The following is a 63083-nucleotide window of genomic DNA, read 5'->3' as shown; positions in this document are numbered from 1 at the left end:
AAACTTCTTTTAAAATTTGTAATTTTTCTATCTTTCATTTTTAACTAAGACTAGCGAACCGCACAAAGAAACACTTTTTGAAGTTGTAGGCTTCTCTTTTATTTCGGACGCGTTTCGTCTCTAATTGAGACTTCTTTAGGGAATGACTACAGTTAAAGAGGAAGAATATATGATATAGCACGTTGTTGTGCTTAAGTTTTGAATTTCTATGGAAGTTAATAATAACTGAAAGTGGGCGGTATAAAAAACTCCTAATTACAATTAAATTATTGCGTATTGCTTTATTTTGGGGGGCTAACGATTAGCGCTAATCTTAGAATTCACCGCTGAAAAAGACATGGAAAATCGGGGTAAAGATGGCATATGGGAACTTAGGGTATTATTCAGTTTTAGCGTGAATTCTCAGAATGTACCCCGTTTTTCTAGAATTAATTGAAAAAAATGGAAAATCGGGATAAAGTAGATTAGATGTGGCAGGTCAATAGAATATATTCCACTTGGAGGATGAGTTACTAGAATTCACCCCGTTTTTCTATAATTCCTTGAAAAAAAAAATTGCAAAACCAGAGTAAAGATGGCATAAGTGAACTACGGGAATTATCCGCTATTAGCCTAAATTCAGAGTTTATCCCGTTTTTGTATAATTAATTCATTAAAAAAGGAAAATCAGGGAAGATTTGACATGACAACGTACAGGTTATATTCCACTTGCGGGATGAATTCTAAGAATTTACCCCTGCTCTCTAGAATTCACTAAAAAAAATGGAAGGGAGTAGCTTCTTTGAAGCTACAATCTGCTAAATAAAATATAGTATGTAAAAAAAATCACTCAAATAAACAGGTATCATATTTAGGTCTCCTTTTTTCCTATCCTCTTCCGTGCTTCGGCACGAGTGTTTCTTCACCCACGGGTAAGTTTTAACCCATTACACCTTAACATCAGAATGCATATTCTCCATACTGTTCTCCATACATTTCTTAAGGTTCTGAAAAAGAGAGTTTGTTTAACAACCAAGAGCTTCTTTACTTGTTGATCATTTCCCTTATTCTCATGACCTTATTGTTTCATTCAGGGGTGATCTTGTAAGGAGGAATTACATGCCAGTCACTCTAAGGGGTTAAAGGGTTGAGCGACGTGAGCCAGCGAGAGGTTTGTAAGGGGTCTAGCAATCATTATTAGTGTCAGACCCCCGGTAAACCTCCCCACGACTAGTTTCAAAGCTTCCCACGGACGGAGAAACGCGCGCCCTGCAGCGCTAACTAAGGGCCTTGTCACAAGCTAATTTCTTTGTTATGTGTTGTTATCGCGTTTTTTAATTTGACTGTTCAAGGAAGGTTCCATGAATTAATCAAGTCACAGTGAGCGAACGGAGAGGTAGATCTAGAAATCTGCAACTGCGGCGCCGTTGTTCACATACAGCTATAAACGTTTTTTTACCGGCTTTCCTAACAAGGCACCACTAATTACGTTGCGACATCTGCAATGTCAAGTGACTCAAGGTTGCAGTTGTAACGTCATTTTATTTGAGAAGTGAAAACGTTTAAAACGTTTTCGGAAACATTAAATGGGTTTTAAACGTTGTTTTTTTTGGCGCTTTTGGGAGGCACGAGATAATGAATTAACGATTCGTACGGAAACAGCCCACGTTTACAGGATGATGAAGTCCCACATATATTCAAACTTACTATAAAATTACTAAGAACTAAATTCAAGTTTCTTTAAATTGTGCTAAGAAGAATAGGTAAGGATTGATATTCAGGATGATTGAATTTTGATTCGAGTGGAGATTGGGAAAGAATTTGTTTTCCGCAGAGGTAAACAAATTTTTCCAACTGGTTAGGCGGCGTTAAGCACAGGCGAATGCACCTACATCAATTATTTTTTTAAATTTTGATTTATACATAAGAGCGTCGAGGTTAGAAACAGAATAAAATTTAAGAACAAATTGCGAGGAAACCTCTGGATAGTGGGCAGAAGCCTTCGGAAGCGCAGTGTAACTACAGGATAATTGGATGATTTAAGGCAATTTCAAAGAAAGATCAAAGAGAGAAAACTGTTATACTTCATTAACCACATAACTGTCTTACTGAGGTGTGCACGCAAACAGAACTCCGCGTTTTTCTATTTATAGGATGAAGGAATTTTTCTTGTCCGCTTGTAAAAATTGTGACAAACCTATGTGCATAGAAGATTGACTGAAATTAAACCTTTTTCTTCGAAGCTGCGGGTTTTAATGACATTTTCTTAGTTTCGCCTTTTGCTTTAGAGCTAACAAATTGAAAACATTCATAACACAACAAAACATAAGCGTTTAACAACAGAGCATCTTATCTCATTACGCCATTATAAACCTACACATAATTTTTAAGGTGCCTTTATGTTTTTACTTCCCATCTCCGGCATCATTGCACAATGGCAGACCGCCAAAGAAGTAAATAGCTTAATTTGATCTCTATGCATGGAGAAAGCGTTGGGCTATTATCACCAGTCGTGAAAAAAACGTGAGCATTTTCCTTTGAAGAATATTTAAATGAAAAGCTTCCGATGTAACTATAAAATTTCTCTTGATAGTAGTTTATCACATAGACAAGGTACGGCTGATAATATGGTAAGTTTTCATTTAAAATGGACCTTTTAATACTGGGGTTAAGTTCGTTTACAAAAAAATGCTGGAATATATCATGCGTACTAGATACTGTTCATTTTGTCAGGCGGTATTCTCTCTGATCATAGCTAAATACATAAATTATTCACCATTCGGAGGTCCGTATTGGGAAAAAACTGTGATCGAGGTCTCGGATACCCAAGACCTTGGGCACAGTTTTTCCCAATACGAACCAACTTAGGCTGGTGAATAACATATTTGTTTTTTTCTAACACTTAACGAAATGCTTGTCTAAAGAACCCGAATGATTTAGGGCCACAATTATGAGTTTAATTATGGGAAGATCCTCCTAAAATGAACAATTTTTTAGCGAGTAGATTATAAAGAAAACAGAGGTTATTCAAATATTAAGGAGAAGCTTCACCGAAACATTTTCATTTACGTAATGATAAAGTTAACTTAAAAGGCTTCTGAGTAAACTTTTAACATTTTTTTTGATGAGCATCTGTCAAGATCTGACACCTTTCAATTGGAAAGGAAAAAAAACGCAAGTACACTATTGAATGAACCACAGTACCGGTATGGCACATTAGTTAAATGACTATCACGATGATCTTCTCATAAAAACACTCAGAGATCTCATGGAAAGTATTATTTATTTCCAACGACGATTTATCTTCGAAGATTTACCTCTGATCAGTTTAAATGTCACAGAAAGTGAAATTGCCAGTGAATTCAAATGTATGTTTTAAAGTTGTGAGAGTCTGCTTGTTTGTTTTCCGCAATGGGGTGTGTAAATCTTGCCAGTCTTTCTTTCACCAAAAAACCGAAGGTCAAATGAAACGTTTAATTTTTTTGTAGCAAGACAAAAGGGGATTTAATACGACACTTACGGTATGTATATGAATGTAGATGATGATGTAGATATGAAATGAACGAGAGTCACATTGATTATCGTAATTGTAACTGCAATACCTCTTGTTTTAACTTTCTAAGTTACTTTTTGTAAAGGATCATCAATTTGCAAATGCTTTTTAGGCCGCGTGTCAAGTTATTTAAAAACTAATTTAGTGCATAAAATTTATTTCGAAATCAATTTTGCGGAAGATTCAAAGTGAGTTGAGAGAGAGAGAGAGAGAGAGAGAGAGAGAAAGAGAGAGAGGAGAGAATTTATGTTATTTATCGGCTAAAAAGATGCCGCCCAGCCGGCAAAACAACATCTATTTGTGAAAAATTGCAACGAAGCTAGAAAGGTTCTGCAAAGCGACTCAACACGAAACGGATACCGTCCATTGATAGCGGACCGGATGGGAGAAAACTGCCCGCTCTCGTAACCAATCAAATCGCAGGATTTGTAGAATACCGCCCGCTTACGCACTGAGAAAAAAATAATAAAGTGATATCAGGTTTTTAAGGCGTCATCGTTCAGTATATTTTACACATCACATAATTACAGGTATGTGTTAGGTTTCTGCTTGCTCGTGGGAAATTTTTTTGATAGTAAGTTATCATATTTCGATCAGGATGCTTGGATCAGTCTGAGAGAAGTTGTTTTTAACGGAATTTAAATAGTACAAAATACCCTCAAATTTAAATCTTGTTGTTGTCAAAACCGCTTGATTATGAAAAAATTGACCCAAAAGGAGGCGAAGTGAAATCATAAATCTGTAAAAAAATTGAGTTTTAGTAATCATTCGATTGTTCAAAAAGTATTAAGTGTCTACTGAGCGAGTCCTTTACCGCAAAAACGGCCGGAAAATGAAGGTTTGTGTTAAAGTGGGTTAAATTTGTTTCTTTTCACTTGCAGATACTGATTACACGATTTTCTTTACATTCATTCAAAACGCTTTTATTTTGTAACTCTTTACCATAGATGAAAATTCTCCTTCTTCTGTTCACCACTCTTTGGCTATCCCCAGTCTTCTACTGTTCTCGAGAAGGAGCGGTCGACAATGTGGTTATTCACGAAGTAGACATAAAAGATTTAGGTAGGGCTCTGATATAAAGTGCGGAAGGTAGCTCAAGAGAGGGATATCGATATCACTCCATATGAGACACGCATGTTATGTTATAAAAAAAAATATGCACTGTTCTGCGCTAGCTTAGTAAAGAAAATGTTCGAGGAAAGGAGTCTATGTCTTACAGAATATAGAAAAAATTTTAAATCTATAATCTACCACAGCTCTCACTGTTTAGCCGAATTATCATTTGTACGAAACATATCATACCGTTTCATTTACTGTTTTTTGTCAGTTTCTTATATTGCATCTCTCCCGACCTTAATTGGGTACGCTTTTCGTGGGGGAAAATTTAGGGTAGTAAGCTTATTATGTTTGATTATAATTATATTTTATAGGCTGCATTTCTAGACTTTAACTTTCTTTTATCCGGTTTTAGATCTTGCTGGAAAAGGGTACTCCTTCGAAGAACCGGCAAAACGATTGTATCCAGACCACACACGACTGTGCCCAGCCAAGCAACGTTATGTGAATTCCAAAGACGCGTTCAAGGGACGTTTCTCAAAGCATGCTTTTATCCTGCCAATAGCTTTCGAAATGATCTCTTGCGAAAAAAGCAATGAAACAAGCCAGTCTCCGAACGGTTCGCGCTGTCTGGGAATCATGGATTGCCAGGAAACTAAGTCGAGCAAGTACTTTATCGTGCGCGATCTTGCAAGCAGAAAAAACGGCGGCTGTATGGTTCAACGGATAGTCAAATTAAACAGTGTTCCCGTTGAATGCAGCTGTTACTGGCCCCTATTGCTTGGTAGTAGTCCTCGTCTATTTTTTAACAGACGTCGTACCTAAACCGCCATCGAAGTTTACAATTTTCTCATTTATGTCGTTCACTGTTTTAAATCCTATTGAAACTTTATCTTACAACGCTATGCCGTTGGACCTTGCTAAAATGCCACACTGTCGATATTTAAATAAATTAATATCTTATTTTCACTTGTTCTGGTGACGTCTGGTTCTCATCGGTGTTCGTAAACTGCAAGGCCAGGAAAAACAACTGCAACAGCGACGAATCGTAAGAGAGGTTGCTAATTCAGCTATAAAAACAATGAAATTATTATTCATCGTTCATGATAATTTCTCGGACGACTGAGTTCGAAGAGCACTTGTGTGCTCGACACTTTTTCGGTGTCGTCATCCGCCATTTTGAATCTTCATACGGATTACCGCTGTGCTTTCGGTCCTAGACTCCCGTTCCATTTTCCTCGTTTTAGGTTTCCTTTTCTCCGTTCTCCTTTCCCCGTTCCCCGTTTCCTGACTTTATTAGCATCTTTCAGTGATACACTTATGTTTTGTATGGCTCCGCTAAAATGCATTGCTGATAATTTTCTCTGAATATATTCGCCAAATTTATTTCCTTCCTCCGGCTTATCAATCGGGGTGAACCACAGAAAAAATGAAAAAAAAAAAGTAAAACGTTAAAGTCCATCTTTATAGCTATCGGTAAGATTGTATTTACGCATGATTAGCAAACTCGATCACAAGCACGTGCAGAAAAACAAGACTTAATTTAGCATAAAAGAAGGGGAGTTTTGGCCCTGAGTTTTAGGAGATACCCACTTATTATTTTTGGCAGATAAGTTGAATTCAAAAGGAAAACAATACTTTGTCAATAAAGGTGGCACCGCTTCACCGACCGAGGATGAAAAAAGCCCACTTTAGAGATACGCAGCCAATTGCGGAAGCAATCAACAGGACATCAAAAAAACGCATTGTTCTTTCTTCTCGATCGTTCCAAGTGTCTTTTTCTCGACCAAACGAGAATAAAACCATTACCCGGTGGGTTCTTGTAAAGCAACGCTTTACAATTACTATTTTTCCGACTGGTGGAGAAAATATACGCTGTTCTCTGTCTTTTAGAAAAGAATGGCTGGCTTAACGTGCTCGATTGTTGGTCGTTCAAGCCTACCTTGATGGAGTGAACAAAAAGTTTGTGTTTCTTTTCTACGAAAGCCACCTGCTTTAGTGAGCTACAGCCCTTCTTTAATTTAGCTTCAGATTAAAAGTTGTCAAAATTTCAAAACAAAAGTAATCTACTTATTTCTTGACATCTTTCGTCGGCGAAATATTTCAGGACCAATCTTCAAGCCGGCAATTGTAGTATGCTCAAAAAACATTTAACCGTGGTCACTCACCATTCGTTCTAGAACAAGAAGAAATAACAGCCCGCTCAAAACCTTTGCGTGACTTAAACGTTGGAAGGAGAACAAGTTTTGACCATGATTAAGTCGAAGAGTTCTTCTTGGATGTAAACATCAATAACAATTCATAATCCCGGAACCTTTAATGAGATATCGCTCTTGTTTACTTGTTTCTCTGTTCTAATTACATTGTACGCTTATTAAATTTTACAATTGGCCTTAAATTTCCGGGAATGACGCAGATGTTCTCAATTCACACAACACCTCAGGGTGACTTCTAACAAGTCATATGGGAATTGCTGGATATTCTGAATACTTAAAGAACTGGTTGAATCATGGTTCCTTCCTGCTGTTCTGTCTCAGCAGGGCTGATGCAATTAAGGTTTTTCAATTTTAGCACGAACACAATTTGTTGGAGTTTTGAAAGCAATGCTGTAAAGATGGTCCTAGATTAATGCTGTACCCGGCGAGGTATTCAGAAAACTGAATTGGTAGAGTAAAGATGAACTAGCTTTGAGTGATAATCATAATGAGACTTTGGTAAAGGGATACCCCAAAAGGCGATAATTGAAGAAATATATTCTGATGGGACATGTGGAAAACGTAGAATTATTGCATTTACGATTATTTACAGTCAAAGCTTTTAGTAAACTCATCTTGGAATGGACATTCTGTAACCTGCCATACATTTCTTCAAACGACGTCATGGCCACCATGAATATCGTAACCAGCTTCGTATTTCACGCTTTATATTTACTGATAATAACGGCTCTGGTGCTCAGAAAACCTCTAAAAGTCGCAAGTTCGCATCAAGCGAAGATTCTTAAATCCGGGGACATTATTATAGGCGGACTCTTTCCTGTCCATAGATCAAGTTTGATGGACAGTTCGTGTACTACGCTAGTCAAGGAAGGGGTCGTTTTAACAGAAGCAATGGTTTACGCTGTGAAGTACGTCAATGAAAATAAGCTGCTTCCCCAGCAAATAACTTTGGGATATGACATTCGTGATACTTGTGGGAAGGTAATCCATGCGTTGAAGGAATCTCTGGATTTTGTAAATGAAAGGAAAGAAGTCTCGAGTGAAAGGGAATCTAATTCCACAACAAAATTGCCGACTGCCGCATCACGTCAAAATCTGATTGCAGTTTTGGGAGCTGGAAATAGTGTCATCTCATCGGCGGTTAATGATATTCTAAGTATTTTTAGAATACCCCAAATTGGTTACGCTTCCACTTCGCGATTATTGAGCAACAAAAATCGTTATCCAACATTTTTAAGGACGGTTTCGCCCGATTCGCTTCAAGGACAAGCAATTGCGAAGATCGTTTCCAATTTCGGATGGAATTATGTGGCATTGTTTGCTTCAGATGATATCTACGGCCGACCATTGGCAGACACATTCAAAACCGAAGCGAAAAAGCTCGGAATATGCTTGGCACTTGATATTCTGATCCCGTACAACCCTCCCACGGGTGCGATCAGAAAATTGGTCAGCAAACTTCGCCGGGACAAAAATATCGAAATTATTCTACTCTTTACTTCCGAAGGTGAAGCTGTTGATTTCCTCCGCGAAGCCACACTGCAAAATGTTACTAAAAAGCTTTGGATAGCTAGCGACTCTTGGGCAGACTCGCCGAAAATTGCTGAAGATAACGCGAAGATTGTCGATGGCATGTTACGAATAATCAACCAGCCGATAGTTGTGCCGGATTTCATGAAATACTTTTATAACTTAAACCCGTTTAACAATCCCCAGAACTTCTGGTTTATCCAGTTCTGGGAGGAATTATTTCAGTGCTATGTTTCCAAACACAACATGACATTATCAAAGGAAAACCGTTTTACTCTAAGGGCTTCATGCAATGGGAAAGAAAAGCTGGCAGATAAATTTCTTCAAACAGACGCTGTCTTTTCACGAGTATCTTACGTCATGGATGCGGTGCTTTCCATTGTCTACTCAGTTCGAAAAATCTGTCAATCAAAATTTGGGACACAAATGAGCTCAGAAATGGCACGCAAGAATGCATGCATCGACTTTGTCACACCCTCATCAGTTTTGTCGAATATATTTAACATCACGTTCAACAGCGTAACAAACCGAACCGTATCATTCGACAAGAGTGGCGATGACATGGGACGCTATGATATTATCAACTTTAAAAATCACGAGGATGGTAAATTGAACACCACATTTTTGAAAATTGGTGAATACGACGGCAAAACAGGTTTGTTAAAAATAGACCGTCACGCAATCCATTGGCCTGGGGGTGTCAAGTCTCCTTCTTACGGACTCTGCAGCCTGGAATGTCCTCCAGGAACTTTCAAGGTGGTGGCGAAGCCCATATGTTGCTGGACTTGCAGGACTTGTCCCAGGGGTAGCATAAGCAACGCACCTGGCGCTACTTCGTGTACCCAGTGCCCCTACAATAAAACTCCCAACGAAAGCAAAACCAAATGTGTTTCCACTCCAATGAGATTTCTTCGGTGGGACAGCACATGGGCCTGGATTTTAAATGTCACCATACTTTTTTGTGAGTCAGCTTGTCTTATCACCGTACTTATTTTTCTCCGCAACAAGGAGACGCCCATTGTTAAGGCTGCAAATAGGGAAATCAGCTTTTTGCTGCTGTTTGGTTTAATTTTAGGATTCCTGATTCCTTTATTGTATATCGGAAGACCAACAGATACCATGTGCAAGATACAAGTTATCTCCTTTGGAACTAGCACTGCATTTTCTTTGTCAATGGTCTTAGCAAGAATTAACCGGACGACTGTTGTTTTTAGATATAGCCGAGTAGCTCGAAGGAGTCAATCGAAATTTGTGAAGAAATACTTACGTTTGTTTCTGTATAACCGAACCCAAATCATGCTTGCGCTGGTTTCTACTATCATCGAACTTTTGCTCTGTGCTGCATGGCTGTTGTCAAGTCCACCGCAGGTCACTGCTCGCCGGCTCACCATGACAGAAAGATTACTGATGTGTGAGGCGACTGCAAGTTTTGGACATATCATTTCGAATGCGTTCATCATTTTTCTAAGTTTACTTTGTACATTTGTGGCTTTCAAATCGAGGAAACTACCTCAGAATTACAACGAAGCGAAGTTCATTAGTTTCGCCATGTTCGTCTTCAACTTCGTGTGGCTGACTTTTGTCAGTACCTTTTACGGAACTCCAGAGGGAGAGCATAATGTTATAGTCAACTGTTTTGCGATTTTAGCATCAAATCTTGCCATCTTGACTCTGATTTTTGGTCCTAAGCTGTACATTATCCTTTTGCGGCCAGATATGAATCAAGTGTCGGTATTTAGGGCCATAACATCTCAGTACACTTTCAGGCCAAGTCGAAGATCTCCCACCATCACATCAGATATGATGGGCAATTCATGCATTCTGAAAGAAAATAAATATGTGCAGACAACTGCAGAAATCATGGAAGGAACCTGGCATGAAAAAATCTGCCATGAACCAGTGCGTGTTGCTATTGGCATTAAAAATCTTAAAGAAGATACTATAAAAGCCACGGAAGCTGAAAAAGAAACTACAGAGGGTAAAGAACTGAACGATTTGGCACATCATACATTGGGACACATCAGGGTTCTTAACATGAGAGCCGCGTCGGATACCGCTTTGAACAGATTTGCTGACAACTTTCATGCACTGCCTTTCGGAAAAATCGAAGGGACGCGAGCATGCGTGGGGCATACTACCGGCGATGCAAATATGCTCATTCATCAGAAACAGGTTAACCGAGAAGAAAAACCGTTCCTTAGTCACTACGTTAGTCTGAAACAATTGCATTATCCTTTGAAGGTAGATGGGGCAAAGGAGAACAACAGTAACTTGAATTTAGATTGTCTGGAGAAAGAGCAGTGTGCATTATTATCCAAAATACAATTGGAAAGTGAAGTGTAAACAAACCTCTTTGAAAAATGTAACTAAACGAGAAACGCCGGAACACTTTATATATTTTTTAATTTTAGTAGCATAACTAGTGACTTGTCAACTGTTCAATAGATGCTCAGTTTTATAGGCTGTTCCTTTCAGTTCCATGCAATGGGTGCATACGTGAATGTGTGATACGTGATGCCATCTGCGTTGAAAATCGTAGATCTAACCTGATCGGCCTTAAAATCAACCGCTGTGTTCAGTTAAAAGTTACAGCTGAGTAAGATTTAAACCTTGACCATTCTACGCTAGATAAATTCCAAGACAGCGTTTTCAGTCGGAAAACGCGAGAAAAGTTGTCCTTCCACTGCAATGCTAACTGGCTCAGAAACTCTTGACTGCTTCCTTATTAGGCATGCTCGTTGGAAGATCTTGGAACCCAGTCAAAAATTACCAAGATCAAAGATGTGAGCGTTTTCGAAGAGTCCCCTGTTCGGTTGGGCTCGGTGTGGACGGTGTGTCTTAGCCCAGAGTAAAGTTCCGTTTTGAGAATTTATCCGGTTTCGAGAGCATATTTGGAAAGATACGTTATCGTTCGGCAATTCATATCCTGAATGCTGTGGATCCTAGGCCTGCTAAGGTTTTTTTTGGGTATTTGTGGAAAAGGCCTAAACTCTTAATTACTCACTCCCACGTCTGATTTAATTACGTAATGTAAGTCTTATCATCTCATAAAAGACGCCATAACCTGTATAGTAATTTTGTTTGAAAATAGTCTTACCTAGTCTAAGATCTACCCCAAAACTTGGCCAACTCGATGTTTTTTATGTTGTATAGACACTCGGCAACAACAAAGTTGTTAAGTAGCCTCAAAAAATGCTGCTTTAAACATGCGTGTAGCATTAAACAATAAAGACATCGAGTCTTTATGAAACTACTTACGATGTGATGATGTGAACACCTTTCCGCTCGAGGTGACTTAGACCAATATCCATAGGCAAAGCCAGATAGTAAGTTTTGAGCACGCTAAAGAAATAATTAAAGATATTTTTCGTCTTGTCACGAGCATGGGAAAAAGAAAAAAATTCTGAGTCCCCATGAGGAATCGAACCTCAGACCTTCGGATTCCGTGCTCTGATGTTCTGCCACGGAATCCGCCGAAGGTCTGAGGTTCGATTCCTCATGGGGATTCAGAATTTTTTCTTTGTCCCACGCTCGCCATAAGACGAAAAATATCTTTCATCCATAGGCTTTCAACGATTCTGTCACAAGACCTTTGTTTGTTCTTGTAACAACAAACATCGGCTAGTTACCATGATGAATGAGTCGCCAAAAAGTGATGCGAAAGTCTAATAAAGCAGCTACAATCATATTTAGCTTTTTTTTGATATCCAGATATCGTCATTGGATTGCATTGAGATAGATAAAATCTACATTGCAGAAATTACTATTTACCATGGAAAAGAGAATTAATTATACACACCATTTATACCGGCAGTCCTCTCAGTAAAACTAGATGTTAGTTATTTAATGCGGTAAAAGCTGTTATCGAGTTTAGGTGGTGAAAAGCGATACTTTATTTCAAATTCAAATTTAGAGGTTATCAGATCGCCATTTCTCGGGACTCTTAGTTTGTTTGTATGTTATCGGCTTTTGCTTCTCTTCGATCATAGACTGAGTTACTCTGGAAGTTTCTCAAGCAAAGGAGACGTCTGAGATATGGGACGAGCGAAAAATGGTGCGCACAGCACTCGACCTTTTTCCATTCTTGTTCTCGTCCGCTGGAGCATTAGCGATCAAGATAACGATTCCTTAGAAAAATAAGAACGGAAATGAGAATTTCACTCAATATGCACAATGGCGAAACGGAGTTTGTTTTATCTTGTGCTTCGCACCTAAAAGTCGAAACAGTACGACAACTTACGTTGGGTTTCTCTACATTCAGAAAAATTCTCGATTTCATAACTTCGTAGATGTCGCTTTACTTCCTTTTACAAATTTACATGAAGATGCATAGTAAGATTTTTTAACGCATTGACAAAATTGATCCCTTGCGTATGCTCTATTTTTGACCGGTGTGTTTTTGTGGACATGCATCGTGACGCGTGACAGTCGCTGGTGCATGCATGAGATAGTTCTAAAAACTCATCTCCCTAACAATGTTTCGTTTCTCTCTTATTTTTAAATCCAAAAAATTTTTTTTAATTGTGCTCGAGCTCACCGCTTTGTCTCATCGATAGAGACGTCATGTCTTGAAACGATGGCGAAAATGAAACCAGCTTAAAGCAAGCTGAAAGCTTTAGAAAGACATAATCAAAACTCTCCTCAAATTATTCCATTCACTTTGAATCCAAATTTTTCGCCCCCTGCCCCAATCTTTTCCTAACTAAAGGCAACGCACTTTCACAGGGTTGATGAGCGGCGTGGGGGTGGCGTCATTTTGAATCAGGCTGACAGTTTCCACGAAATTTTCTTTTTCAATTGCGGATAAAATCAGAAGTCAATAAATGTCGGCGAGCGTGAAAAGAATTGCTCGATCCATCGTATGGTTAGTTTTAATTTGATATAGCTTACATGACAGGTCGATTTGCCACCCTCCCTTTTCGGGCTCGTAACTTTTGTAAAACAAAACTCTTTATTTGTACTTTAAAGAACACATTCGCAAAATTAAGAGCACGTATTAAGACTACCACTTAGCTAAAAGAACTTTGCCGCAGCCAATTTCGATAAAGCAGAATTCATTAATCATTTGCATCACTTCATTGCAGCGGAAGAAAACCGGGCGAATTCAACGATTATACGACTTTCGAAAGATTTGTTTTAATTTCATTGTATTTCATTAGAATTTTTACCGTCACGATTTTGTCATGCATCGAAAGATACCTCGAATACTATGAATGCATAGAAAGAGACTGTCATATATATTTTTTAAATACTACACAGACGCAAGAGCGACACTCTTAAGATATTATTTGCTTATGCAAGGTAAACCTGATTTTAAGTACTCTAAAAAACATATATGTATGAATAAAGAGCTTTATATAATTTTCTTCTAAGTGTTCAACGATTATTCCTGGTATATTCTGCGAATAAATTATTTTTCAATATGCACACCTACGTGAATGGGGTTCCTGCAATACATACGAAACATGCTACTCGTTTGACGCATTTTCCCTCAACAGGTTCAACATTGTGGAAGTCGACGCAAGAGAGTAGCCATAATTAAACTGTAATCGGATGTGAGTCATTCAAATAACCAAACAAATAGCCACGAGGTTTTTATAATAACCAATTAGGTTTTCTCGGTGTTTTTATGAAAAACATCTATCATCTGAATATCTCGGTAACCGAGGTTCAAGCTGGCATTCTCAAAGACTCTTACGGCTAATCTTAGTGGTTTTTGTTTCCAGTAGCCGCGAGCACTGTCACCGTAATTGGCGCCAAACAGACACTTTTCCCGCCTAAATCGCACGCTGATGTCAATTGAGGCAGAATGCAGGCGACCGCGGCTTTCTTTGTGAGAGATAAGGGAATAAACGAGTCTCGTCGAATTGGTGACATCTTTCTAGTTTACCATGCAAGTTCGAAATGCGTTTTCATAAGATTCTTTATCAGCATAAAATACATGTACAGTCCTTTGAAAATATCATATCTGAATTATCTCTCCCTAATGAAGGTGAAAATTATTAGAAAGGGGAGATTTCATTGACATGGCTGTCTCCGACTGTCCAAACAAGTCGCTGAGTAAAATCTATAGCCCGTGATGGTTTCATATTGTTTTGTGATCTACGAAAATACCTGTCGACGATTTTTTTTTTGCCAAAACCTTCGCAGAGCAATAATATTGGCTTGCTAGATAAAATGACCCCAACATTTAATAATTGGCTTTTGGTGGTAATGTCAATATCAACTACCTTCGTTCGTCGCCGCTTGACATTTCATAAGCATTTCTTACTTTCTGAGGAATATGTTTTAATATGTACCTCTTTTGTTTCACAAAGGAAAATTAATAATCCCCCATTAAACGTCTCTTTGCATAAGGCGCCGGAAGGACTGGCTAACAAAACACGCGTGTCGCCAGCTTAAAAACTCTGACGAAGTTCGGCTTAAATTATCATGTGTTCCCCGGTTTGCCCAAACAAACTACCTCATATGTGCCATAAACGGAAAGTGGAAACAGCTCGAGTTTCGTGGTCAGACTTTGCGTTGTGCGGTTTCTGCCTCTGAATGGACTCCGACTAAATCCGAAAGTATTTCCTGAGAGTTAAAGCTTCCTTCTTGAAAGTCTTTCCCTTGAACAGAATCGAAAGTGACAAAGTTTTTCTTGGCCAATCAGTAACCTACTTCGACACATTTCTCGATCGAAGTCTCTTCTACAGAGTAATTCGAAACATTGATCGAGTGTCACACGTTCTAAAGTCTTCTCCGCGCAACGTAAAATAGAAACTATTGTTTGCGGTCGTATTGTTGTTGAAGTTGAAGAATGCGGGCGAAGGAAATGATGAATAGAATCCTGATCTTGATGTTAACACTGTTTGTAACCATGTTCCCCATTGTGACAGGTTAGTAGACAATCAACGGTACATGTTCTTTTACCAGCTACACGTTAGAAGAAATTTCATAATGACCGCCACTGACGCTTATTATACTGCTCAAAATTTTAAAAATTCAAACAAGATCGTGAAACAGAACTAAAACCTTCACCTTTTTTCATAAATATAAGCCTCTTTAAATAGCCACGACACTCTTGGGGTTAATAACTCTGACTTCTCCGACGAATTTTTAATTCAATATTTTCTACCCTGTATGTTTGCTGAGAATTTACATTTTACTTCCTTTGCTAAAAAAGCGAAGTTTAAAATAGCAATACCCCGGACCTTTGGAAGATAAGTGAGACAACTTTCGATTGGCTTTGAGTTCCGGCTAGAAAGTCAAATAAATAAGCTTCAACTTTTTCTTTTAACGTTTTCCCGTAATTGTCTTCGTTCAGTGTTAGCCAAACAGATGGCAGTTTATAAAACGGGGACACCGTCTCAGAATCAAACTAAAAATAAAATTGTTAACATGTGTACATTTTATTTTTTCATCTAATGCGTATGAATATTTCAGAAATACTCAAAACGGGTCGTGTCGAACGAAGTTGTTGAGGAGTTGTTGAGTTGTCAACTAAGTGAATCACCTAGCTTCTTCCTCAATAGTGCCTAGCTTAAGGCTACATGTCAGTGTTATTTATATTGTAACCTACTTGAACACGCGGGTGTTATTGTTAATTTTTTTTATTTATTTGGAGCGGTCTACCCTTACGTGAGTCTTACTTCCGGCCTAAAATACCCTTGATAATAATTCGAGACTGATCGACGCTGTTTTAGAATCAAAGAGTACTTGTGGACTAGCGAAGTTATTGAATAGGCAATCAATTGCAAGCGCCCCTTAAATTTTATTTTGTTTGTTGGTGAGAAAAATTGTTCAAAAAAGAGCCGTAACTAACTATCGAAACTTGAACAGCTGGTCAACCTTTTCTTGATACTATACACTAAACAAGAATTATAATTTTTTTTACCAGGAAAGTTCCATGCTCCGGCAAACTATTTTTATCGGATTATAACAAAAATAATTGAATTTAAAACATTTTGTTTAAGTCAAAATTTTCTGAAGCCTTATGTCAAAATATTTTAAGTTCTCCGATAAACATTTTGAGATATCTTATAATTTAATTCTTATTGTTCACAGTGCAGTGCATCCTTGTATTGTTTGAAAAGATATTAACATGTGTAGTTTTTTCAATACAGCTATCATACTACTAAGAATCAATTTGATTACAGATATCCATTTGGACATTCCTGTTTCTACATCACCACATGTGGCCAACTCGGTAGCTTTAATTCGTATCCGTATTTTTAGAATTCTATTTTGTATTGTTTTGGTTTTTTAACCCTTCATAGACAATGAAATTACCTAGCAATTAAATTTTTTCTTGAAAAAGGCTCGAATAATCAACTGATGGCTTTAATCCTAAAGTTTTAAAATTTTCTGCGTGCTCCACAATTATTCATCCCTAAATTCTAATTTTCACACAGTTTAATGAGCTTATTTCGAGCCGTTTTCTTCACCTCTTAACCTTTTTTATTTCCCTTTTATCGTCAGCTGACGTTTCATGCTTCTGTAACTCCCCGTCGTGCCCGCAAGCTTTGTGTAAATCAAGTCAGCAGTGTTTCAGCAAACTAGTGAAGGCTAATGGGAACTTTTCTACTAGTGTTTCGTACGGCTGTATTGAGACACTAGATCCCAGTCTCTCGTGTTTGAACTCATCGTTAATGATATGCTGTGATAAGGATCTGTGTAACATGCCAAACATGTTAAGAGGTAAGCGTTAACAATACTTATAAGCTCATCTTGAAGCTCTAAGGAATAAAACTCCTGATATTTGAGTTTCACGTCTTTTCCCTTCAAGTTACTTCAGAACTCGTTACATCGAGCGAATGTTCATGAAATAGCACGCAATTAACAATATATCCGCGATAAGAAAAACGTCCAAACAGTCGCTGTTATAAGTAGACAGGAGCCCATTACCCGGAACTTCCATCTTCCATACCCTCTGAGTCAACCCTGTCCCGTATCTTTTTATTTTTAGAAGCACCTCCTACGGGGGTTTTTCGCGGGTGTTTACATAATAGCCAATTGTAAGAGAGCTGTGGTCCTCTATTGTTTATGTCAAATGCAGGGCTCACGAAAGTATTCCAATTATGCGAATGTCTGCATGTTTTCGCAGGAAATTAAAGAACCCCCCACACATAACTCAGTTCTAAAACTAAAAAGATACGGGACGGGGTTGAGTCAAGGGTACAATTGGTATGGAAGCTCCGGGTAATGGGCTCCTGACGTAGAAATTCGGAGTCACGTACGTGACGTGACCTGAAAGGCGGGAAACTATCAAACAGAGAATCCAGCTAGCAAAAGCTGCAGCAAAAGATTTCATATTTCGGGCGGTTATATTAAAATTATAGAAAAGAAGTCCCACTTCTAAAATTGGATCATGCTATAAGCGTCACGGTCACGTAAGACAACGTAATTCAGTTATTTGTGCGTTACACATAACCCACAATTTCTTTTCGCCCACTTGATTTTCAAAACATGACTCTTGCAAATTTGAAACAAAAAATTTAACTTTCTTTAGGTACAGGCCTACAACAAGTCGTAAAGCTGGCTACGCCACAGTTTTAACCTTTTAACTCCTCGATCAACTTTGTAATTCTCCTTACTGTCAACCATACGATTCTTATAATGTTAGTTCAGAGTACATTTTGAAATTTTCTTTGTTTTTCTAATACTCTCAGAAATAACAAAAACTCTTCAAAACAGGGGCAACATGGACACCGGGGAGCATGCGTCTAGCGACGACAAAGAAGTCGCTGGGCCTGTCTCCGACAAATGTACGGACAAATGTACGGAATCAACGCCTGCAATGCAAGTGGCCAGCGTAGTCGCACCAAGTGTGTTAATTCTGACCGTGGTTCTCTTATCATTGGGGATTTTTTATAAAATGGCGCGCTATCAGAAGATCCGCACCAGTCAGTTAAAGAAAAGCGTTAAACACAAGGCTTCAAGAGACGGATTAATTAATAAAGTACGAGAGTTAAAAGGTTGTGGTTTGTTGGTGGGATCGAGCGTACCGGAAGTCTTTCAGACGAAAACTGTGATCAGCAGGAGCTGTTCTGAAAATGATTATCGTGTATTAATTGCCAGTCCTCACAACGTTTGAAGACATCACAAAGGGCCTGGGGCAGACTTTTCAATTTGAATGTTAAATTTCACCGCATACGCGTGACTTATTCCCTTTAAAAATACGCCAACTATAGGTTCATTGGACTATTTTAGAAATTTGAATTTTTTTATTACGTATTTGGATTTTTTATGAACCTGTCGATTGGAAAAAAATGGCCATGATGCAAAGCAGATGGCAGAAATGGATGGGAAATATGATGAGTCAGTGGCAAGTTACAAATTTCCAAAGATTTGCATGGTGTAGTGAAAGCAGATTTTTTTACACAATGATACGTTGAGAGTTGGCTCCAAGAAACTGTTATTTAAAAGGTTTTAAATTCCGCCTCTTCGGCAATATTTAGCGATTCAGGTCGTGGAAGGAAAGTTCGCGGATCAGACTAAAATCTTAGATGACAAAACTCACCAGCGGTGCGAAATACTGTTTATTGACTATGAAATTACATGCACGCTATTGGGATGATTTGATGTCAACACTGACTTTACCCGACATTTCGCTAGGAGATATAGTCGGCCTCTAGTTAAAAGTTTATCGCGAGAATCTAAAGATTTTAAATTTCTCACGTGAGAAATATTTGTATGATAAAATGGACCTAAAAAAATTTATAACAGATTCCATTTTAAAATAACATTCGAGAGAATTGCCGGCAAAGTGCTGTATAAAACGTTTTTATACTGAATAAGTTAGGATATTTATCAAATGTTAAGTCGTCGATCGAAACTGTTTTACACAGTTTGAATATAAAACTTAGTTATTTACCACAATTACTTGGAAGGAATAAAAATAGAAATTAATAGAACAAGACATCTTGTCTGTCATTACTCGAACAATGTCATTAAACTCTGTTATAAAGTTCACCGCTAAAATAGCCCTTGGGCAGGTATATGTTTTATCAGTAGCTTGGAAATTCATTTTAATACGCAGGACCCCAAGTGAGAGATTATTCAATAAGAAACAACAAGGAATAAAGACCCTTATATCTGATTGGTCAACAAGTGCAAATAAAATATTCCAACGTTTACATGGATTGCGAAAGGTAAATTATGTAAACTTAACGACGACTTGCACAATGGGTTCTCCTTGTTGAAACATTTCGGCGAATCTTCGATTTCTTCCGCTTGCGACATAGTCACAGGTGAATCGTTAATTTTTCTCATTATTTTTACACTTATGAGTTTAAGCTTGGCGTACCGTGTACTGGGTGAAGATTTAGTAATGCTACCAGCTCACAGTAAATTAAAAAGTGTTGGAAATTACTTCGTCTGCGTGAAAAGGTTCGTTCAATCCGCGAATCGCTATCATCTTACATCATTTTTGATTCAAGGATAGTTGCAATCAGGAAACAAATTTGTAAGCAGATTACCGTGTTTGGAATATTCATCCTCTTTAGTGTTTTTTTCCTTTACGTGTCACTAATAAACAGCGTCAACACAAGAGAAATTTAAAGATATGTTTTCCTTGTATCTGAAAACTTCGTGGTGGACATAAATTAATGTTGAAGCTAGAGAACTGACTCAGAATCTGAAGCTGAAAAAGAAAAATACAGGTAATCTATGTTTCATTTGTGAATTTCCTTTTGTTGGTCGATTTTTTTTAATTGCACGACGTTTCTTCCAAAGATGATGAAAAAATTCAAACATGTTTGTGTAAGAATTGAAGTTAATCGTACTATGTTGAGCGTCTGAACGCGCAATATTTCTCCTCATCAAAGAAGAGTTAATATAAACACGCCGCAAGCTTTCACTGCAGTATTGGAAACAGTTTTCGATTCATTTTTTGACGATAATTTTGAATGAGCGTAACACGACAGAGTGCATCGCCTTTTGTCTCAAATATTTGCTCTCTTCATTTACACCTTTTAAAAAACATCTGGAATACGTAACGATGAATAGAATATGGAGATCTCCAATTGGCGACACTTGAAAAAAGCTAATGAGTACAGCTCTGTCAGCCGAAATTTTAAGCATCACGTATTTACTGAGCTGATAAGATTATACGACAATTCAAAAGGAGTTTACTTGCATTATTAATGCTTAACGTAACACCACGAAGAAAGCTGGTGGCAAAATAGATCCAAGACAGTTAAACATTTTGTTATTCCGAGTGTCGAATTCACAATCACTTTCGATGAGTGATGTAAAAAGTGATTGTCTCACTCTCAAATTTTTGACATTTTGAAAACTGCAGAAACCAGAATTTTTTTTCCTTCAAAGCCTTTTGCGGAGTGATTCATTTTCAAGGGTTGAATTAAACATTTCAAGTCGAACAATAAACGATGGTTAATATCAACAAACTCTAACTTGAGAGGAAAAAATTTGTTTACTGCTACTGGATAATCCATCTATAATATTCCTTCTTAAAATGTAATATAGAGGCATAGAATGTTAGAAAAAGCGCTTATTTAAAAAAAATTCAATAAACAAGTGAAACAGAGAATTACGAACTTCTGTTTACAGTCATTCTGAAGTAATTTGAAAACAAGCGGCCTGAGGTAAATTTTCACTTAACAAAGCTGGCTTTGAATCTCTTCTAGAACCTACAGAAAAAAATATTCAAGGGAAATCGAATTATGCACAAAAAAAAAAGTTACGTAATTAGATAGGGCGACTGGAATCTTCGAACCTTGAGGCTTTTAAACAATACGTTGACTGTTTTAAACATTCCGCCTATCGCTTAAAAATTAGAAAATCGAAACTACATTTGGACATCATGGGCAAAATATATCATATTGATCGATAGTGCGTTAGGAATTGAAAAGTTTCGAGTTTTTCATGTCACACGATAGAAATCCATTGTTATTTGGCACTTGTGTTGAAATATCCTTTTCATGACGTCACTGAAGGACATGTTTAACAAAGCAATATTAGATTGTCAAATACCCTCGTCAACGTCATTCCTAATAAGGGCCTTGCGCAGATCTGAATACTGATGCTAATGGCCGGCTTTTTTTGCTCGTCAATTCCGTATGCCCTCAAGGTATAAATTCAGTCTACCAGGATTTTTTTTATCGACCCACGAACATTGGTTTTCCGCATCCCAAAAGACGCAGCCTCGACCAAAGGTTAGTTTCAATTTTGCTTTCTGTAATATTTGGAGGAAATGAATTGCAGATAAAGCTTACTTTTGAATCGAAATAGGATTTATGTAGGTCCTCAATGAAATGAAGATAGACAACAGTCATAATGGCTTGAAATACCAAATCTATTCAATGAAACAAACGTAATATAAGATTCAAACTATTGCTACAATGACAAATAAAATTGAGCATTTCTATCAATGTCATAATGATGTTTGCAAATCCACGAAATTATATAATAGTGAGGTTCAGTCTTTGTATCTTGTCAAACATTTTTAGCGTATTTGCCCGTAGTGGTTAAATAACTGTCTTGTTATTTTAAAGTATTTTTGCTTTCAAACTAAAATTTTAATAAGAAAAGAACAAAACACACAATGCGCGTCGCCTTACGAATCTTTGGCTGATATTTACATTTGCTTTCGTTTGAGCACTGTCTGCCGCGCTGAAAACTGAGGTTCGCCTCTTCTTAAACCGAGGCTTTCTCTTCAAATAGTACCGCTTAAAGAATTTGATATAAACTTTATCATAACTTATTATAGACAGCAGACAGATACCATTTGGGTCTCAGGTAAATGATGGTAACCTGCAGTAACCAGTCGCTTTTATTTTATCTCATGCCCATGAGAAAAACGAACATGGTGTCAATGATATCGAGAGCCAGAATTTTCAGATTTCGGTTAGGGCAAGTATAAACTTTTAAATTTTCGACTTTGTAAAGCTCTATCTGGAATAGTTGCCAATGTATGTAGCCTTCTTATCTCTCCTTTTCGTTGTTAGACGAACGTATTAGTTTGAGATAATTTTAGTGTAGCTGAGCAGATCTTATCACCCGTTACAGCAACAACCTCTGTCACACATGCTATTTCAAACAATCAGTTTGTTATCGAAAAATGCTCATGACTTAAAACAAAAGGAATGGTAAGACCTTGATATAATTTTCGCTATCTTTATTATGGATATTAATTTCGTTTGTGTTCATAGATTTCAAATCAATTTGAATCTTCTAGAAGAACCCATTAACCAGGATCATTTACTGATCTCCGTTTACACGTGGAGGAAGACTGGATCCCGGAACGTCTATTGAGATTTTATCATTCGTGCTGGCCTTCGGATTATTCTCTGTAGCTATGATTTTAGCAATGGCTTTTCACCTCCTGTGCTTTGAAGAAAGAAAGCCGACTGTGAAGGCTGTTTTAAAAAGACACAGCAGACTTAAAAACATTGCCGACTACACCTTAGTGTGACATTCAAAGTATTGATGTTTACCCTTGTAGTCAGATTTTAAAGCAGATAGGTATTCATACGCAGCGCAAGAATTGATGTTAGTGAAAAGAACTACAGGTCCTCCTTTGTAAAAGAAATGTTTAACTTATAACTTAGTTAAGGGTGAAGAGAAAATGAATAAGATATTTTGTATTAGAAGAGAACTTCCATCTTGAGAACTAAATAGAGTACGTTAAATATAATTGTGCTTAGAAGTGGAACCCTTTCATTCCCAGGAGGAGCAATATCTAATTAATTTATACATACAGTTCATTTAATACTTTATCACGCGTCGAAATAACCATCGTTAACAGCGATTCGAGGTTCATATTTTTTTTGTTTTTACAGCATGCAAATTCTCAAAACTGACTAGACAAGGATAAGTGTGAGAAACTGTACAGCAAAGAGAACTCGTATATTGAGACCATGACAGTGAAAGGGTTAGGCAAAGAAAGGTTCCCGTAGAGAGCAGAAATGCCGATCTCCATGTAATTATTTTGAATTTATAAATATTCAAACATACTATTTCAAATAAAGCGTTTCACATCTGATTAAAGTTCTAAGTAATCTTTACTTCGTCGTCATGTATCTTATTTTACAATGCAGTTTTCTCAAAGCAACTTTTATTTCTCACTAACAGTTAAAAAATTAACCTCATCTTCATTTGTTTTGGCTATTATTTCCTCTTGGATGTAATATTTGGCATTTTTGCGGAGGCAGTAAATTTTTTTAATGAATGATGGAGGAGAAATTTTTACAGCGTTTATACCCTCAGCACAGGGTAACACGTGTAATATTCTTTAATGATCCGATCACTCACTAGCACTAAAAACTTGGTTAGCATTATTTTTTTTTAAGAACATCTAAGGTTCACTCGTCCATTTAAGGTCATGGACAAAAAAGCAACATGTATTATAGATGAAAATGAAGAATTAATCCCACACAACTCAGTTATTATCAACAGAAGGCTGACTTATCCTCCTCGTCACAACAAAGACGTTTATCGATTCCTTGGTGAACTCAGCAATTCAGTCTAGGATTCCAGACCCCAGCAATACCAAGCCAAACTTAAGTTGATAATACTCTTGGTTGCCTACTAAACACCTCAGTATCAGGTTAATTATTCATGTTGTCTAAGATTGTTAGCTGCAAAATGGCACTTGTTATTTATTAGAGAGGCGGTTTTTGTTTGCCAAATGGTTGTTGTTTTTGTCGCTCTTCCTGCTGTTACTGTTGCTGTTGTTGTGTACAAATCACTCTTTAGCGTCCCAAGTTTCTCTGTGTCTCTCGAAGCGTCAAACTGAACAAGAATATTCGAAGTTCGCTGCTCTCTTCCTCCCCTCTGATAATAAAACAGACCTTACTTTGAGTGTTCTTCTTTCAAAACATAACAGATGCACCGCTACTGCGATCACCATGAAAACAGAGAATATGGCGGTCGCTAGAATCAAGGAAAAAATCTTAACAGTTGCTTCAGACTCCAGTGTTGCAAAGATTATTGCGTTCTTTTAGGGTATTGAGTTCCAGTAGCTCAGAACTTTGTGCTGCGTTTTAAGCAACTGGTTGGCAACCTGGTTAGAAAAATGAATATGAATGAATTTCGTATTATGGAAAGGAAAATCACTGCAGACGTCACATTGAGGTTGTACTGTGAGCGATTCAAATTATTAATGATATCAATGTGAGCTTTCAGAACACGCGTGGTTTAAGAAACTGGTTTGGTAGAAAATTATTCATCGGTTCGTAATATCGCACGATCATTTGGATAAAACTCAATGACCCTCCCCTCTTCCCCTCTCTTCCATATCCTGCTTAAAACTCACAATTTTTCACAAATGACACTACGATAGTAACATTTTTCTTAAAGTATAACATTGTAATAGTTGTAAAGGTAGTCATTATCTTACCAGTTGGACAAATGAACTGAGTTCTCAGTGCAAAACGTGCAGTGTTAGAGATTGTAACTGGTAAACTTTACTTCAGAGACATTCTGTACTTTTTTACAACATCTCTTCCCTAAGGGCTTTTTGGATCACTAAAATGCAGGAAAATTTATAATATTTGTTTTCCAAACAGTTTTTCCCGCTACTTGATAGCATAATAGACGATTCATCAATTGATACATCACGGAACCTAAGATTAAGATAAAACTAAATGGTGCATTAGCAAGTGCAAATGTGTGAGGAGCAAACCTTTTACTTATAGGGCCCTTAAGAATTTGTGAAAAGGCGCCATTACTACTTTTAGCTTAAAAGTTCTAATTCACTGATTTCATTTTACCAAAAAATAAATAAAATATATTTGTCATTTTGCGTTTTTTTGACTTTTCGGAAAAGGATTGGTAGTTTTGTGTACTGCTGCTATATACATTACGAACCAATCAACCTACCGTGTGGTTTTGTAGTCTGCTTCAATATTTTTATCAGCTAGGTAGGATTAAAGCCGGTGTCTTCTCTCAAAACCACTCGTCACCTCGGATTCAGATACGTGCGCGTGGCATTTAAAAGCTGGAGAGGTAGATAGTACTTCCTAAAATGTTTTGTCTTAAATCGATTTTCGTGCAATTTGCCTCAAAAGGACATCTGTCGCCAAACTGTCTTTATGCTACATCTAAATTATTCAATTTGACTATGCGTTAACGCAAGTAAATGAAATGTACAGGGTAACCAATACAAGCCACAGGACCCGTAAGCGACTACGTCGATACTTATTCAGTTGATTTCCTATCAAATATTTGTCGTTTTTCCTATCTGTTTTTTTTTCTATGTAAAGAGCTACAGTTGGCAGTAATGTCGCAATCTGATCGGTCAATTTGCCGTTGTTGAAAAGAGTACAGATAACGCTGCTCGCGTTAACGTGTCACGCATTGGTCACGCACTGTGAGAATCGCTGTATCTGCTGACAGAGTACAGACCACGCTAAATCACTGTCGATTTGTTAATTTCCTGATGCAAGTTTAAAATTTTTTTTAAAAAAATTGTAAAATTGGATGTAGTAAATGCAAATCATCCTTAGGCTCTCAGCCTTATTAAAATAACATAATTTTAAAATCTTACCACAGGCTTGTCTTAAATCAGAACTTTAAAGTGCGAGTTTTGAAGTGAAGAGATGTAATTTATCTCCAACACCTTTTTTTTTTACTTCAGGCGTTCTTTTCTTCATTGTTTCCAATACTAAAATTGAATTCCGTCTCCAATTCCGTAAAAATCTTGAGTATTTTGCCATTTGATATATGTTAAATTGATCAAGATAAATTTGGCAAAAACGAGGCCGCCATTCGCAAACAACATTAATTGTTCTGTTGGAAGTGCGACTTCAAACATTTTTAACAGTGGTCCAAACTTAATTTCAAACATGTTTGTTTTGGAAAACTTTTGAAATATTTTCCCCTAAGGTAGAGAATAAACGATTTCCGAAAGACAAATTTTACAAAAATTTCGAAAGAGTTTACCCAAAAAGGAGATCAATTAGTTCGCCTTAATCATATTTTATAATTTTGCGAGAAGCAAATTATGTTGATAAACGAATTTTTACCGGGCTTTAAATTAAGAACCTCTGGCAAATTTTAAGCGCAGAGATATTACAGAAATTGTTTGATATTCTGAAACATGGTGAGAGCTGAAAAGGCGAAGTGATGTCAAATCTCCCCACGATAAGAAACTTATAACTTAAATTTTCTCCGAAACCCGATCAGGTGTAAAAACATTGAATGTGAAAAATTAAATAGCTTATGCTATGATTAAAAAAATATGGAATTGCGTTAATCTTGGCTGAAGTTATTGAAAACCCACTGGGTAACTCTAAAATATTGCTCAGCGGAAATTTGGTAAACAAAGTAAAAACACTTAAAAAGGAAATACAACAAAAAATTGCCTCTTTTATCCTCACATTCATGTAATATATCCTGAAAAAGATCTCGGAGAAGGACATTTCGATGTTTTTTCCTTTGAAATTTAGCTTTTGAGTTTCGCTTGTTTTCTTGAAGTCCTTTCCTGTAATTTAATGATGTTACAACAAGGTGTAACAAAATAGAAGTATATGAATTATTCACGGAGTGAGATATTTTAGTTTTCATGTTCCCAATTGTTACATGTGTGAAAATAAACTTTTTGCAAGGGTAAATCGTGGCTTTTAATATCGAAACCTTCCGCTGAGATGAGAGCAATTAAGTTCCTCAGTACTAGTACTCCAAAACTGAACAATTTCAACTTAATAGCCGGTAAATCAGACATAACGTGATCTTGCCAGGCAGGGTATTTTCACGGTCAACGCTTAAAATTAGTTCATAAAATTGGGTAGTAAACCCTTAACAAAATAACTTTTCATACCTGAGTTTCTCTGTAAAATCACAGTGAACGCATAGACGAAATCGTTTTGTGAGAGAAATCTGTGTTGTTTGTTGATAAACACCAGCATAGGAAATATTGTTTCTCGCTAACTTTTTTTGGTTCCTTTTTGATCTTATCCTTTTAAGTGCCGCCCATAATATTATATATTGGCGGATTCTTTTTTTTCCGCTCTATCGAAAGTGTTTAATGCCGTTAATGAAACTAAATCATTTCAAATTTTTCCGTCACCAGAAGCTGTCTGTAACCGCCGAACTTTCAACATTATCTCAACCTCTATCAAATTAAAAAGCGCTAAGCGCTTAATATTTGTCCAAAAGATATTAATCTTGAAAGTTTCACTTTTCTCGCTGATGAATTTAGAATTTTCAATTCAAACTTATCTTCACCTGCCAACGTGTCGAATTCTTTATATTTCAAATGTTCTTAAGCGTGTCATAGGAAAAGAAAATCTTTTATCATTGCGGAATTGATATGTGTGTTATTTATTTTGTTTTGACTTCTGATCTGATTGTGTTGATGATTTCGAGTGCAGTTTATTTCAAAACAGCTACAGTGTCCTCGAATGCATCTTATTATCCCATGCTGTGTAATACAAATACAGTGGATTCTTCAATTTTAATTTTAGAAGGAACCCATTACCTTAATTGCTTGGAGGTAACCCTCGTTTTACCTCGCTTTTGAAAGCTTACTAAACGTAATAAAAAGACCCCATTGATTTTTCAGATTTCAAAACATTACCCCTATCGGGTCATAATCATGTCGATGTTCCAGTGTTATGAGTAATTATTGTAAATATAAGCTTCTAGAAATCTCTAGACTGCTGAGTCATGCCGACTTGCACACCATAAAACTTTCCAGAACATTTCATCAAGTCACGCATTTATTATGTAATACTACTAACATAGTTCTTATGTAAGCTTCTGGAATGTTCCAGAACACTTTGTGAATATACATACATACATACATACATACATATATATATATATATATATATATTATGAGAGGAAAAAAAGGGGACGTAACTACATTTCCCGACAAGCCTGTTTCGTGAATCGCTTCACTCTTCAGGGGTTTAATGAAAGAATATTCATGTGACTATCGTTTATATACTAGGAAAATTTGCATAATACGCGGTAAACTTAAAAACTTTAAAGTTCAGCTGTTGCGTAGCAGCGCTTTGTTTCTGTGTCGGCATGAAGATACGAGTTCGTTACGCTTATTCAGTGATGAGAGGTCGGGTCGGTAAATTATCAGGAGTTTTTCTTTTAGACAGAGGTTGCATCTTTTACTGGAGCTGTTGTAGGGAGAGTTAGATGATAAGACGCGCCATGAGATAGAATAGTCAATGTTGTCGTTCTTGAGTGTCCAGATGTGTTTGCTAAGTTCGGTAGAGTTTTTGTGCTTGGCGTGGCGGAATGATGCGGTGTGATTTCTGTGTCTTGTTTTGAAGTCGGTTTCTGTGAGTCCGATGTATGTTTCAGAGGTGTTGTTGTCGTTCCGTGTGACGGTGGCTTGATAAACGACTGAGGATTGAAGGCAGTTACCATTGAGCGGGCAATTGTTCTTTTGTCGGCAGTTGCATGTTTTGTTGGTTTCTGTGCCGTCTTTGTTGTGTTTCGTGTAAGGTGAGTGGGACGAGTGTAAGATGCGCTTGTTGTGGTTGTCGATGACCTGTTTGGTGTTGTTCATACAGCTGTAACTGATTTTGATGGTGTTGCGGTAAACAAATATATATATATAAAGACTCACTTATGTAGTAGTAAGTAGTTGTTGTTGTCAGAGCGATGACTGTTTAGAAAGCCTTATGGAGAGAGAGCTACTGCAGAATATTGCTCATTTCAAAGAACTTCGGAGAAAGTAGTGAGATTGTGTCAGTAGTGAGCTAGGATATAGACTGCGGTGGGGTTAATTAAGTTTCTTAACTATAAGTATTGTATTGCTTTTAGAAGTCGCTCCTTGCTAAGAACATTATTCGCTGTTTAATAAAGTAGCTGAGTGTGTGGGATTGCATTGTTTTTCTTTCGGTTAGATTATACCATAGCATCAGATATTGTGAAAGCAAAAGGAAAAACCAGAATATGAAGGTGAAAGACATGAGAGCAAGGAACGCCTGAGCCCGCGACTTTCTTTTGTAGCAGCCAAGCAGTCTACAAATCTTGTAGAAATAAAATAAAGTAATCGTGGTCCTAAAAATTTATGTCAGCGTGAACATTAAGAGCAAATTTCACATTGAAAAGCTACATTCATTTTCAAAATCAGATACAGGTCCACAGAAGATCGATACCACCCATCAGTCAGTCAGTAAATTTACGTACTACTCTCACCAGTTCTACAATGAACTGCTCTGATTTGGCAATTTTAAAAATAGATGAAATAGGATGGTTTTTTTATGCTTACGATCTTGATAACCTTTTCATAAGCTCTTGGCCGACATGATGATCTCCGACATGTATTTCAAATCCTTCATGTGGTTATCCCTTAAGTTAATGTAAATATGTTTGTAATTCCTTTCTCAAATTCACATGATACATCCACTGGATGAGATACGACACTAACAAGCAGATCTGAGCAGCTTAAATATGTTCCTGTTTACGCTTTACCAAATAAGGGCCTTTTTCTTGAACTATCTGTTATGACATTGACGAAAAATCAAATTTCTACAGCTGGAGGAGTATTTACTATAAACACCGCTATCTGAAACAATTCATAATAAACTTGGTCAAGATTAAACCGTTTATCGCGTTTGCTTTTACACTAGAGGTTTCTCGGGTTTCGTAATAACTATTTGAATTTGCATTTTAATAATGAACGTACGTGGACTAACAGAATATGTGAATAAACTCAACTTGTTAAAATACAGAATAAAAATAATTATTTCATCTTGTAACTTCGGTCTTTTTTGACCATCCCTCCCGCTCTGAAGTCATTTCAAAGCTGCATTGTCGGGTTAAGGTTCTGAGTTATTTCTAAAAAAAATTTTTACAGTACAGCCGGTTCGAGCCGACCGACTAACATGGAAACACCAAATATTAAATTCTTTGTAAGAAACCAAAGAAATAAAACAACAACGACGACGACATATCTTCATCTGTGTTTTACTATACCTTCAGATGGAGTCAGAATAAATGCAAATACATCTAGCTTATTTTAGGTCATCAGTTGTTTACAGCGTTTAATTCAAGTCCACCAAAAATTTCCATGCAAAACTCGATTCAATCTTACATTAACGCACTAAGGCCTGATGGCCGGTGTCTCGAGCTTCGTTATGGAAATCCCTGTTTCTTCAAAGTTCAGTCTTAACTAACAATATAAGACAAGTAAATTTTTTAAAGAAAAAAATTTGCTTGTTTAAAATCTAGCTTGAAGCTTAAGTATTTGTTTCCCATGGAAAGGCCAAGATCCAAATTTCAGAGCCATGGGGAACCATTGACATAAAGATAATAGATAATGTACAGAATTATACAATCAGCAGGCATGATTAAAAACGACAACCTAATAGTAATGAATGGACACAATGATAAAAAATGATAACATTAAACCAGCAATTCAGGATTTCTGTCTTCTGCATCGACCGATGGCTGTCCTGACAGAGCAGGGAGATGAATGTGGCCACTGTCAGCTTTGTCTCCAAACGAAACTGTGAAGTCCTCTGATCCATTTGAACTTTCATAGCCAGCATTCTCTTCATCGCTGGTAGGCGATACGTGGCGAGGGGCATGCTACAAAAGTGTGCAGTAATGACAATCTTTGCTTTTTCTCAAAAATCAAATGGCTTCAGTTTCGGTGAGAAAAGGGAAAATGATTCAAGACGCTAATCCACTTCGTTATTAATCTAATTGACCAATTAGACTCGAATAGCCTTGCGGATATAAGACCGTTGTTCGCAATTCTTTTCGCGGCTACTGACCGCTAACATAAGAGTCCTTCGGTCTTTCCACCATCAATTATTTCTGTAGTTGGTTCTGTCATGAACTAGCTACCTGTTGCATAACAACATCGAACACCTACCGACTGATCTGGAGAAAAATCCGTCTGAGACAGCAATTGGTCAGCAGCGTCTCCACTAAAAGTCCCGTCGCTGAAAGCTATTAGGTTTCCAACAGTGTCTGTAATAGAAATTACATCATGACTGATCAAGAACGAAAGTCCACGTCCCTGGTTTTATAGCTATCAGAGTACATGGTTCCCTGGAGTGGGGAGTAATCTCTTCATTTGCGTGAACCGAAAGAATCTGCCAAACGGAAGATGACATTTTGGGTATGGCCTCTTGGAAGGTTATAAATTGTCTCTATTTTCACTCCTGATGCTTTTGAGAACTAAATGCCTAAACCCTTTCACACCCAAGATCCCACCGGAAAGTCTCCTTATTGTCTGCAACGTAATTCTTATGATTTTAGTTCGGAGAATTTAGTATTGAATTAACAAATTACTTGATACTTTTCTTTATCCCATCACTTATCTGTATGGTATTACGCTGACATTAATTGTAAGTAGAAATTCTGTCTTGCTCACTCATACAGGATGTGGACTTAGCGATGTGCGGTCCACATGAATGATACTAACGATTGCTGTTAAATTTTATTCCCAAAGTTACGACTCGATTTGTTAAACGGTGCTACCGAGGTTCGATCTGTTACAATTTATGCAGCTTGTTTCTCTAATAAAAAGGCAAGAAAATGAACAGATATTTTCTCAAACACGAGGTTCTGGGTTTGAGAGCGTTTACAGCTGCCTGCGTTCAAACTCCTCATGGGACCCCTGGGGATACCTGTCTTGCTATGGCTCTTACCTAGACCTGCTGTCGGAGGCAGAGAAAAATCGTGGGACGGATCTACATTTACATAGGGTTTTTCTTCTTTTTGCATGTCAAATAACTGCTCTTTCAAGCTCTGAAAAGAAGGCCGGTCTCCACATTCATGTGACCAACAGCCGAGCATGATCTGGTAGCTAAAAATCAAAACAATACGAGAAAATAGTGTGATCGCTTGAAATTCAAACCCAGAAAATTCACATGCATACATTGCATTCACATAGCAAAACGTAAGTCGGGCGAATCTGAAAATTTTGATGGAGGGGAGGGGAGGTACAGACTTAAATTCAGAAAACACAGAATTGTTTTTACCTAAGAGCATCAATAGCTTTAGAAATATCTCATGATCAGTATATTTTGAATACTTTAACATGAGTGTTAATATGCGATCCTGTCGATGAAAGAGTTTTGGTTTCAGACTAGTTGTAGAAATACCTACATGCCTAATGGGGGGAGGAGGAGCCTGGGGCCTGGATCCCCAGACCCCAGGACTATTGTCGGTGACATGGATTAAAATTTCAACACTGGTCAATTTTGTTGCGATGGCAGAAGAACAGGTATGTCTAAAGAAGAATCTTACATTTCATCTGTGCAATTTGTCGGTTTCTCCATCCTCTCCCCCTCCAAGAGGAACTCTAAAAGGTCTCTGTCGTTTATCGTTGGGTATGGAAAACCACCTAAAAGTACATGCAAAACAGATAGAACAAGGGTCAGTGAGATTATCTGTCTGCAATAATGCGCAGGAAATTGTACAACAGCATCTTCCACAAAATCCCAGCAGGAAGACACAACTATGACACAAATACAACTCAATCTTAGAGTAAAGCTTACCCAGGGTGCAAATTTCCCACAGTACAATCCCGAATGCCCATCTGCATAAAAAAAGGAGATCATGATTCATAAGATGACAGAGAAGGAAAAAATTTTGGAATATATGTAAGACCAGGTGCCAAAGGTCTTGGAAATAATCTAAAAAGTCGTATTTGATGTTCTGTGCTACTTACATATCGCTTTCAGTGGAGTAAATGCGGTCGCGCATGGCTTCTATCGACAGCCACCTTAGAGGAATTTTACCAGTGCTTCTCTTCACATAAATGCCTTCCCTTGACAGACCAAAGTCAGAGATTTTTAGCACTTTGTCGTCACCAACCAGAATATTTCTCGCTGCCAAATCTCGGTGCACTATTCCTCTTCCAGATAGATACGCCTTCAATCACAAAAGATAGCAAAATTGTTCTTCGGTCAGCGGGATGATTACATTGGAAGGCAATACTTAGATACCTAAAAATACGCATGAAAAGATTACGCGATTCCGATTGGCTAAAAGCCGGTGCTATTTTTAATGTTAGACGAGTGCAAAGTTCTAATACGAGCGCAAATTACAAATTGCGCGTACAGTCAAAATTTTGTTTATCTTGACTTGCTGTGATGCATTTTTTCATGTAAATGTTTATCCATAATTTACTCGTGCTGATTTATACCAAATTGCACTCGAAATCATGTGATTACCTCTACAAAGCGGTTAAATACGCGCAAGGGGCTCAAGTTTGGCTAGCCGCGCAAATTTTCATAGGAAAGCATAAAAAAAAACGATGGCTGTCACGAAAGTCATGTGTGAAACAATTGAAATGCTCGAGCTCATAAAAATTCAGAAAAGGAAACAAAAGTAGGCAGGTCAAGGGAAACTCGAGACTTTTCGAACTCGGAGCTTATGAAACTACAGGTATCCCGTTGATTTAACAATTTGTTTTGAGCTTTACCGAAAAAGGTTACACGGTTAAACTGAACACTATGACTAACCGACTTGTGTGATAACTTGAAACTCCTGTAAGAAAATTCGTCATGACTGCCTGAAAGCATGTTTCCGAGTTATTACAACGTTCGCGCATGCACAGAAGTCGACCGCTGTGTCTACTTAGATTAAAAATAAATCTACTTACCATTCCATTGGCAATCTGATAAGCGAAGGACTGGAGATCACCAGAGTCCAAAGCACCATCGAGACTCATGGCAGAAGCAGCTTTAGCTCTAGAAGCTTCTTTAGAGTCTATTGCTAAAAAATGTCAATTAAGATCGAATAATTCAGTGGCAAATATAGCCAATATCGCAGACCTTCATTCAAAAGCGCAAACTAGATCTGCTCTTGCTCCTCATGAGACACTCTTTATTCGCGCAAGGTTTTTTATAAGAATTCCAATATTCCTGAACTTCAAACCAAACTCCAAATGCAATGAAAATTGAACATTGTTCACTGACTTGATTTACGATTTCCCCCTCAACATAGCAAGGATTGAAATAATACAATAATGCAAATATGCGTGATGTCAAAGGTGTAAAAGTTGCAAGTAGCAGAAGCAATCGAATTATATTGCAAGTGGCATTAGTTATGATATTGCAGTGTAAGTGGTTAAAGTGTCAGCACTGTAAGCATCATAAGCTTTTATTATTATTATTATTAATATTAATATTATTAATAGCGTAGGTGATCGTATTGTAAGTAATGTATGCACTGTATTGAAAGTAATACATGAAGTGTAAAAGTATTGTTTGATCGTGCGGGTGAATGTAGTCTTGAGAAGGACTGTTTTCGGTAGTGGTGACTGACGTTTCGACAACCTGAGTGGAAGTCATCATCAGAGTCAAGTGAATGGTTTTTGTCATTCGAATGTTCTAAGTCCGGTTTGTATAAACTGATTGGTCAGTTTTGCCGTGATCGAGGTTATTGGTTGTTAGACTCAAGTGGCGTAGGTTGGTCGATCCATGAGTAACTTTGGGTCGTTCTGTTCGATTCGTTTATAATGTTAATGTCGTGGATGAGTCGTTTTTTGGTGCCGGTAGTGGTTGACACCTGTTGAGGGGAGTCTGTTCTAAGTCAGTAAACCAGCTTTCTAGAGTCAGTCGTTGAAAGTAGTTGTTGCTGTAGGTTAGGCGTTTTACAGAGTCCCAATCAATAGTGTGGTTCGTAAGTCGGTGTTGTTCAGCAATGTGACTGTTGACATCGCCTTTCCTCGTCGCTCGTTTGTGTTCAGTCAGTCTAGTTGTGAAGTTTCCGCCAGTCTCATCAATTTAGGAGGCGTGACAGTCGGAGCAATTGATCTTATGAACTGCTCCCTGTCTGTTCCTCGGTTCGTCTTTGTCTTTGACGTTAGTCAGTAACTAACGTAGTGTAGTAATGGGTTTGTGAGCGACGTGAATATTGAAGGGTTGTAGGATGCGCGAGATGCTCTCAGGTGTGCCCTTTATGTATGGTATAGTTGCTGTGGTCGTAGGAGTTGTGTTGTCGTTAGCTTCGGTAGTAGTAGGTCGGTGAGTGTTTCGTCGGATGAACTCTTCTTTGTAGATGTTCTTTGGAAAAACACGGTCAAGGTACTAATTCTCAATAATTAGTATAAGTCTTAATATTTTAAGTGGCGGAATTAATCATACCGAATGAAAATGGTCAACATCTTTGAGATTAACAAGAAAGTTGTTTCCCTACCCACTGTTGTTGTTTCTGTGTTGTTTGATGCATCTGTAGGGCCTCTAGCTACGTAATGTGCCGAAGGGATTTCTGAGGCCCTCCTGACAGTGTTCAGAACAGACAGAGCTCTTAAGCTCTTCAAGCTTGTTGATCTGTTGAACTCGGGCTTCTCGCTTGAGTCAAGAGACTTTTTCTGAAGGCAGATATTCCATAAGAGAAAGGAAAAAAAGGAATGATTTTTTTTTGCATTTTTCTTGATTAACGTATTTCTTTCACCCACACTTGTTTTAGATTTAGCAAAACGAAACCTTTTTTAATGCAGCTGGTTTTAGGAGTTAATGAGGAGGCAGGTATGGCAATCAAAACAATTTATTGGTGATTTGATTATCATTTTAAGTTTAAAATGGTGCATGAGTGTCCATAACAATACATTATAAGACATCCAGTAACTGAAATTAAACATTTGTGACCTTTCAGATGAGGAGGTATTAAGAGAATACTGGTGAACCTCAATATTAGGGCTAAGAAGTTTACTAAAAGAACTAAAGTGTTCAGATTTGTACCAGACAAATAAAACGCGAGGGGGGGGGAGGGGGGATGAGGAGTCATTTACCAGTAGTTTATTTATAAAATGATTTAATGGGGTTTAATTTTTTATGATTTATCTACGCAGTTCATGAGAACTACTTGAGAAGTTTAAAACAGGCTTATTCTTACGATCCAGTTGGCGATTGTGAGTTGTTTACCCTCTGATTTGCAGTGTCTAAGAGGCGGACGATGAATATTTGACTTGGATGAACATGGTTGGTTGTCTTGTGGCTGTGATGTTTGATTGAACTCGAGTTGGGACGCTGCCAACTCTAAAGCCGAAATGGCCTGGAAACGACATTATTAAAATGCTTATTTACTCGTAGTTTAAACTTAAATGTCGCAGTCCAGAAGAAATATGTAAGTTGTCAGTCTCAAGTTAAGTGTTGCTATGAGGTTAAGAAAAGTTTAAATTAATAACATTTTATGGTCATAAAACATTGCTATCCTTTACCACAGGTTTCAGGTGGATGTTGTTTTACAGCATTCTACGAACAAATCCAATCATTGCTTTTAATGGAAGTTGGCGTGTTAAATGTTTTAATTCATCAATTAGCACATGCGCTTAGGCACAACGACAAAATTTATTTCCTGTGGTAAGTGCCATGAGATATGTTTGAGGCGTTTGGATCTGAGCAGGTGAACTAGTTCGAGTACATTAAATCAAAGCTTGCTGGGTTTTGCAGTTGACAGTAAACAGTGGTGCCCAGGACTTACCGTGTCACTAGCTGAAGGTATCAGGGGACGATGGGAGTAGCTGCCTGCGGCGGACTCTGAACTGTTCGGGGAAGTTTGTGACGTGCTTAGTTTCTCTTCGTTTTTGAGACCTTTTCCATTATCTCCTTGTAGCTTTCGATACTGTTGCTCGAACTAAAAATTGGAATAAACTTATCAAAAGAGAACCAAGAAGTATCTCACAATAAGACGGCAACAGCTGCAGTTGTAAATAATGTGAGCTGTCGTAGGTTAGTCAAGGGGCATTTTATTCTTTCTCACTAGAAATCACATGCCTTCTAAAAGTCAGGGGTAAGTGAAAAGAAACTGAAAAAAACACAAGGCCGATATCCATCCGTCTTGACCGAGCAGGCGTGGTTGATAAAGGAATGAGAATTTTCTGTGTGTTGCATATTGCGGTATAGCCCATGAAACCTAGCGAGTCAAAGTCGTCAAAAGGGGAATATCAAGACCAATAAATATGAACCAACTTGACCGAGAAGAGATGGTCAATTGAGGTTTATTACATGGCCAAAAGACCTCCTGTATCTCGCTGATTGTCGATCAACAAAAGACTCAAAAAAGTACATATTCTTTTCTCGTTGCTGTACTTTTTGTTTCAAGAAAATGGCTGATTTAAGTTCTGGTTACCGTTTTTCTGAGGTCTCTCAAATAATGTAGCAGATCCCCATGTGGAACACATTCAACCACGAGACACAAAGGAGGGTAAAGAGTGCAGCATCCTAACATGGTTACTACGTTTTCATGATGACCAATCGTCTTCATAAAATTGATTTCCATCTTAAAATCCTCCACTTCATCTTCATTAGCTTTGTCTGTTGAAGGAGATAAAAAAAAGCAGGTAAAAAAAAGGAAGACAACAAAATTAGTGTTGGTGTTTTATTTATGAAATTTGTATGAAATAGTAAAGGACTTTCTTTTGTTTTTGTTTTCATGAGTTTTGCTTGGTCTCAATTGTAATGATGCACTGGTATTTTAGTGATCGTGGACTTAATCTCAGCTCTGGTCAAATTATAAGTACATTGCATCGTTTCTCAGTTGAATATATTATATTTTTCACTGATCATAAGTAAAACCGTTCTACTTTGACTAACCGTTAAGTACTTTGACGGCGACCACACTTGTGTTTTCACTTCCTCCAATGCCATACGCTTCCGCTAGGAAAACTTTTCCAAAGGCTCCTTTACCAAGGACACGTTTAAGCTCCAACCGATGAAAACCAAACTCAAACTCGTCCGCCTCACCAGTCTCCACCGCTTCTTGAATACGCTGCTCCACGTAGGCTGGGTTCAATTCCAGTCCTCCTTCGGACTTAGATGGTAAGTTGACAACAGGGTCGAAACTAAAATAATAATCCAGAGGTCTCATTTTAAGTTAATTAAAAATGTATTTAAGCATACAAATAAAGATCAGTCATATTTTTTTCTTCAATACAAGCATCTACCAGCCGTTATCCGAATCGTTCATTCTGTTGTGATATACGCAAGACCACTAAATCCTTTCACTCCCAAGATCCTATTAGTAATTCTCCTTACTGTCTGCCAAACAATCCTTTTTATTTACTGCGGAGAATTTGGTATTTGATCAACTGGTTATTCCCTTATTGATGTTTTTCGTTATTTTTATCACTTTTCCGCTTGAAGAATTCTGCGTTGGTCATTGATAGGAGTGAAGGATTGACAATTAAATGGCATTATCAGCCTCCAGTCATTTCTCCTTCCATAGAAGAGCGATCCAAACATCCATGAAAACAATTCTAAGCTCTCTCATTTTTAAGATGAAAAGAGCTGAAAAGTATCTTTTATTTCACCTGCCGTTATCATACGGACTTGACGGAACATCGCCAACTTTCCTTCGTGGACTGACTCTGTCGTCGGAGGGACTCGCGAGGCGTCGTAGTCCCATATGCTCCTTGAAGGGTTTCTTATTTTTACGGTAGAAGCAAAACATCGCAAGTAATAATACCACCACCGCTAACAGGATGATAGGCACCGTGATGGCAGCTACTGTTCCTGGAGACGTTCTTTGTGCTGCAGTTGTGGAGACTGTACGGAGAAATATTTAGAAAAAAAAAAACCAATCATCGCATTGTCAAAAGTTATGAAGTGAAACTTTTTTTGGTGTAATTGGCTAAAAGTTTTACGTTGGCATGGATATTTTTAGTTTAAACATCGACGCTACGTAAACAGAGCTGATCCTGTTCGTCATGAAAGCTTGATCAAGTTTTTAGCTGAGTGAGGAGTAACTAGGGGTCTGGGTTTACAAACAGAGATCAGCAATACAGTTGAATCTGTAGTTTTTCAATCAAGTTTAAGAGTCCATATTTAATCTATAAGATGCATTTATTATGGCACTTTCATAACTCAGTGCTTCAAATGCTTTAATCAAAATGGTAAAGACTTACCTTCTTCTGTACTCTCAATCGTGGGGGTGGCGCTTGTCGTAGGAGTGGCACTTGTCGTGGGGGTGGCGCTTGTCGTGGGCTTTGTGGTCGCCTCCGTCGTTGGAGCCATTGTCGGTATAACAGCTGCACGTTAAGACGAGATATTTATTTCAGAAGAATTTGCACGCTTAGCTTGTAGTTTATACCCTCAGGCTCTCATTTGTGCTGTCGTGCGATCGAAGCTTCAAGAAATCTGCCAGCTCGTCTCCGCAGTGCCAGAGAGCCTGCTATCAGGCTAACCATACAATAGCGAACATTACCTCATTTCTAACCCTTTAACTCCCAAGATCTCATTGGTAATTCTCCCTACTGTCTGCCATAAAATACGTATGATCTCAATTTGGAGAATTTGGTATTAGATCAACTTGTAGTCCCCTTATTGAATTTTCTTCTTAATTCTCCTCAAAAGTCTGATTGATTCTGTGTTGATATTCTAAGGAGAAATTCTGTCTTGGTCACTCAAGGTAGTCAAAAGGTTAAAGGTAATCTTTCGGCGCTTGTGGCCCCCACTACAGATTTTGCCATTTCTGAATCAGGTTTATAGCTGTATGCTGGTCGAGTCGATATTGCAGACTACTTAGAAAGAAAAAAGAAAAAGGATGGAGAGAGACGGTGTATAGAGAAATAGCTGGGTCTCAGGAAGAGTTCATTAGTAATCGCATGGTGGTGTGAGGGGGTGGTGGTGGCGGTGTGGTTTGAAGAATTTGAGTTGGGGGGAGGATCACATGGTTTTCGGGAGGAACCGAAGGGGATCAGTCATTGCTAACAGAGTATGAAGAGGGCGACTTTTGGAAATTGACTGCCCCCCCCCACTAAGGGGGGGGGGGGTTCATAAGAACATAACAGAACCCTTAAAGGGAGGGTGGGGGGGAATCAGGGACATTTTGTCACGAAACAATCAAAAACCTCCAACCTCCCAACCTCCCCCCATCCCAGGCACTAAATATCGACCGGTTTCTTATGGAGGAAGGCAAACATACAAAGATATTTTAGCGTTTAACTTTACCACGGAATTTTTTCCCTGCTACTGTTTCGAACCGGCAGCCACTACTGTCAAATGCATAAACCTAAACAGTGGACAAAGAAACAAATATAATTGAGGTTCTCAATGAAATGATGGCTTTTACGGGCTAACGGCTAAAATTTTGGGCCAATTCACGGCTGACGGTTACTTTCTTTCGCTCTCTTCGACAGGAAAAGGTTTACGGTTAACTTTTTTTACGACTCACGATTAAATTTTTCCAATTTGACGCTCAACCGCTAAATTTTTCTATCTTTTAAGGCTAACTGTTGAGCCCATTTAGACCCCAATGATTGGTGTTGACTCATTAGGGTTTTATCAACAGAAGTTAACTTAGGCCCGGTTCATACGTCGCATTTCTGCCGTGTCGAATTCAATTCAACGAATTAAATTCGGCAGAAATTCGACGTCTGAATCGGCTGCCGCATTTCTGCCGCACGTTCGACTAGTCTTGTCGCATTATCCGACAGAAATGCGACACCGATTCAAACGTCGAATTTCTGCCGTGTCGAATTTAATTCATACATTATGTTAATGTATTGAGCATGCGTAGACTGAGGCTAGCTATAAAAAGATGGCGTCACGAAGGGAAGAGACTTCAGATTCAGAAGAAGAAAGCTCTTTTTCTTTGTCTGACAATGAAAATTTGGCCCCGCCGAATAAAAAGAGACGAGGTAGAAAAGCGCAATGGCGAGATTGTCACGTCGCCGACAGGATCGATAAACTTGTGTTGCATTTTGATGAGACAAAATGAGAACAATCAACAGCAAAAGTTGAATTATTAGTCTAAGCTTTTCCTGAAGACGATGCAGCATATACTGTTGCATTGTCAGCCTCCTCCTTCGCCTTCCTTCAAAAACTTTTTGAAAAATAAAGAGCCTCCGTTTAGTATCTTCGTCCGCCATATTAGATAGTTACGTCTAGTTACGTAACCTTTGTAACATTTTTCCGCTGACGGACCTGCACCGCAGTATCAATTCAAAGAATTAAATTCGGTAGAAATTCGACGTATGAATCAGCTGTCGCATTTCTGCCGCACTTAATTGAATTGAATTCGACACGGCAGAAGTGCGACGTATGAACCGGGCCTTAGAACCAACTTACATATCATAATGAAGTACCACTCAGTAACCCTCATCAGATTCCCCACTCACCAGGGTTTCATTCCAAGGCAGAAAAATAGAGACGCAAAAGTGTCACGGTAATACTTACAAGAGCACGATATTCTACGCCGTTGGTCAAGTTGAAGTACGAGAAATTGTACGTGTTATTCTGAAGAAAAATGACAATAAAACCTATCATAGATCTCACCTAAATCATAGAACTCATTTTGCAATGTCTTTTGTATCCGAGCAACATGATTACGCCACTTGCAGCACCAAAATCATATAGAGCGTGCTTTTCATGAGTTGCATTTCTCAGTATTAATTACTGCCTTACTTTGACCTGATTCTATCTACTGTCTGCTGTTTATAGTATGATTCCCCTTTTCCTCTCTTATACAAGTACTGTTTTGTTTTAATTTATGGGAAAAAGGAATTTCACTAGAAGGGCGTCTAATAAGCTTGGTTACATGTTTTTCTTTCTACGTTTTCCCTCTTTGTTATAATCATTAAAACGGTTTGTAATCGTTGAAACGGAGGGGAAAAATCGAAGAAAAATAAAAATTAAAGAAAAAAGTTCATGGATTTCGAACGAAATATAAAATAACTTAGTGACTCCTCCGCCAAAGTTTAAATGAGTGTGTATGTGTAATATATCAAACAATGGTTTTGTTTGCAATTGGGTGTTGCTTATCTTACCGTTCCGTTTAAGCTTGCATTGACAATGTCTCTATGATGTCCTGTTATTGGAGAGCAGTGTGGGAGACATTCTAACAAAAAAACCCTTAAAGAAGTAAGCAATCATGTAGTCAATAAAAAGAAAGAGGAAAGAAACAGTCCTCAATTATTCACAGTATTAAATTACTATTAGTGGTGGAATCTTTTGTAAGTTTAGGGACGGTATTTGATTTCTCCTGTGTGTAATCAATTGAAACGATTTAAAGGCGAAATCGAAACATTGTGTAAATTGTTTTTTCAAAGTCTAATATATTTCGAACGAGCTTCATTTCAAAGATCTCCATTCTCTTGCATGTACTGTAAACTTATCAGCTAAGAGAGCATCAAATGAGTTGTTCTGAATTTTTATTGGTGCACGTGCATGGCGTATTTCTGCGGATTACCTACCTGCCTTAACACTGAGAAACAAACTCATTAAAATAGCCAACGTTTGGTTATCTAAAGAACACCATTGTCCACATAACTACAGATAATTACAGAGCTGTCATACTTGTTCACACTTATTACACTTGTTTATGTATTTCAGGAAACATACCTGAGAAAAAATATATTTTTCAATACAGTGTACGCTAAAGTCGACTTACTTAAAATACGCAGGTTTCTTTTCCCAGATTTCAGTGCTCCAAGTCACATGAGCAGTTGTTCTGTTTGTGTATAGTTTGTCCTCGAGTTGGTCGACACGAATGTAATCTGATTCTTTAAATTTGGAGGGGGGATCTAGTAAATCAAGACCATTGATTAATTTTTAAAATACACAACATTCGATAAACTGAAGCAATTTTGGTTCCTCAAAATATCCTGAATCAATGCCATTGTCCAGCGTGGAAAGAGTTTGTAACAATGATAGTTTTTTTTCGCGGTGAGTGCTATAATGATACAAAAATAAAGATTATGATAATGAAACTTTCGAGGTTGATCGTGAAATTTCGACAGCATACTACGAATATTCTTCAGGTTATGAGGTCGGCTAGAAACGCTTCACCCTATGAAGCGTTATGCTGCACTCTGATTGGCTGTTTTCGTTACCTTTTTCAGACAGAGCCTCCGGCAAAGTTTGAAATAATTGAAGAAGTTACAAGTAATTACATGAAGGTAGAGAATGAAGTGTTATTATTATTACTATTATTATTATTATTATTATTATTGTTGTTATTATTAACATTATAACAGGGTGTAGGGCGTCATGGATATTTGTGTATGCTATTGTTTCATTTTAAACGTCTGGAGTTTGATATATTGGATAATACTTACTTTCACAAAAACAAAATCCATGAATACAGTCTGTAAAGAAATGCAGTCGTGAATGTTGAGTCAAAACATTTGAAATAAAGTTTAATCAGTAATCAGTTTTCGTTAACCAGTCACAATTTATCGTCTGAGGGAGCGGGAGGAGAGGATTTTGGGAGATCACATGGTTTTAGTGGCAAAAGAGGGAGATCAGCTGACGCTAACGGAGTTTAAAGGGGGGGGGAAGAGATAGAAAAATAGACTGCTAATTAACTGCCAATGAGTGGGGGAGGGGTAGGGGGGGGAATCATAAGTACATTACGGAACCTTATTGGGGATCAGGTACATGTTATCGTGACACAACGAAAATCCTCTGACACCCCTCTCCTACAAGGGGATGAATAATGACTTGCTCCTTACGCAGCAATGAAAAATTAACACCACGCTTTAACTCATAAGGGATTAGTCCTTAGTATTGTTTGGCGAAAGTTGCTCCGATAGAAGCGCGCGCGCAAATACCAAATAGCTTTAGGTATTCCTTGGTTTCGAATGTCTCGTAACACTGACGCAAGTCGTTTGATATGAGGCAGGGAGCGCATACAAATAAATTCTCTTTCCTTCAGGATAAACATCCAATAACGGTAAACAACCCATAAGACCAAAGGTAACGTTCATCAGCCGTCAGTTCTTTATAGTTCCCCCTTTATAGTTTGTTGGCAACGACTTACACCCCTCCGTACCCCCCTGAAAACCATGTGATTCCCTCCCCAAAGTCCTCTGACTCCCCCACACGATACAAAGAGTTCTTTTGTACCAGTCTCTGTGGGACCAAATACCTGCATATGAGACTTTGCGCTTTTCTCCGTTCCCTTGAGAAAGGAGAACGGAGGTAAGAGATGGGTAAAATGAAGGAGGACGAGCTCAGACAGTTTTTCTGACATGATCTAAAGAATATCCCACACCAGTCGACTTCAATCAAAATTCATTGGTAAATTTAAAAAATTCTGACCTTTGTTGATTCATTTTGAGTTGTTTTTTCGATGAAAATAAAACTTGAAGATAGGCATACCTGGAATGTCGAAAGTTGCCGACGTTAAATACCCATCTTGAGAGAAAGTCGTTATCTGCAAACCACGGAGAAAATATGTATATCATGCAAGGCTTAGTATCACTCATTTGTTTCACTGTAGACAAGTGTTCAACAAAATTACTGACCTTAAAAACATAACTACATCCAAAATAAAACTGTTCGTTCTGTAACACGAAAACGTCATTTGTAACCTGCCGGTGAAGAGATCAAAATTCCCCATTAATTGCTTCATTGCATAATTTGAATCGGTAACAATGCTTCCTGCTCTTGATTTACAAGGTCCATTCTTTCAAAAACCGTACAACAGTAGCCACCCATAGAGGGTCTCAATGGGTTAAACCGTTGGCAGCTAAGCATAAAAAGAGTTAACCGCAAAAGATGTTTCTTTTGATAACAATGGAAAGAAATTAAGCGTAAGCTTTAAAAGGCCAAAACTTTAACCGTTAGCCGAAAAAGCGATCACCCCCTTAAGACCCTCACCATAATGAAACTCATGAGAGTTAACTAATTATTCCATATATGCTTCAAAGAACGGTAGTACATTCTCGTACTGGGAATAATTCAAACGTTGTTTTGTCGAGCGAGTGCTCAGTTTTTTCGTGGTGAAAATTTTAGCTGTCATTTTTCATTTTTATAGCCGCAGAAGGCAAGGGAAAGAGAGAAATCTTTTCTAAGAGGGTGAGTGATGGTCAAAAGGACGGAGAGAGGAGGAGGTGGGGCAAGAGACAATACTCTTTGATCTTGATTTATTTTATATTTACGTCATGTTTAATGAACATTTAACAAATAGATTCCAAGTTGCCGTGCATCTGTTCAGTAATAGATCACAGAGGACGTCAAAATGTGGTAAGAACATCAGTGACACACTCAGCTGTGCCTCGTGTGCCACTTTTTTGTTCTTACCACATTTTGACATCCTCTGTGATCTATTACTGAACAGATGCATGGCAACTTGGAATCTACTTGTTTTATGTAATAAAGAATTTAAAAAAGTTTTGATGATGACGTCATCTATACGTCCGTCCTCCAATAGATCATAAGAGAGAACTAATCAGAATGCGTGCATAACTAAGCTTATTATATAAATGTATATATATTACTATCCTTCATTTAGCGGGGGGGGGGGGGGGGGGGTTTCCTATGCATCTACGACAATCTATAATCTATTCATTAGATCAGCGATGGGTAAAATTACCGGATCCTGAGGCATCGGGTAGTGGAAATCTTCTGTAACACCATGTTTAAAACAATGCTGGCGAGGAACAGGTGATAACCTAACTTCAACAAATAATTCTCCATTTTCCAAGTCGAGAAGGTCGTGAAGGGCTGAAAAGAAGTGAGAAGAGATGTGATGCAATATATCATGACAGTGTGAATGTGTGGCTTGGCGCGACCTAAAGTGACATAGCGTGACAATGGTCAAGCTATGATACATACCGCCTTGTCGATGTCAAACGAGCCTCAGGTCTTTACACCTTAAGTGCTAATAAAAATGAGAAATTGACTGATCCATGGAATGGACGAACAACGCCTCAAAAAAATAATAATAAAAAGAAGAAAAAACACACACAAAAAACAGACAGTAATGGTACGTGGTACGTGGTACGACATAATGCAATCATAGCTCAAGTCCAACATTATTTGTCTCTTATGATCATGTCGAGACGTAATGCATTATAATATAATCTGATACAACACGTTATGTTCTAAGCTATATAACCTTCTCTAATGTCAACGTGAAATATTAAACTTGCCCCTCGGTATATAATTTTTTTAGTTACTTTTTTGAACTTACCACGTGGGAACTCCCAGTACAAAGAGGTGAACACTTTTGGTCTTTCAAATGGGATCGGTACCACCGTAAAGTTAAGGCGAACATTGAACATCCTGCATGGATAAAACTGAGTGGTATTTCCATGGGAAGATCTCTTCAGTTTTGGACAGGAGCCTGGGTGGACAATGGACAGCAACAAAAATTCGTTTTATGGTGCATCAAGAAATAAATCACTACGTAATTTATTAATTTGTTACATCAACGTGTTCAGTCAAGAGCCTTTGAACCGGCGACACTTTTTGTTTTGTTTTGTTTTTTTGTTTGTTTGTTTTTCTTTTTGCTGCATCCCTTTATTACCTACAAACTTTTCAAGATATAGATTTTACCATACTTAGTCAGTCTTATTGTGAAAAGAAGCAATCACTTGAGCTAAGCTTTAACAAGTTTAGGAAACATGAACAAACCAAACTGATCAACCACCAATGATAATTGATCTATATTTCTCTTTCATTTTTGTCACGTACAATCCATTCTTGTGCGCTCCAACTTTTCCCTTTTGCTTTCAGGGTTTTATGAATCTGAAGTATCGACTAGGATTTAAGATTTTCGACCTACTGTTTGTTTGGTACAGAGGACTTGAAGTCGAGAAATCTGATGTTCCCCAGAATGAAACTGCCGCTAAACGGAACGAGAAGTTAGCTATTTTTGTAACAAATTCTTCTGGGATGGTAAAAGTGGTGTTCGTCGTCTGCAAGATAATTTAAGATTAATAAACATGATTTCGAAAGAAATTTAAAGGTATGAAAACTTTACACGTGCTCGCACTCGAGTTCAAATGATCACCTTTATCTATTCTATTAAAGACCAATATGCGTAACTACTTACCGTATGATATTTCTGTATGTGTGGTAAAATAATAAATGGGTCAGTGATGTTTGTATGACGTGTGACCTCCAGGACGTATACCACAGGTGTGGCATTATACTTGGTGTGACTGTTACTTCTCCAGTCCAGTGTGAAAGTGAAATAACCGGACGAAAGCAAAATGGGAGCATCTGGAACTGGTGGTACTGTTGTGATGTTGCTTGCTTCAAAAGAGTACGGTGAAAAAAAAAACGTTTTAGAGGTATGCAGGACGATTATCGTTTACGACCTAATGTATGGTGTAGCTCGATTGCTATCAATTTCTCTGCATGGCATTTGCAAACCCTTTAACTCCTGGCTGTGATCAACTTGTAACTTCTCCCAAAAACATCCATTCCTTATCCAGCAAACAGGTGATGAAAATATGCAAACCAATCAGGCAGAAGTTGTTATCTTGATCTAAACGAAATTCTTATAGCTAATTTAGAGGGAGATGTATTGCAGCTAGACAGGAGAATTAACGATCAGATCTTGGGAATTAAAGGGTTAGTGAAGCGGATTTCGCCAGATTTTCAAAACCTTTCGTGACTACATTTCTGTTTTGTTCAATATTCAGACAAATGTTAGACATCTTTCTTACAAAAAAAATTACCAACTTAATAAAAATAAATTTGAAACGTTTCCGGAAGCTGGGCATTCGTCGATGATGCTTCTGTTTTTTCTTTTTTATTTGCATTGCTTGTAGGGAAGGTCAACATTTACATCTTGTTAAGTTTTATTTGGACGTCTACTGCGGTACTACTTGGTTTCCGTCAGTGACATCTGACATTAAAAATATCGAAGAAAAATAAAATCATCATTCATACTTACCCTGGGAAGAATTTACCGGAATCAACTGGGTACACGTTGCACTGCAAAGTTGCTTGTCTGAAATCTTAAAAGAAAGAATTTTAAAAACGTGATTTAACTTCGTTTTTCTTAAGAGCTCAAATTATGGCCTAAAATTCTTGCAAGTGGCAACATTTTTGCAATAACACCTGTTTTCCAAAAACAGACATGCCTTGACGCTTTCACTATCATGGTGTCTGTTTAATGCCATATGAACTGTGTTGTACCTTGAAATTTCTCCGTAAGTTAAAATTGGTTTCAATTTGAAATACGTAAACACAGATGAAGAAATAAGTATTTTAACTTGGCAACAAATTTTGGTACCCTAAAGAAGGTAACGAGGAAAATTGAAAACCGGGAGTAAAAAATGAATTTTTTTGCATACAACCGTGGAACTAAGCAGTCAGATATTGAATGATACCGGCCCGTAATTGATCATCACATGAATTTTTGTGAGCGTGACCGTAGTCTCTGCAAACAAATGTTACTGAGGGAAATGTCAACAAAATTCAAATAACCAATCTCCGGGACAGGCGAAAATGATTTATCATTTCATCTTCTATCCCACTTGTTTACTCAAACAAAAATGAACATCATTCAAGACAATTTTCGATTTCTGTTTCAATAGTGTCCAGAACCAAGAAATAAAAACATTTTAGCAAAATTATTCAGAGCAGCCAGGTACGTTCATTCCCGTCTTTTGTTGTTACTAATTTCTATATGAAATTCATGTTAATGTCACGGCTGTTGGGCATGATTAAGATGCTTTTCTAATTAACTCAAATTCCCGATCAGTCAGAGTTTCTAGGAAATGATAATTTAAGGAAGCTGAGCTTTCCTTTGTCGAGAACCAGAAGTAGCAAATGAACCCGGGAATAAAACTGTCTTATAGTTTTGAAAGGCATGTTCTGTTTGTTTTGTTGATGTGTCTATTCATGAGTCACAATTACGGAATATCAGTCCGAACCGACTTTTTTGTCACTTGGTATTGCTCATAAATTCTCAAAGCTCTGACTTAAAATCGATAACAGTTGTATGTAACGTTTCCACTAAAGATATCGATTTTTTATTACGTTTCCTCTTGCTCTAAATCCTGGGTCACGTTTCAGTCGAACGTGATCAAAGTCACTAATTCCTGTCGCTCTAAAAAACTATAGTTAATTACTCTTAACGTCCGCCAAGTCGATCAGCGTTATGGAAACATCAAACATCAAGATTGTAACTGAGATCGGTAAAATTTCCGCAGTCTCATCCTACATTATGCATTTAGTTATTGAGTAGAGAAAACAGTGACAAAAACAATACATTGCCATTGCGAAAACAGATTTGTTTAGCAATAGTATGGGACTATGCGGAAAATTTTACCCTGAGATTACACACTTTGATCGCTTGCTAACAAGAATGCCGATTGATTAAATATTCAACTTGCTCTCGGAAATATTTCTATGTTCTATGCATATGCAATATGCAGAATTTTGAACATCATGGACGTTCACAATTCAGGAATGACCACACTTGTCGTAACAATGTTGCAATAAGTGCGGAAACAGTTCCTTACCTTTGCAACACAGCTCTTGCAGCATTCCGCTATTCCTAAGCTTTCGCAAGAACCAAAGTTATACCAATGGGCGGTAAAGAGCAACAGGATCACGCTATTTACGGCTGTCATGGCTTCCCTGTATGAGACAAAAACAGAATAAGATTGTTACGAAACAAAAGCGTGAGATTTTTGACGTAGTTTTAACATTATTTACCCAAGAGCTCGAGCGTTTCGACCATGCGTTAAATTAACACTCTCAGCCGTAATATATATTAATCTTACAAGAGCTTGCTATCCTACCGTCAATGAATAACATTTCTTTGACTTGTTTTCAAGTACTCTTATACCTGAGAAGTGATGAATAATAAAAGTATCCGGTAATATTGAGCTTCGACTTGACTTGGTAACCCACAAATGCGTCACAAAATCTGCAAATTCACGTTCACCTCTGAAAGTTCTTCAATCTTTTGTCGTCTTATTGATAGTGAGATATTACATGCGAAGGTTATTTTGTTCTGTTGTAATAATCATTAACATGCGAGTCACGCTCTTATCAGTACAAAAATAAACTGCAAATTGAAAATTGACCCTAATTTAAAAGGAATGCTATGTTCCACTGAGTCGCAGGAATTTTCGTGCCTCTTAACAGCCTCCCAGCCCCCCCCCCCAGCCCCCCTTCCCCCCCCACACACGCTCTCGACCGCAAAAAAAAAAAAGAAAAAAAAAAAAAAAAAAAAAAAACTGTGAACTCAGCCCATCGCGGAAACGAGCAATCTTCGTGCCGACCAACACAATCAGTAATTTTTCCTTGAAAAAGGAGAGAAATACATACCTGTTAAAGTTTAACACCAAATCTAATCTAAGGTTTTCTGCGGTGAGTTTGAAGAAGTGTAACAAAATAAGAATATCAATGTCATCAATGATATTACTTTCACATGCTTTGCAATATTAAAATATTGTTCGAAAAAAGTTGCTATTAACGGCGGCGACAGTGGTTTAACATCGAATAAAATTGTTCAGCAAAGCTGCCTGACAGCTTGTAGATGCTTCGTAGCTTCTATTTAATAGGCTACTTAAAAAAAAAAAAAATAAAACACCAGCTAACGTCACTAAAGGAAAAGATTCCCTTCTAGCTCACACTCAAAGACTGATTTTAAGAAGAGTATATCTTTGCAAATGTAAACATGAAAAAGTTCTTCATACGTTGAACGAAAATTCTGTCGTCTGATTTCCTAATTGCGCGAGAGATGACAAGTTGAATATATCCATTTGAGTGACGCTTTTTTTTTAGCAATTGTAAATACTTTGTCGAATGTATGGCTGTCTGGAAAATATTTTGGCAGTTTATCTTGCACAGTGTAATGAAAAGTAAGTCTAGAAATGCTTTATAACCATTTTGCTACGCTGACCTCTCTAAGATTCGTCTCAATGCTGCTTTTTACATATGTGGTTGTCTGATTAAACAATGATTCGCATATGTGAATCTTTGTTTAAGCAGACGAGCGGAACACTCTGGTAATATTAACTAAAATATTTATGTCAAGAATATCAGTGGGCGACCTTTTAGTCCCATCCACATATTAGCCTTGCGCTGAAAGCCTCTAAATACCCTATTTCGAATTTGCTGTCGCTACTCTACTGTAGAAGAAACAACAATTAAAACCGATTTATAGAACTGGTAACTTTGGTGGTCATAATAGCTACTAAAGACACTGTAAATCTCAACTTAAACAAAGTGTGTCAGCACTACTGCCATACGCTCAATAAATATCCCAAAGATATACCGGAGCTTACCTATTTAAAATTTTCGCCCGTTAAAACGTGGTGTTTGCTAACCAAGTAAAGTCCGTTCGCTCCCTTACATCTGTATCATATTTTTAAGATATCCGACCCTTTTCAGAAAATATTTGAGTGTTGTGATTGACATATCTGCTACGTCATAGAATAAACCCACGCTTGGTGTTCAATACTTTTAAAATTGTAGTAAAGAAAATGCTTTTTTTACCGGATCCTGAAACAAAACGCCTTCTAAAGCAAATGACCGAGCAGAAAGTGACTTCCTCTTGACGTTTTAGCAAATCACATATTTTTCTCCAGGAAATTACGGCTTCAACGCTGATTTTTTAAAATAAATTCTTTGAATTAAATAATCACTTGTTGTAAGGAATGCCGTTTTATTTTGTAATTTAGTATATTCATGTCATTTTAACCTCCAAATCATCTTTAGATATCAAGCGAATGCGATTGGAGGATTTTAATTAATAGTATGATCGAAGAGGCAACAACTTCAGCTATAGTAAACATGCAATAAGCGCGTTCCGCTCTCTGCTTCACTTCCCTCAGACGCTTCGAGTGTATCAAAAATTTAAAAAGGGGAATTATTTCGGAAAGTATGGGTGTTTGAAATAAATGATCGACCCATCGCTCTTTAGCAGGGCTTATAGGATCTTATTTTTATTTTCAAATTAGAGACACAGGACTCAAACAAAGACCCCATGTATTGACTATCAGATTTGATATAAAACTAAAATTCGTTTTTTAGCGCTCGCGTATTCGAACTTTTGTAAAAGTTCTATTGATTTTTCTATGTGCTTTTTAGGATTTTCTGGTGCAGAATTGTAGAGATCTTTTAATGGGTATGAACTGTTAGCAGAAAATAAGATTATTTTGATTTTATCAACGTAGTTTATAATCTGGCCACCGTAAAGAGTTTCAAAGCTGACTTTTTGAGCGTCATAGCGTTCGTCAGAGCGAATGACGAAGGGCTGACGCTTGAAATGTAAACTTTGAAATTCTTTACAGTGGCCAATTTACATTATCAACTCGGTTGACAAGCCAAAATTATCTTGTTGTTATCCTCCTCCACCGACATAGCACCACAGTTACTTTAGAAACTTATTCCCTTTTTGAACACAGAAAAGACAAGACAATTTTTAGTAACACTAAAAACGATGAAAATAAAATATTGGGAAATAAGGAAAACTTATTTGTTAAGCAAGGTTTAGAGAAGTGAAACACTATACCTCTAAAGCGCTAATCGCCAGAATTAAATCGCCAGAAATGCAAATCCTTAATCGGAAAAATGACATATGACACTAATCTCGCAAAATATAACACGGGGCTCGCCAACTCGCAAGTACTTCTAAGGACTACTCGATACTACAAGAGACTGTCGGCGAATAACTTACCCGTAATCAAGGCTCCAGAAACTATTACCAAACGAACCTTTCATTTTTCTTAAGCTTATCACTCGCCTGGGCTTGTTTCCCAAACTTTAATTTCATATATATTGTCATGAATTGTTAACTGTCTGTAGGATTATTGGCGCCATATGATGCAATTGTAATCTGCACTATCTTCATTTACGTGTCGCATCTATTCTTTATTGACATTTAATCAAACACTAACGCATTTCTCATAAAAATAAAGTTTTGCCATTTAGAAAAAAGAAATAATGATTGGTTTTCTAACGGAGGCGTGAATAATTCATATTTTATTATCTGCGCAACAGGCTTTTAATGCAAGTCTTGATATGTCCGATAGATCACAAAGTCAAGTAAGAAAATCTTTGTTAGTTGCGTGAACTCGTTTGAAACGTCTCGTTCTATTTCATGCACTTAGCCTTCGGTGCTTCAGTTCCACCTGCCGTTAATGTTTCAAGCATCGGGTGTGCACTATAAAATTTAATCACAGTTTGCATTTTTCCAGTGTTAGCCTCTAAACTCTTTACGGTGGCTAATTCACGTTTTCAACTCAGTTGACAACACTAAATTACCCACACGTATTTTTAATCCATAAATTTTATCAATCTAGTTGGCTACAAGAAAGCGGCTAATTCGCCTCTGATAGCACTGTACTTACCTTTTTGCTTCGATAGATAACAAGGTACCGAATAAGTCTTGAAAATTATCTCTGTCATGTTTAAATTCATGCATTTAAAAATGTTCAATCAATAATGATTGACGTACAATCGCTAATTAATGTTTCATTCCGTCAAACTCTTTTGATTCAGACTAGGATGATGGAAGAAGAAGAAGAAAAAAAAAGGTGAGCTCTGAGCCTCAGGTATTGCAGTGGAAATAGGCTAGGGGTAAGGATCGCATTTGTCACAAACTGTTGTGATCAGTTTGCGAAAGAAGTCTAGTCCAGAGAACCAGTCCAGAAGACCAGTCCAGAGGACCAGTCCAGAGGACCAGTCCAGAGATCCAGTCCAGAGGTCCAGTCCAGAGGTTCATTCTAAAGGTTTAGGAGTTTTTTTGACTTGAAGTGCTCCTACTAAGACATCACTAGCTGCATTTCATTTCTGCAAAACGAACATCAAAGCTTCTTTTGTTCAGAAGCTTTCGGGAAAGGCTAGAACCCGATGGAGCCATCAAAAATGTTTACCAGCGAGTAAAAAAAGGAAATTTTGTCTAGATACGAAAAAGATTTTGCAAAGCTGCCGCAATTCATCTTATTTTTTTTAGCACAAAGCGATATGATTATAGACGGATTGATAGTCCATCATACATATACGTGTAGGTAACCCCACTAACTCCAGTATTTCGCAGGTTTCCCTGAAAGTTTACCGGGATTCATTTATAATCCCAGGCCCCACTGGATGAATCTCTATTATATGCGATGGATAGCGCAGTAGGTTTTCTTAACGCTTAGTCGCTGGAAGGTGATTTTATCCGTTGGATAGCGTTATCCGTTCTTCGCACAACTTAACCCAGATTGAAGAGCGATACTATAAGAGATAAGTGTCCTGTCTGAAAGAGCGAAATCGAAAAACGTACTCAATGACCAAACAAGGCTCAAAACTCGAATATTACAATCCAAAGTCCAAGGCACTAACAATTAAGCACCGTCTGTCCTTGAACAGTCAGGGCAAGGAAACCACTTAAAAGTTAATCTCAAGAATTGTCAAAGCAAGGTCAAAAATTCGATTTTCATGTTTAAAGGGACAAGTCCTATTTTCAAATTGACCAATAATGTGAAAATGTACCTACCACTTTCTCAACACTTACTGTGTTCGCAACAAAAGAGTGACGAAGAAATACACTGTAAGTTGCTATAAAATGCGTTGGAGCGCACAATCCGAAGGTCTGAGGTTCAGCATCTTATATTATGGAGAATTTCTTTCTCTCCAACTTGTGTCAAGTTGAAGGAACATCTTTCTTTACGACTCTATGCGTCCTTGTTGTTACATGATCTTCTTGTTCGTGTTTTGACAAGAAGAACTTTAGTGCGTGCAGTTTAGTTTGCACAGTGTATTCTTATCCTAGCGATCGGTAAACATCAATTGTGAAGCCTATTGAATGTTGACCTTTGCTAAATATTACGGTGACAAAGCTTTCAAAGAGAGGAACAAAAAATATGTCGCCTTTATGGAAGTTTAACATTAATTATTTTCTCGGTTCTTACACAAGGTGAATCTTCTCCAGAAGTTGTACCGTCATTGAGGTTTCACAGTTCTGTTCGAAGAACTTGTTAAGGAAAAATAGAGCTCGGATTTCGTTAAGGAGAAGACCGTCTCCTTTTTTCGTTATGAATGTACTTAGTCTCAATGAAGTGAAAATTTTGGCAATTTTCCCTTAGAAGATAAAGAAATGGTTTATATTTTAGGAACAGAATAATCTCGTACTTAAAACATTTATAACTGCAGTAAAAACCGAGGGCAAAATAGGAGATCATAGGAACCCTCGCGAACTTGTCGTTTAGGGGCAAATTGATACGACGTAGTTGATGTCTAGGCGCACTGCTTGTGTTGGATCTAAGCATTACCTTAAAGACTGGCGTTAAAGATAAAAGCCTAATAGGGTAATTGCAATCAAAGTATTGAAAATCAGAAAAAAGCAATTGAAAAATCCAACGGTACTTCCTGCAAATGAATTTATTCCCCTCATCCTACATTGCAGTCAGGCGCTAGTTACAACTGATCTACGGAGCCATCTTTGAGACATCCCGTTGATTAAAATGTCTGACTATTAATTTTGGGAAGCAGTTGTGGGAAACTCATTTTTTCTTTTAAGGGTTCCGAAAAAAATTATGATAAGCGCTGTAAAAGTAAAGAAAATAGGGCGTAGTAACTGAAGAGTGATAGTGTAGAAGCCGTAAAGGATGAGTTTTGTTAATAACCTCAGACCAATCTTGGCCTCTTTCTATCGGCGCTTTGACCCCGAAGAATAACTGGCATCTAATTTATCGTTACGTACTTTATCACTTTCAAATCACGCATTAAGGTCGCGCGAATAAATGAAATGATCACCAGCTAAACCTGCTAAAGAAGCTCTTGATTGATAGACAAAATTCTCGTTGTCAGCACCTTAGAAAATGCACAGAGAACAGGATAGAGAAGAGAAGAGAAGAAAGAGACCCTATGTAAAGTACTTTAAACGCGCTAAACTGATCTCGTCAATCGAAATTATACGTTTCTTCTTCTGTCATCAGAATTAGCAGACCAATTTCAAAGAACGATATGGAACTGATTTACAAGTACGTGTCCTTCTTCCAAAATGTTTTCCTTAGAGTTAGATAAATATGTCAGAATATGGCATGCAAAATTGATAGTTGACATTGACAAACGATGGATCTTGTTAACAGTGGTAGAAAGGCTGAAAAATCTACTCTTTCGAGCTCGGAAGTCATGAAAAAATTTGATGTTGCAAAGTCATTTGTTAACACCAGCCTGGGAAAGCAGAAGATTCGGTCCGTATCCCGTTTTAACCCGCTCCTCGATCCTGAGGCTGGGTAGATTATTATCTCGTTGTAACCAAGCAACCGATTCATGTGAAAATAATTATTTTACTGTGATATCTTCATTCAATTCGTATTGTCAAGTTAGTGGTTAAACATGTCAAAAGTCCACCAAAACTATTCAAACATGATTTCAAGAAAGCCGGACACGAGCCAGCTGGATTAAAAAATAATCTTATTTTGTTCTTAAGAACTTATTGAGTCTTGCCGCGCCATTTGATGTCAAAGGTAGGAATGTTTACCTTGAAGATTCGCTAGGAACATTTCAAGTCTCACTTTGTACTTCATCTATATTCCATATCTTATTTCATTACAGTCACCCTGTGCAAATTCAATTCAAATTTGGAGTATTAATTTACGAGCCGTTCAAGCTGCAATTTAAAAATGTCTACAAAACTTATTGCTTTCTGAAGGTCTGTGTAATTTCATTGTTGATGCATGATAGCGGAGTTCCTGAGCCGAACAGATACAATTTAGCGAATACTCTTTAATAACAATCGATGTGAGGGGTTTACCTCTTGTCTTTGATTATGAAAAAAACTTGTATGAATTAATTCTTTAGGTTTTTTGATTTGCGACAAAATGCCAGTGAAAATGGATGAGAAATACAGAACAGCGAAATGAAATGCAACTTTCTTTACTTGGTCCGCTCGAAGGTTGTTATGTAAAGGGTTTTGAAAAAACTAACAGAAAGGAACTTGAGTCATCTATGTAAGTGGCGTAACCTATTTGGAACTAAATGAGACGGCGAAAAGCTTTGGTTTCGATATTGAATTTTAAAAAAAACTACTTACCAAATTTTTTGAAAACTTCGCCGTTAACTGGGTATATTATGATCGTTGCATGGTTCTCATCCTGAATGTCGTCTGGAAAGTTTTGTGAACATTCCTCTCAGGTATCATGTAATAATTTGCATGTTAGCGGCACATTTGAAAAAAAAAAGACATGGTTATATGTGAAACCCCTGAGGGAGTGGTCCTTGTTTACCGCCTTGAGAATGAGGAGGGGGGGGAGGAGGGGGTGGGGTTTAAAGGAATTTGGTTGTGTCACAATAAAAGTCACGTGATCCCCCCATTAGGCTCTGTACTCTTGTTTTGTCTTCCATTCATTGGCAGTGGACTGGCAATCAATTCTCTATAGCCCCCCTCCCCTCCCCCCCCCCCCTTCATACTCTGTTGGCGACGACTGACATCTTAAAGTTTCCTCTGTTCCCACCGAAAACCAAGTAATCTTCCCAAAATCCTCTCCTTCCCCACCCCACAGGTAATCAAAAATAACTGGTCTCTTAAAAAAGTACTACTTGTCCTATCGAAAATTAAATTGAGGTATTATTTTTGAGGATAACAGTAAACGTATGGATTTCAAGTGATTGCCGGATGCCTGTGTACCTTTAAAAAGAACCAAACAACTAAAAACTGAAGGGCTAACACTCGAAACGTCAGCTTTTAAACTCTTTACGGTGGCCAATGGACGTTATCATCTCAGCTGAGAAAGCAAAATTACCCTGTAATACTCTCACACCGACGAAGCACCACAGTTTCTTTAGAAATTTACCTCCCTTAATTTATTTAATAAAAAATTAATCATTAGCAGTTTTCAGGGCGGAAAAGTGAATACAACAACAGGCTTGGGCATCATGCCAGCCTTCAAGATTTGTGTGTCAGTTCAAGTACAACCTCAAGTGTTAAATAGAACTAGTTTTTTGCCATTATTTTCATTCGAGATCTCCCATTATTTTATCTTTCTTCAGAGATTTTTTTATGCACTGGAAATGATTAACACTTGTTAGTGTATATCCCATGTGTTAATAGAGCTTTTCGCGCGCGCTGATTGGCTATTTCGTAAGTGATTAGCGATTACTATTTACTTCCGAGCTGCCAAAGAGACAACATCGCGAATCAAGAGTTTAATTTCCAACCATCTTACGGGATATTGACGGAAATAAACTTATTTTTGGCATCTGTACAATAAAATAATTACGGTATTCACCTCTGTGTCGGTGAAAGTGGTAGACACCATTTTGATTAAAAATTGTTCAACAATTCACCTAAAAGACCTCAACCATACACCTTCTAAATAAGGTTTTTTTTTATTTTAAACGAACACGGATGACAATTTCGAGACATTTTTTTTCCCTTTTGAGTAGACTTTGTTTATTCAACAGAGGAAGTCATAACATCGATAGACATCAAACCAGCAAATAACTTCCGTTATCATCTTTAAGTGCCAAAAATGGCATGATTGCATTTTAGTTACTTCTAATCATTGTTTGGTCTAAGGAAAGAACGATGCGTTTCAATAAAAACTAATTATTTTTTTCGAACAGTAATGCAAGAAAAGTCCTCCCATGAGTTATTATATTACGAAATATGTGATTGATTTAGTTTATAGCGGTTGTCATGGTGTCCATGGCAACAGAAGCCATCATATGAGTCATGGTTTGTATTAGTTCCTATGGTGTACATGCGCTTTTTTCCGCCTTGATGTCAAGTTTCTGCGTAACTACCCTCATGTGCGTAATTCCTGTCATTGCCATGACTCATCTGATTTCAGAAGTTCACTTAGCTTTGACAATCTCGAATAATTAATTTTACCAGCTTACTGGGAAATGAAGCATTAATTCAAAATGGACCACCAACTTCTTTTGTGGATACCGTACTGCATGCAATCCACAACAGAATTGAAAAACCTGAGCTCGATTAAGGTTAAATGTTACCATACATAAAATAATTAAAGAGGAAAAATTCTGTGTTGGGAATTTAACATTAAACTACGGTTGTCATCTACAGTACGTTGCTTCGGTGTTTCAGATCAAGACATTACCCGTTTTATGAATCGCATACAAATACAAAGCAAGAGAGACAACTTCTAAGGATGAATAATAAATAAATGTCACTTCGCGACAATGCGGAACGACTGAAAAATAAGATAAACGAAAGTAGTTGGCACAGCAACAAAAACACGCATAACTCAGTTTCATAAATTTCGATGTAGAATTTTCTGACGGCTCGAATTGAGCTGAGTTGATTCAAGAAATTTCGGTTTCCACATTAGACGCAGCCAGATAACTTTCAATTGTGCGCACACAGCTATTAGAAGACGCTAGATATCCAGTTTTCAATTCTGATAGCGCCGGTTTAGTTTTCCTGAGTTAAAAAACATATAATGCTACAGCAATTAGGCAACTTACCAAAGAGGGTAAAACTTGCTTTTCGTCCTTCACTGTTCGACTCGAAAAAGTTTCTCTCCTCTTCGCAAATGTATATTTGCGTCAGTACTGGCGGAGTCTTTGGATTTATCAGTTTGGGAAATCGCCTATGACATAGCGAGGACAAGTATCTGTCAGACTCTTACGCCGTAATAGTTATTATAACGGAAATGAACATCTTATGACACCCAAAGACAGGTGAGAACAAGGAGCAGACAAGAGGATATTTACAAAACCTAAAAGTTTATGGGCAAAGAGCAAGATAAAAAAAGTCCTCAGGAGAATATCGCTCAAGAATTTCAAAATTAAAAAATGTTTTTAAATACTGATATTTGTTTTTTAATATATTTTTGCAATGAAAGTACACAATGATAAGTAATTTTCCGATGCATTCGCAATCAAGATGCTTAAACTACACACGCCACCATACTCACGCAATGTAGAAACTAAGCAGCCAGTTCATTCAATGTTTTGCATGGGCAAAGAAAGTTAAATTCAAGACAAATAATCAAACGATTTTATGGCAGAGTAGCAAAGATGTTTGGAAGAAACTTCTGTCAATGCCAGTCGCAAAATCTTCATACTGCAGTTCGAACAATATAGAGCCACAAGATTTCATTTAAAAGCTATGCAATCAAAGAACAAACTAATGCCTTGCAATAGTCTTTCAATCAAAATATAAGCAATCTCGTCAAATAGAGGTCACCTGAAATTTAAAACTTGGTTACTTGTGGCGAAGACGAACCCAATGTGCAGAGAATCCAGGTGGTGGAACCTTTCGTGAAAATTTAAAAACTACAGGAATAAGTGGTCCACTCAAACTAACATCGATAAAAGCAAAAACATTTCACTGAAAAGTTAGAGATTTACTATGTTCTCAGTTAACAACGTATTTATTAGAAAGAATCTTCGAGGAAATATTTGGGAGATGACAACGTCAACAAATTAAAGGTCAGGACGTCCGGCAACGCCTTAGGAAAGGGTTGGTTGGGTTAATCCGGATTCAAACTAATCCATGTTGTTATTCTAAACGTCGATTATTTTCAATGACTTTAAAAAAATGGAAAATTATTGAGGTTGTTCATGTCGAGATGTAAACGTTATAGCTTCACAGTGCTAAATTCTCGATTTTTATTAACACAAGACATCATACTTTGACATTAAACCTCACACCAGAGCATTGGGTTCCGCGCTCTTTTAAGTAGATCCTTGGAACTACGAGGTTCCATTCCTCATGGGGACTCAGAGTTTTTCTATGTTCCACACCCGTGACATGACAAATAAACATCTCTCTTGTCAGGAGCTCGCTCCTGCTCTTGTTCATCACCGAGCTCAAAATCTATCATCTTCCTTATTCTCTCTGCTTTGACATTTAAGCGACAGTGCCGAGGACGTCAAGCAGACAGAATTATTCTTAACATGTTTTATACATATCTGCGTAGACAGGGAAGGAAAAAACCATTGTCCTATTGGTTTGTCTGTGCAGATAAAACTGATCGGAGGAAATGTTTACTTTTTTTTGGCATGTGGCTAGTTTTTTAGGTTGGACTAAGCCATAGAGCCGGCAATGAAGAACACACACGAAAAAAAAAACGGGAAAAGGTGAAGGGTTAATTTGCAAAGAGTTTTTAAATAAAAATTGAAGTGTCAATGGCCGGCGCATGTGATCATTTAGCTCCCTCTTAGTAAAGGTAGTTTTGGCAGCTGTCACTTGCCAAACCCGTTGCTGTTTCGATTCGCACAACTTGAGTGTAGCATGCTTTTATGTTACTCAGTGAACAGAGCTGGTTAACTCATAATTTGCCAATCACTGCACCATTACCTTAAACTGAAGTATACGAAGCTACAAACATGAGCTATTATCGCCATGGCGGGCGAAAACCCTTTTATCATGACTCACGGTTTTTAAAACAAGGCGTAATTGATAAGTAATTTACAGCATTGTTTTTCAAGGTAATTGCGAATGTAAACCAACTAGATGGCATTTCCGACTGATTAATTTAAATTCATTTAGACCAGTATCTACAACAATGGAACGGGAACATAACCATGTAACAAGGTGTTGACTGGTCATTACCCTGTCTCTTGAACGATGGAAATTCAATTCAGAGAAAAAGGTATTCAAGTGACATTCCCTCGGTAAAAGACTGCTTCTTTCAAAGTAAAAGAAGCTGAAGGAAACAGGGTGACAATTGCATCATTAGTACCTGTTATATCAATAACTGGTATAGAAAACTAAAGAGAAATCTTATTTAGATCACGTTAACCTTTACCTGAGCCGAAATTGCCCGTTTTGTGGAAACATAATGTATATTTTCAGATAAAGCCTTCATTTCAATAAAATGTCACCCAGGATGAAAAACATTCAGTCTTTGAGAGTGGTTAATGGGGACGGTAAATTAAAAAGATAAATTAAAATTTTGCGTTTATTTCACTTGCGTCATGTTGGCAATTATCAGTAAATACATGAAAGCTCAAAACCGCGAAATGTTATCGCCATGGCGACATATTATATTGAAATATAATCGAACATTTAATTTTGAACTTGCAATACGTGTTCGATTTGAGGTATACACTGGTGCCATTAAAATTTAAAGAATAAAATATGAGAGATTTTTTCAAACTGAACTACAAATGGAAATGAATGCAGCTACGATCGATTGCTCTGTAATAATGCCAAGTTATGTTGCAAAAACATGACACGAAGATAAAGTTCCTAAAACGTTGGAAAGGAGAAAAAGGTTTATTATGAAAATTTAACTATGAACTAATATTTTGCTGAACTATCTCATCATCTTAATAATCGGCCGATTCTGCCCGCTGCGGCAAAGTTGCCCATATTGAAGAAAAGAAAAGGCTGAGAATTTGTTCGGGATGTGTAATATTCTAACTGGATTGAGATTATGGCAAAAACAAAACTCAAACCAACACTCGATGACTTTTTTTGTTTTCATTATCGGTCATAGAAGAACTGTGGAATGAAAACAATTTGTAATGATGATAAATAACCCAACTCCATTAGCAGTAAAATGAACTTACGAAAAAGCGCTAATGCTCGTGCATCCAGATATTAAGCATTTACTTTCCACACCAACCTAACGGCCATTAATTGAATAAAATATGATTATAAAGAAACTTTTCGGGGTTTTAACGTTACCAGTAAATTACTTCGTGAAATTGGAGGTAAACGAAGATCCTGTGGGAGCTTTTTACGCGTTTAATATGCGCAATTTATGATTACGGAGCGCAAGTATGTTAAGTCGAATTTGAATCTACCCAATTTAACCTTTACATGCGTTAGGATTTTCCTTTTTTTTGAGGAAATCTGTGATATTTATCTACATCCAAAAATTCACTGAAAACTGAAATACCTCACCTTAACTGCAAACAGCGAATTCCAGCTTGAAAGGACAGACTCATTAGGTCGTAGGTTTATTGAATGGCATTGTGAATAAATTAAAAGATATTATTTTTGCAATTCTAAAAAACGGCTGTTTACCGAACATGCATAATGATATAATTATGGCCGGCGGCGATGCCATTAAGTTTCACCACGATACTGATTTAATAAACACATGTTAAAACTCGTGATGTTTGTGTCTCCTTCCGTAATACAACTTCCTTGGACGTGATGATACATGTATTTCACCCAAATTCGTTTAAGCAAGCGTGAATTTTACTATTTATGGTGTAGATACTTAGCATGTGAGATTAATCATTTTTAAATGAGTGTTTGAG

The 63083-nt window shown here is 37.5% G+C and overlaps 3 protein-coding genes and 1 long non-coding RNA gene across 13 annotated transcripts; 3 read left to right on the top strand and 1 right to left on the bottom strand.

The window, feature by feature from the left end:
* The first annotated feature begins 7417 nt into the window (after nt 1–7417).
* Nucleotides 7418–10677, top strand: LOC131791736 (metabotropic glutamate receptor 3-like). The gene has a single exon (XM_059109117.2). It carries the CDS (start codon nt 7468–7470, stop codon nt 10675–10677), a length of 3210 nt encoding a protein of 1069 aa, XP_058965100.2. The 5' UTR covers nt 7418–7467.
* Nucleotides 10678–14677: 4000 nt separating this feature from the next.
* Nucleotides 14678–19219, top strand: LOC131791750 (uncharacterized). The gene is made up of 3 exons (XM_059109131.2): nt 14678–15212; nt 16795–17013; nt 17985–19219. The coding sequence occupies exons 1-3, from the start codon at nt 15134–15136 to the stop codon at nt 18407–18409; spliced, it is 723 nt and encodes a 240-aa protein (XP_058965114.2). The 5' UTR covers nt 14678–15133; the 3' UTR covers nt 18410–19219.
* Nucleotides 19220–19382: 163 nt separating this feature from the next.
* Nucleotides 19383–23342, top strand: LOC131791691 (uncharacterized). 2 transcript variants are annotated; one of them, XR_010719020.1, is made up of 2 exons: nt 19383–19565; nt 22488–23342. It is a non-coding gene; the product is annotated as an uncharacterized lncRNA (long non-coding RNA). The 2 variants fall into 2 exon arrangements; XR_010719021.1 differs by lacking the exon at nt 19383–19565 and adding an exon at nt 19998–21491.
* A 5736-nt stretch (nt 23343–29078) lies between these two features.
* Nucleotides 29079–59452, bottom strand: LOC131791737 (uncharacterized). Of its 9 annotated transcripts, XR_010718962.1 has the most exons (29): nt 49747–49954; nt 49418–49535; nt 47842–47905; nt 46993–47195; nt 46723–46855; nt 46129–46281; nt 45529–45659; nt 44459–44524; nt 44313–44367; nt 43268–43297; nt 42601–42733; nt 41978–42062; nt 41388–41447; nt 40161–40221; nt 39116–39238; nt 38522–38756; nt 37806–38053; nt 37342–37526; nt 36694–36846; nt 36106–36264; nt 35407–35581; nt 33869–33981; nt 32933–33135; nt 32760–32800; nt 32509–32605; nt 31908–32065; nt 31127–31224; nt 29360–30837; nt 29079–29273 (listed from the first exon to the last, which is right to left on the bottom strand). XR_010718962.1 is itself a non-coding variant. In XM_066173318.1 (28 exons), the coding sequence occupies exons 2-28, from the start codon at nt 49526–49528 to the stop codon at nt 30652–30654; spliced, it is 3459 nt and encodes a 1152-aa protein (XP_066029415.1). In that variant the 5' UTR covers nt 49529–49535; nt 59328–59452; the 3' UTR covers nt 29079–30651. The 9 variants fall into 9 exon arrangements, 8 of the variants coding, with proteins under 8 accessions (XP_066029415.1, XP_066029418.1, XP_066029417.1 ...); XM_066173318.1 differs by lacking the exon at nt 49747–49954 and adding an exon at nt 59328–59452 and having other exon boundaries at nt 29079–30837; XM_066173321.1 differs by lacking the exon at nt 49747–49954 and adding an exon at nt 54409–54553 and having other exon boundaries at nt 29079–30837.
* Nucleotides 59453–63083: the final 3631 nt, after the last annotated feature.

Source organism: Pocillopora verrucosa, chromosome 10 (assembly GCF_036669915.1).
Source record: "Pocillopora verrucosa isolate sample1 chromosome 10, ASM3666991v2, whole genome shotgun sequence".
NCBI lineage: Eukaryota > Metazoa > Cnidaria > Anthozoa > Scleractinia > Pocilloporidae > Pocillopora > Pocillopora verrucosa.
Note: the sequence above shows the minus strand (reverse complement) of the source record. Positions and strands in the feature narration are given on the sequence as shown.

What these genes read in the sequence shown, in the direction of transcription:
- LOC131791750 (XM_059109131.2), top strand. Translation starts at nt 15,134, where the DNA reads ATGCGGGCGAAGGAAATGATGAATAGAATCCTGATCTTGATGTTAACA. An exon ending in CATGTTCCCCATTGTGACAG is followed by an intron (nt 15,213 to 16,794) that starts GTTAGTAGACAA and finishes TTTTATCGTCAG; the next exon opens with CTGACGTTTCATGCTTCTGT. An exon ending in CATGCCAAACATGTTAAGAG is followed by an intron (nt 17,014 to 17,984) that starts GTAAGCGTTAAC and finishes TAATACTCTCAG; the next exon opens with AAATAACAAAAACTCTTCAA.
- LOC131791736 (XM_059109117.2), top strand. Translation starts at nt 7,468, where the DNA reads ATGGCCACCATGAATATCGTAACCAGCTTCGTATTTCACGCTTTATAT.
- LOC131791737 (XM_066173318.1), bottom strand. Translation starts at nt 49,528, where the DNA reads ATGACAGCCGTAAATAGCGTGATCCTGTTGCTCTTTACCGCCCATTGG. An exon ending in ACATACAGAAATATCATACG is followed by an intron (nt 46,856 to 46,992) that starts GTAAGTAGTTAC and finishes ATTATCTTGCAG; the next exon opens with ACGACGAACACCACTTTTAC. An exon ending in ACAAATTGCACAGATGAAAT is followed by an intron (nt 32,066 to 32,508) that starts GTAAGATTCTTC and finishes TTTGATTTTTAG; the next exon opens with CTACCAGATCATGCTCGGCT.